This window comes from Haemaphysalis longicornis, unplaced genomic scaffold, assembly GCF_048455015.1.
Source record: "Haemaphysalis longicornis isolate Haplotype H1 unplaced genomic scaffold, Haemaphysalis longicornis Haplotype H1 scaffold_10, whole genome shotgun sequence".
NCBI lineage: Eukaryota > Metazoa > Arthropoda > Arachnida > Ixodida > Ixodidae > Haemaphysalis > Haemaphysalis longicornis.
The window spans coordinates 59,830,622-59,902,710 of NW_027526204.1; the positions used below are offsets into that span (position 1 = coordinate 59,830,622).

Here is a 72,089-nt window from a genome sequence, read left to right on the forward strand (position 1 = left end):
TCGCTTGTTTAAGATGGTCACAATAAATTCCTACGAGTTCATTTGAATGACAATAAAATATTTTAAAGGTTCACCTTTTCTCCGGATACGTTTCTTCGCATCACCTCTCGTCTATTGTGCCAGGTTACCCAGCTTTCCCAACACAGGCTCGCGACCTGTTCTACATAGTTTGTTCGTGGTCTTCTTTTAGTCTTTACGCCCATGTCAGTGCTTGTGCCATGGCATCATGAGATCTTTCACTGAACAGCGAAAGGCAGCCTGTTCGTCGGCAATAAGTGATCTCGCCACCGCACGTGCCCAGTATATACACGCACGCCGACAATAGTAAAAGTAAAATACCACGCCCACGAGCGTGACCAAAGAATCGCAGGCTTTATTTTCGACAGCTCGCTAATCTGCAAACCAGTCGCAGAAGATTCAAAGCACGCCAAAAACCATCCACCCATTATTTGATATTGGCAGCGATAAATTACGCGAAAATATATTTCTGATAAGTATCAAATCTAATGGAACTATTTAAGCTCACCCTAAACAGCGACGGTCTGTGATGTGCAGTCGTATTTGGCGTCTCCACCCATTTTATTCTACATACAGGTAGTGCCACCGCAGTACCGGCTATGTCCCAAAACCGCAAGGATGGAGGCCATTTTCTCACAGGCAAAACATTATTTTTTCTAGAGAAGCAGCTAAGTGCCCACATTGTTATTAGGGTTAAACAATGTGGCCGCAAAATTTCATCCCTTTCTAAGATTGAGCGCAAATGGTGTCGCGTTTTGGTGAGGATGACTTTATAAAAGATATTGTAGCACCCTGCACATACATACATACATACATACATACATACATACATACATACATACATACATACATACATACATACATACATGCATGCATGCATACATACATACATACATACAATATTACATACAAACATACATAAATACATGCATACATACATACATATATGCATACATAGATGCATACATACATGCATGCATACATACATATATACATACATACATGCATACATACATACATGCATACATACATACATGCATACATACATACATACGTACATACATACATACATACATACATACATACATACATACATACATACATACATACATACATACATACATACATACATACATACATACATACATACATACATACATACATACATACATACATACATACATACATACATACATACATACATACATACATACATACATACATACATGCATACATACATAAATGCAAGTGGTCGACTAAGCTGGTCGACCATGATCTAATAAATAAACCTTGTTTCAAAAGAAAAGCTCGCCCTCGTGCTCAGCAAGCCCCGAATTCCTACGAGGTGGTCAGAAAGAGTCCAACCAGGGGGCATCTTGACCAATCTTTCAGTTTCAGTGTACTAGACCCACTCCCGTCGCTGATTTAAATTACTTGCCTAATCGCTAACAGTGTAAGGTTGTGGTTTGGGTGCGTGACGTCGCCATTTATCATCATCATAGTTACTAAAGATGCCCGTGCAGAGTACGCTTGGTTTCTTGCGCAGCACTTTAGTAGCCGCTCCTGTGGTTGCGCGGCTCTGTCGACACTCGTTGTAACCGACCGAATGAAGGGGCCACCGAAGACAGACGAGATAGAACGAGCATGAAAGCTGAGGAATAAAGAATAGCGAAAGTGCGAGATGGAGAGTGGTACGCCAAGATGAAGCGAGACATTCTCCTAAACGGCGACGCCATACGCGATAACTGAAAAAAACGAAGGGGTCACCGCAGGTAGAATGAGTAGGAAACTGGAGGATTAAAGCACGGCGAAAAGCTGGAGACATGGGCCTTCGTGACGACGTGCTATATGAGACAACGCCAGAGTGTATCATACGCATTCGTGCGTTCGCTGATGCGGCAATCACACCGTGAGACCAGACAGGTGCGCGCCGTCACCCATAAGACTAGTTCGCTCTGTGCACCATTTCGCGTTATGAAGTGTAGTAACCGCAAGCCAAATTCTTTACTTGACTTGTTTCACCACCAGCTGCCTGCAGTCCATCTTTTATTAAATATGATAGTCTTTCTTGGGCTACTTAAACGAAGAAATTTTGGTCTGTCTGTCTGCCTGTCTGTCGGTCTGTGACTTTATTCAGCCACCCGGCCAAAGTAAAGTAGATATTGCGCAATAGTCTTATATGCTCACAACCAAATGTAAACGTCTAAGCCCGGTTTATATATTCACACCGGTCAACAATGTTGAACAAGAACAAGACATTACGTAAATATGACAGGAATTAGGACACAAGGGATATTTGCAGTGTTCTTTCATTAAAACATCCATGGATGCTTGGTTTTTTGATAGCAAGTGATATTTTACATCTACTGCAGAAAACCTCCGCCTGTTGTTGCTCGCTCCACCTCCTGGCGTCATACAAAAAATCACGCTGCAACAGCAACAAAACGTTCCACTAGCTAGGTTCCGCGTTCTGCTTGCAAAGCACGTGGAGCACCGCCACTCGGTTCTATAAACATTCAAGTCGGCAGCCTCGATTCACGCGCGTCTCCGCCGTACTGCAGCGCTGCCATAGAGGAACCAGGCCTGCAGCAGTGGAATGCAGTAAATTCAAATCGCCTTGTGCAGACCTTTAGTGTGTTTACCTTGCGATAAGCGCGACGGTACAGGAACAGCATAAGAGATGAGGGGGAAAGCAAAAGGGGGCATTTCCTTGGCAAATGTCTACAAAGGCTATCGTCTTTGACGACATTTGCAACGAAAGGAGCAGATACGCGGGGAATTTTTTTCAAGCTCGCCGTTTCTTCGCTCTTGAGTTCGGTAGTTTACACTTGCTGGCCTCGGCATGTTGTGGTGAAGGGACTACAAGCCAGACATATTCGTGCTCCGCGGCCACTACACCTTGAAGAACCACGACCAACCATTGTGCAAGATGGCGCCACCCAACATCTACAAGCACACGGCTGGGTTTCAGGTTTCCATGGTAAGCATCGCTGCTTTGGACTCTCGGGGGGTCGACCGCTGAGCCGTCTGCCCATTTCACCCTCTCCCTCCAAAAGGAAGAGAAACGAGACACGAGTGTTTCTTCTTAACTATCCACTACGTTGCACATCTTGTGTTTTGTGGAGGCATCAGCTACGTTTCTCGGGAAGAGCGAAATGTTTTATTCATAGAAAACCAATGTGTGTACTACAGGGCTCAAAGAGGGAAGAAAAAGGTCTGGTTCAAATTTTGACAGAAAACGCCCACCAGCGCAAATATTTCGTAAAAATTCTGATTGGTACCCTTATTAGTTCAGTAATTTTTTGTCGGCAAATAAATTCACTAGTACTCTTCAAAGCAAAAATTACACGCCAGTATGACAACCTAGATCGTAGGGCAGCACATAAAAATGAAGCAGAATTTAGTCTCAAGGGGTATCTGAGCAGGTTCTGCTGTTTATGAGGTAAAGAGCTAAAAACGGCTTAATGTCGCAGTTACAGTACTGATCGCGAAGGGTGGCTTGAGGGGTACACAAACGCAGAAAGTAGGTGTGAGAATAGGTGAGCAGGATGTGCTATTCCTGAGCGAAGAACAAGTAAATAGTCGTAGTTATTTATTAAACATACGGCGTAACAGCGAGCCACTGTGATATAATTTGTAGAAGGATAAATGGAAATAATTTCTTGGCAAGGCACGTGCTGAGAGATATTAACAAACCTTAATGAAGCAGACACAATTTATAGCGAGAGTAACATGACAAAATACACCCCGTGGCTTTGTTTTGAACAGATTCGACATATCAGTAAGTATTGCTGTGTAAGGGTGCCATACTATGGAAGCATATTCTAGGGTTGGTCTGATTATCATATTAAATGCATGAATCTTGGTGTCTTTGTTCGAAAGTTTCAAGAGGCGCGTAAGAAGACGAAGTTTCCTAATGCTTTCGCGGCAATGTACTATACGTGTCTATTTCAGGTTAGATCAAAGTGAAATAGAATGCCTAGATATTTATTAGATGGAACTGTTTGAACTGCTAAATTGTTTATTAGATACTCTTAAAGTACTTATTGCGAAGGGCGGCGTGAGGAGTACACTATTTCAGAAACCATGTGTGAAAATAGCTTAGCAGATGTGCTATTGCTGAGCTAAAAGCATGTAAATGGCCTTAGTTACAGTACTGATCGCCAAGGGTTCGGCGAGGAGTACACAAATTCAGAAACGAGTTGTGAAAATAGCTGAGGAGGATGTGCTATTTCTGAGCTCAAAGCCCATAAATGGTTGTATTGACAGCACAGATCGCTAACAATGGAGTGAGCAGAGCAACATACAAGTTTAGCAAACCATTTGTGAAAAGGAGTTAAAAATTCTGAACCCCGAATTGTCTACAGATGGAGCACGGGACACAAGGAGTCATTTGAGACTAAACTGCGCTCCGCAATGAACTGTGACAAGGTGATTTTCTTAGCGATGATGATCATTATGAGAAAAATGAATAGAGCTACAAGAGTGAATTTGGTGGTGAATTTGGCCCTTTGGTGATCGTGTCGTACCACGGCTTTCGCAATCACATAAACGGTAAGAACTGGCTGCACTAAGGACACTTTTTTAACTAGTACCCGTGGGCAATACGTTCTGTTCGTAGTGACATGTGCAGCCGAAACTTGGTGTGTTACTGCACAAGTGGGAAGCAAACCTATGTCGCCTCAACGGGCCATGGAACGATGAATGATTGGTGTGACGCTTTGGGACAGCAAAATAAACAACCTGGATCAGGAGGCAAACTCGAAAAAAAGATATCGCAGTTTAAATTTAGAAGCATTTATGGACTTAGAGTGGCCGTGTAGTGAGACCAACTAACAATTCGTGGACCACGGGGATAAAAGATTGAGTAAGAAGAGACGGGTCTGGAAGAAGGGGAAGGTCATTAACTCGATGGAGAGGTGACCTAAAAAGATTCGAAGGCAAAGATTGGACTCACGCTGCACAGGACAGGAACATATAGAGGTCAGTTGGCGAGGCGTTCGTTCTTGGGAGGGCGCTTCTTGGTGGCGACGCATGAAACATGTGAGAGAGAAAGGCAGTGAGAGAGATGAAACCGCAGCCGCACGTGTCATACTCCACTTCACCCTTTGCAAGATGCTCCTCTCCGTTTTCTTTCTTTCGTCGCTGCTGAGTTCGCTCACTCCGTTACGCAGACACAAACAGATGCCGCTCCACTAAAGCCCAGGTAACGGCTGCCAAATGGCTCCACATAACACGACCGCCACCCGCCATCGCCGTTTCAACTCAAATTCACTTCGCGAAGCAGCTGCGAATCTCTCGCGCAAGAAGAGAAACTTTCCCAGTTCGAACGCTGGCTTGAGCCTATATTTCTTTTTTGGGTTGGAAAGCCTTTGGAGCGACTTTTCACCGGTGTCTTTCACGCCTAAATATGCCCCATCACCGTTGGCAGTTTATGCGTGCACGGTTTGCGGGTACAAAAAGGGTAGCGTGCGCGCAAAGCTAGGCTTCATGCTGCTACCGATGAAATGCCGGTTGTGCTGGTACTTAGATGTCGAAATTACATTGGTTAATGTGGTTAGTCGGCTGTCCTCCTCAGTCTAGTGGTTCCGGTGTCGGTTGATGTGTTAAAGATATCTTACACACACAGTAAGATGCATATGAGGGGGAAGGAAAACGGATAGCCACATGCTAGTACACGAGGGTAGAGCTCAAGGGCTTCCAGGTTTAAAATCGTTGTGCGGCGGATGCATGCCGTTCGTGTGAAAAAAGAAGGGCAAGAATCAATGCGTTGTCCCGAACACATCCGCGAATGGGTGCAAAAGCAACGGAAAGCTGCTGGAACCACCATTACACCCGCAAGTTCAGCTCGTGGAGTAGCGGCCAATACTTCCCGGATGAACAGAAATTTGCCCGCTTGGAACGACGGCGTGAGCCAATATCGCTTCTTCATAAGGCATTCAAGGGATATTTTAGACAGCGTCAGTTACTTCTAAGCACGCACACATGACCGGTTGCCGGTTTATGCGCGTGCAGGTTTGAAGTGGATAATAGTGGGAGTGAAAAGGAGAGGCGTGCACGAGCAGCTACAGGTTTCATGACCGTACTGATGGACGGCATGTCATTTGTGCTGGTGCGAGATTTAAACGCAAACGTTAAACAACCAAATGGGACCTGTCCGGAGTCCTTAGCGGTAGAGCGGATTGGGTTGGTGGGTTATGCTCTGTTCAGATTACCGACGCTAAACCAGTGTCATAATTTACGAACCCACAAAAATTTCATATAATGCATTTCGGTAGGCTGTTACTTGAAATAACGTCATTCTTTAAAGTTATTACGGCTGTAGCGGCAAGTCTGAACCCGGCCTTACACAGTGATCCGTCAGAGATTCATTCAGCTTATTAGCAAGGAAATATGCTCCAAATCAAAATACTATACGCGTGTGTCGTTTTGTGCACTCTGTGGACTGCGGCCAGCTTTACAGGTCATCCTTCTCCACAGAGTGGAAGGGCTCTAATTTTTAAACGGAAATTTGTTCCTATAGCACTATATAAACAATTCTGTGTTGGCAGCTACGTTTGTTTGCAAATTACGGAACTGAACACACATATGTGGCAGATCGCAATGCAGCGATGCCATTATGCGGGGAGTAACTGCTTGGCTTTTCGTCGTCCCGTTGCTCTCTAAATCGGCGGGGACGAGCATTTACTCCGCGAGCTATGCACACGGCGCGCACGCTCCCATAGTTACTCCTCTTGAGGAGCAATGGTCGCTGGCGATGACCAACGGCTGCAGTTAGTCCTTTTTTCGTCCCTTTTGGATAAGAGTGTAGAAGTGCGAAATTGTTTTGAAGAGTTATTTTAAACTCCTGCAATCTGCCCCTGACTGACACCATGCGGGGTACTTTAGTTTTCACGAGCTTTCTCCTTTCTTTTTTATGATTCAGGCTTAGCTTCTATCTAACCATCCTGTGATCGCTGCTTCAAATCTGACTTAGCACCTCTACGTCTTGCACAATACCTGGGTTGTCACCTGAAGGGAAGTTAATTTCGTTTTTTTTTTTGTTGTACCATCTGGACTACTCCTTGTCCATTTCCTGTACTTTCGTTTGTAATACAGGCTGTCTATCAACTCCAGGTTATTTTTCTCTGAAAATTCCACCAGTGTATCTCCTCGACTGTTGCAATTGTCTATACCAAAATTTCCCACTGACCTTTATGCGGTTTGCCTCTTACCGACAATCCCATCATAATCCTGACCTCGGTTATTGCCGTCTTCACTGTTCTTTTGACGGCCTCGTAAAAGCTGTCTATGGCTTCATCATCATGGTGGTTGTTAGCGCGTAAGCCTATACTATCTTGAACATGTATCACTTGTTTAGTTTAATCACAACAGCCGTGACCCTCTGACTAATGGTGAAAAACTCGTGCAGCGTTTACTGCTATTTCTCTGTGGAATACAAACTCCACCTCGTGTTCTCTCTTCTCTTTGGATGTGTTCACTGTAAAACAGAGTATGCCCGAAAGAGAGGTCCATGTAGCCTTCTCCTGTCCTTCTAACTTCGCTTAAACCTATAATATCCCGCATAATTTCCGAGAGCTCATCTACTACTATAATTAGGCTTCATGGCTAGACAGGGTGCGAGCGTTGAACGTTGCCAGGGCGAAGTTCTGATGGCGGCATGTCTGGGTTTAGAGATTCTTAGCACCCTCTGTTGTATAACTCTTCTGACCGCTGCCGTAACAAGTGCTCTACAGCTGCTGGTTACTGAGGGCCGAAAGTTAAGGTGATTAGTAATAGTCATGCTGTTGGTGTCCTGGTGCTGTTGGTGCTGTTGGTGGATTAGTCGTGTCCTCAAGAGCCTTGCTAGCATGGTTAAACCTTCCTAATGTAGCCTCTTAGGTATCCGAGATGATGATCATCGTTATTATCGGAGCAGGCAGAATACCTGTGAGCCAAGGCTTATTTATTTATTTATTTATTTATTTATTTATTTATTTATTTATTTTTATTTAACCCTCAAAGCCAAGTACCTTACGGAGGGTAGTGGGGACTGATGTAGGAGGATCAATACATCAAAAATGAAACAAATGCGGCAGCAACAACAACAGTACAGGTTCGCTGATACCTTGTATCACATTGTTGACAAAGCAGTGCGGACCGTTCGCTGTCTTGGATGCCAGCAATTGATCCTGGAAGGTGGTTCCATTCGCTCGATGTTCGAGGAAAGACTGAATGAAAGCACGTGTTAGTTAGGCAAGTCATAATGCCTACTTTGTGAGTGTGATCAGTGCGGGACGAAACATACGAAGGGGTGGTGGGGGACGGAATGAGGGCTCTGCGCAAAAAAAGAATTGTGGTAATAAATTTTATAAAACAAGCAGAGCCGATTGTATTTACGACAAGTAGCCAGATGAGGTAAGTGTAAGGAATTTTTTATGGATGTAACACTAGCTGCCCTGCTGTAGTTCTGAAGGATGAAGCGAGCGGCGTTGTTTTGGACTAGGTCTAATGATTTAATCAGAGTTCTAGAATTTGGATCCCAAATAATGCGATGTATTCGAGTTTAGATAGAACAAAAATTTTGTAAAATGACACCGGTGCGGAACGGAAATTACGACGTAAATAACCTAGCATGCGATTAGCGCTGTTAATAAATTTTCAATATGCAATGACCAGGTTAGATTATCAGAGGTACAAACACCTAAGTACCGATATGGTGTAACGGCTCCAAGGGGGGGGGGGGTTGTATTGAGATAGTAAGCAGAGGAGGAGTACGCCGACCGAGAAACATGCATTTTTGCATTTAGTAGTGTTAAGTTGCAATTGCCACTTCATGCACCAATCTGATATAAAATAAATATCATGTTGCAATATGTTAGTATCGTTAATGTCCTTTATCTCGCGAAAAATAACACAATCAGCAGCAAATAAGTGTATGTTAGAAGAGACATGGTCTGGCAAATTATTAATATATGTGAGAAAAAGAAGAGGGCCGAGAACGGAACCTTGAGGTACGCCTGATAACACGGGACTAAGTGAAGATTCGTAGTTATTGCACGTTACAAACTGTGAAGGGTTAAGAAACTGCTCCAACCACGCGAAAAAATTCCGGTCAAGGTTAAGTGTGTTAAGCTTGAAAAGAAGTAGTTTATTGCACACCTTATCGAAAGTTTTTGCTAAGTCAAGGAAAATACAATCGGCTCGTGAGCGATGGTCCAAAATGAGTGTGAAGTTCATGGGTGAAAGATAACAACCGTGTCTCGCAAGAAAATGTTTTGGGAAAACCGCGTTGTGCGCTGGAAAAGAGTTAGACTCAAGAAACGTTACAAAATGTGAAAGCAAAACATGCTCTAGAATTTTACACGTGGTGCTAGTCAATGAAATAGGGCAATAATTTAAAGGTGACTCTTTACTTTCAGATTTATGAAAAGCGACCACCTTCCCGACTTTCCAGTCAGCCGGAACGTTGTGACTGCCCCGTGACTGCTGATAAAGTTTATAGAATATAATTGAGGAGTAGAAATCAGTGCTTTACAAAAATTTCGTGGTAATCAGATCGCTTCCGGGACTACATGATGGTATAAAAGATTCTTTTATTTTAGCAATGCCGGCTGAATCAATCATAATAGGGTCCATTGGTAAATAGTTACAGGATAGTAATAGATACATGTAACACTCGCCATCCATTTCAACCTTGTTGTATTTTAACTTATAGCGAGGGGACTGCGGCCTGCTTTTGGCAAATTCTAAGAGCTTTTCTCTGGCAAGTCTCGTTGCAGGCGAAAAGTCTACAGACACTGACACATTGTTTTGCTTTAGTTTGGAAGGCAAAGAAAGTATTTTCTCTGTTACCTTAAAGCTACTAAGCTGCATTAGGACTGGCCGGGTTTTGCCGTCAGAAAGGACGCCGATGCGATGCGCATGTTCTACTGCATCCCGGGGAAAGTAACTTTCAAGTGCAGACGATACAGTAGCAATCGTCTTCACTTCGGTTTCATCCCACGATTCTGCTAGTCCGGAATGCCGTAGAAGATAACATTATTGTGGCGAGACCTGTCTTAAAATTTGTCCAGGCGGTTGCTCAGGACAAGTTGCTGATATGACAGGCGTTCTGCAGTCTCCCTCACTTCGTCACTGTCGCATCCAATTTCATTAAAGGCGCCAGAATTGCGTTCTAGTGATTCCAGCCTACTGCTATCGGAGAGTTCGCCTTTAGCTCAGTCGGTAGATCGCAGTTGCGCTTTTTTAGAACGAGCAGGATTCATTTCCACATCACCCGCCTCCCACAACAGCATTGCTACATCAACACAGTCGCACAATGTCGCGCAAAACAGCCCGTGGGCACGAGAGATGTATCAAAAAGCGATTGTCTGATCGCCTAGCCTGCAGGCAAGAATTGTTACACACCTGCGGGGCGAAAAAACGACGGGAGCTCAACATTCTGCCACAAGCGCTGCTCCCATGCCCGCTTAGAGATCCGAAGAAAAAAGATATGGTGAGAGCGAGAGACGTTTTTCGCGTACGACGCTCTTGTGCGCGCCTCCTAAGCCTCGCCAGGAATAAAAGTTTTCTCTCTCTCTCCAGTGCTACTGAGCAACGTTTGTCGGTCTGCTTTTCATGCGCGCGGTTCGGGTGGAATTCGTTGAGACGCTGGCTTACTGAAAAGAGGCTTACTGGCGTCTCGCCATTGGAAAATTAGGCTACTTCTTTGGTCAAGTGTATTGATAAAAAAATGGCTAGTTCAAGGATCAGACGTTCAAAGAGGTCGCTGAATGTGTATTAGCATCGTTCTTCGCCCTTTTAGGGCTATTGTACGCCGAAAAAGTGTTCATCGTGTGCTCCGCCAACAACAGTGACCTTTCGGCAAGGCTGCGCTAACCTGTTCTCAAACGTCTGGAAACATCGGGACCAAGATAGGGCTGCAAAACTTCTAGTTCTGTATTTTCTCCACACGAACACATTAGATATACACCTAACCCTTGCTCTGGAGATCACAGCAAGTGGTTGTAGTGTTTGATGCACCCCGGGGTTCTGGAATTATTCAAATTTTACCGATGCTTTTTGTCTCGCCCAGGGATGGCATCTTTTTCCTAACCCTGTATTACATGGCGTTTCTGACGTAGCGCTGAACGTATTTGGAGGTTTTCAACTCTTAAATTAGTCTGCGATGCTGTGGAACGTCTTCTCAGCGTTTGTAACTATGTTTGACCTCTGTCTAGCGAATAATTATCTTCTTTAATTAAAAATTACCTCCCCACCCGCCCGGCTGGGCTGGGGTCGCATGCAGTTACGGTGGTTTGTTAATATCACGTTTCGATGAGCGCTGTCATTATTTGATCTTTTCTTGTTGCCAAATGCCTGTTATGTGTAGCGGAATCGTTTTTAACCCGTTTTAACTACTCAGAACCCGATTAGGGCTACGGCGAGTTAGGTTGTTTACATTTGTGCTTTTTACTGTAACTTTGTCAACATGCGCCTAGAGAGCTGATTTAACGTCCAATACTACTGGAACAGCCCGACATAATGCGAGAATGGCATTTAGGAGGCCACCCTGCCGTGGAAGTTATCTAGGTTTGTTGTCCTTGCCCTGACACCTAACTCGACGCGGCCACCCGCCCGCCGAAAGAACATTTATAACTATAACATTATTGGTACTGGAGGTTACAATTTTTAATTAAGGTTCTGTAGAATGGTATAAAAAAGGAGTGCGAACAGACTCGAACTTACATGGCAGGATTCCGGACGAAAACATCAAACTCCGCCGAGCTCCTTGTGAACACGAGGGCCATGACAGTAAGCTTGGAAGCAATGTTGCCATGTTTTTTTAAAAAAGCCAGTAAGCCAAGACTCTTTAACTTTTCTGGTGCCCGCCGCTGTTCCCATGCGATTGTGGTTGTGTTGAGATAATCAAACACATGACGCTTTTAAAAAACTAGTCGACCAGTTGTGTGTCTACACTAGTAGCATTTCTATCCTCCCTAAGGCTCCTTCATTCCTGTTCCTCTTGGCCTCCCAGTCTCCCCGATGCACGATGCGTCGTAGTCTTTTAATTAAACTTCGAACACGCCACCACTTTGCTCATCCGTTGGGTCATGGTCCTTCGGTATTGCGAACTGGTTGGCGAGTGTGCAATGTGGCTTGAAAATCTTCCTAGCACCCAAAGGTTGAGAGTTCTTCTGATGCCATCAGAGACTCCCTGAAGAAATGGTATTACAACGAAAAATGTAGACCTTTCCTTCATTTGATTCTGGCCCTATGGATGTGCCATTGGATATCGTGAATGAATGCAGGCAGGTATTTACGGTTATGAAAAGCAGAGACATCGTTTTCGAATTCTGGTGTGATTCGTTGCTGTTTTGATGGGAAGACACCGAATCTTAACAGAACAGAATGCACAGTAGCTTTTTTGGGTTTTCCAGGGTGATGTGAATCAAAGTGCAGCACATACCCCCTATCGAAGTGTTTTCGATATACCGTTGTCCGAGCACAAATCATAAGGTGGGGACTACAAGGCACACCCAAAAATGGCGTCCAGTTCCCAGAACCAAATCATTACGCACAAGCGAATGCGTAAAGTGGTTTCGTCTGCGGGTTGAAGGCTAAGACCACGAATGAAGTGGCCTGAGAGAACTTAGCAATGCTACAAATGCCACGCGTGCAACGCCAGAACTGGTCAACCACTTTCTGAAAAATGGCCCTGTGTTTAATGATACAAACCCATCAACGTGGGCACATAAACCATGGTGTGGCACCAGAACATTTAGAGTCATGGTTTATTCGCCGTGGCCCAAAGGTCCGCAAGGTTAATAGCGACCCCTTAGTGAATGTTTAGGGCGGGCTTGTGAAAGGGGTATTTGTATTTCGTTCGGGCCGGCTTATAACTGGTGATGTCACCCGTACAGAAGGCGAAACGTCTTACATATTAACTTGTTCCAATATGTTTCAAGCTTAAATTGAGGCTCCTACACGGCATAGATAAGGAATGTCGGAGCAGGATAACCCTTCACAAGCAAAGTGAAAAGTTCGAATACCGCAAGGCAGCACGACAGAAACATATTACCTCGCCAAAATTCTCCGCAGTATGTCTGTAGCGAGTATTTAGCAGCTTGACTCAAGAAAACACAGGTATACGGACATACGCGAAATACTTAAACCATTGCGAAGATAACATAGTCTTGCTCACTGAGTCTGCAAAACAATTGCGAGAAAATGCTCGAGAAACTATAACCAGAAAGCTTCGAAGGGAGGCTAAAATCGAATAGGAATATATGTAAGGTAATCAAAAACGTACTGAATGCGCCCTCTTCAGCGTAGGTAACGAAATAGTGGAAGTAGAAGAATTTAACTGCTCTACACCGGTGGGGGGGGGGGGGGGCTGTGCTCGTCTCAAACACTAGAAACAAATAAGGTGCAGGATAAGTATGGCCGGTGGTGCACTCGGAAAGTACCCACAAGTAATAACAAGTAAGATACCTCCATCCCTAAATATAAAGGTAAACCAGCAATGCACAGGAGCGGGGTAATTGGAGATCAATGGGAGAGGCGTCTGCCCTGCGTAGGGCATACATAGGCTGATGATAATAATGATGATGACAAGCAATACGTTCTGTTGGTAGCGACATGTTCAGCCGAAACTTGGTGTGTTACTGCACAAGTGGGAAGCGCAAAATTATGTCGCCTCAACGGGTCATGGAACGATGAATGATTGGTGTGACGCTTTGCGACAGCAAAATAAACATCCTGGATCAGGAGGCAAACTCGAAAAAAAGATTTAGAAGAATTCATGGACTTAGAGTGGCCGTGTAGTGAGACCAACTAACAACTCGTGGACCACGGGGATAAAAGATTGAGTAAGAAGAGACAGGTCTAGAAGAAGTGGAAGGCCATAACTCGATGGAGAGATGACCTAAAAAGATTCGAAGGCAAAGATTGGACTCACGCTGCACAGGACAGGAACATATAGAGGTCAGTTGGGGAGGCGTTCGTTATACAGTAGACCTAATTAGGCAGTTGATGATGAATGATAACACCGTACCAAGTTCTCCAAGTGTCCCACGAAGATGACACCAGGCTGATGGTCTTGTTTTTGTGTGTGCGGGCAAAGAGACAGTTTAGGCTGTTTCTTGGGGAGAACAGCTCACTAGAATGTCAAGAAAGGGAGAGATACAAATCTTTGTGTTAAACCAAGCCTTAGTGCTGCCTGCTGCATGAAGACCATGGTGCTTCGACGACTTGGCTGCCGTCCCGTGAGATCTCTAGGCAGATCGAGGATTGAGCAACCCAGGGCTGCTTGCAACTTGGTCCCATTTGCAGAGCCACCTATATTGTACTGTGGCGCGTTGTCCGCAGAAGGGGCTACTCTGCCCAAGAAGGGAAAGAGGACGATTGTCGTTGGACGGCCTATTTTCTGGTAATGAACGCTACATGTGTAAGTAATGATTGTCGGGTAAACATGCTAACGGCTTAGCAAGTTTATAGGGGCTGGGCTTGAAAGTTTTTTACTACAGACTCTTTACATGGTTGCAGAAAAAGGTGAATGAATGTATAAATGACTAATGCAGACTAATGACTAATTCAGTGGGCGGGGGAGGCAAAAGAGGATTGTGAAAGACGTCGCTATTTAGTGGTAGTACATCTGACTAAGGAAGGAAGAAAAAAGTATACCCTTCAACTCTGTGGAGAAAGATGACCTGCAAAACTGGCCGCAGTCCACGGAGTGCACAAAAGTAAATTTATAGTATTTTGTGATGGAGCATATTTCCCTGCAAATTAGCTGAATGAATACCTGACGGATCAAAGCTGTGGTCTAGCCGACAAACATTGAACTGCCTGTGTCCTCCCCGTCGTAAGCATCTCACTGTTTCTGTAAGGCCGCGTTCACACTTGCCGCTACTGCCACAATAACTTTAAAGAATGACAATATTTGACATCTCAGCCAACCGGACTGCAATAAATGGCATTTTTTTACGTTCGTAAATCACGACATCGTTTTTTGCGTCGCTAATCTGAATATACCCTAACAAATAACCCAATCCGCTATACCACTAACGACTCCGGACAGGTCCCATTGGGCCGTTTAACGTCAGCGTTTCAATATCACCCCAGCACAACGGACATGCCATTCATCAGTGCGGGAATGAAACATATAGTTGCTCGGGCACGCCTCTCCTCCTCACTCCCACTATTATCCACTTCAAACCTGCTTACGCATAAACCGGCAACGGTCATGTGCGTGTTACCCCTGAAAACCCTATCAAGAAGTCATATTGGCTTACGCCGGCGTTCCAAGCGGGCAATTTGCTGTTTATCCGGGAGGGATTCACCGCTACTCCACCAGCTGAACTTGTGGAGGTAACGTTGGTGCTTGCAGCTTTCCGTTGTTTTTGCACCAATTTGCGCTTGTGTCCGGGAAAACGCATCGATTCTTGCTCTTCTTCCTCTAAACGAAAGGCATGCATCCATCACATAACGATTTTAAACCTGGGAGCCCTTGACCTCTATTCTCGCAAAAAAACATGTGGCTGTCCGTTTTCCTTCCCCCCTCGTATGCATCTTACCATGTGTGTAAGATATCTGTAAAACATCAACCAACTCCCGAACCACTCGATTGAGGAGGACAGCCGATTAACCGCATTGAGCCATGTAATTTCGACATCTAAGTACCAGCACAACCGGCGTTTCATCGGTAGCAGCATGAAGCCTAGCTGTGCGCGCACGCTCCCCTTTTTCTACCCTCAACCCGTGCACGCATAAACCGCCAACTGGAGATGGGGCATACTTAGGCGTGAAAGATGCCGGTGAAAATGTCGCTCTGATGGCCTTCCAAGCCGAAAAAGAAATATAGGCTCAAGCCAGCGTTCCAACTGGGGAAGTTGCTCTTCTTGCGGGAGAGATTCGTAGCTACTTCGCGAAGTGAATTTTTGTGGAAACGGCGATGGCGGGTTTCAGTCGTTGTAGGGGGACCCATTTGACAGCCATTACCTGGGCTTCGCGGGAGCGGCGTCTGTTTGTCTGCGTAACCGAGTGAGCGAACGAAGCTGCGACGAAAGAAAACTGAGAGGAGCGTCTAGTGAAGGGTGAAGTGGAGTACGACACGTGCGGCTACGGTGCCATCTCTCACTGCCTTTCCCTGACACGTTTCACGCGTCGCCACGAAGGAGCGCCCTCCCCCTGACCATTTCCTCGGACGCTATTCCTTTTTCGACTAATCCAAACCACGTGACATTTGCGAGGGAAGTTCAAACACGACATGCAACAACATGATCGCCGCTCCACTGTTCGGGGCTAATCCGAAAAACTATTTGCAACATGCTTGCCGGCGGCTGCGGTGCACTGCGAGGTAGCAGCAGAGAAGCGCACGCAGCCGTACGTTCGCTGATCACGCGAACACTTCCTGAGGCGCACCAGAAATGCGCCGTGACCGGGAAGACTGCATCTCGCGCTGCGCACAATTGCACAGTGGCCAGTGTAGTAATCGTCAGTGCATTTTTTTACGCCTATCCCTGGTTAAGGTTATTTTTCTTAATCATCTAATAACCGCACTACCGCTGTTAGCTGCCAAGGCGAGGGGGAAAATAGTCGTTAACGAGGTGTCAACAGTATTGAGGAGGAGCCCCGGAGTGGCCACGAGTAAATCGATGACACCGAAATGAAAACTAGGGGGGGGGTTAGACATACACTGCTTTACAGTAAAAACTCCTATAACGTCGTTTGGCTAGCTCTGCAGACTTCGCTATGTGGGTGGTTTGTGGGGAGCATATTTAGGCATGGTTGAACACATTGTCTTATAGTGGAGCCACTGGGTAGGGACAGTGGAGCGCGTTCGCTGCCTTCAATTACTAAATCCCGATGTGTGGCTTTCTTTGGTCAGACACGGCTTTTGTGTGGATCGCATTCGTATGGCGGCAGAACTGGAATCTGGTGCTCGTAAGGTATCGTTTCCGGCAAGAATTGTTGAGCAGCCGCATTGGCTGGCCTTCAAAACTCTATCGGTCGAATGTTAGTATTTGAGAGAAGCTCTTTTTTGTTTCCAGATAGCGTATGTCGCTACGAAAACGCACCGAGGAAGCCCCCTTTCACAGACGATGATGGGAACCGTGGGTGAACTTGGAATGGGAATTTGAGACCTATGCTTTGTATAATACATAAGAAATGTTGTAATGCATTTGCTTGGTGCTATTACTCTATTACGATTGTCCTAGCATGCTGAAATTTGTGAATAGACGTGTTGTTATGTACGCTGTAAATCGGGTGGCTGAGGCCTCTGTCAGGCCACGATCGCCTTTAGTCTCAGCCTCACCTTGGTTGTTTCCAAGAAATAAAAAAATCAAATCAAATCAATATTGGTCCGATTGCGCCATTCTCACTCGGCCCACGCAGTTTGTAGTTGGAAAGACTGAAAGGGATGTATGGACGTGCAAAATTACAGAGAACAAACCTGCAGCCCTCCTATCTAAGGGTGACGATGGTTGAACGCTAATCTTTCTTTGTGCGAAATCAAATTGCGAAGGGTCTTAGTCAAAGCCGCTGTGATCAAAGTGCAAATCAGGTGCGAACTGAAGTCACAGCTTGACAAGACAAAGTCCAAACTCACACGACTACCAAGGAATCATTCACGAGAATGCTGCCTGTTCAACCATCATCCTCGTTAGACGAAGGGGTGCATGGGTTTGTCTCAGTGATGCGGATTTCTGGGCTATTGGTACTGCATTGCTGACGAGTAAAACACAAAAAATTATGTGAAGGATGAAAGCGGACAACACCGATAAGGGCTTGCCTTTGTTGCCTCCTTTGTTCTTCGTGTATTTTTTGCGCTTTACTTGGTAGTTTCTCTCAGTAATCTAACCCCCATCACATATTGCTAATCCTCACTCAGTAACTTTTGTCTTTATCTAACGGAAGAGAGAAATAAAGGTGCATTAGTTAGCAAAGATCATTACTTTTTCTTATATTGGCGCTCTTCCCCCCAGCTGGCCTTGCGCCAAAAAAAAACTTTTTCTTATAAAGTATCGGTTTAAACATTGTTCCTCACACGCCTGCACTGCTAACCATAGGCGCCTAAATGTGCGCCGGCTGCAATTGCACGGCGAATGAATGCGCCTTATTGCGAGTAATCATAAAAGGTAGAAGGATTTGAGTGGTAACAGCTAGTGATCACTAAACGCAAGTACGAACGAAGACGAGAGAGTGAGCTTGAGAATTGGCGTGCCAAACTGCGAGAAATGGCTCAACTTGCAACAATTTTTTTCTGCAACAAAGAAAGTAGTTCATGCAGATGCCAAATGCCCCAGCTGACCGAACCACGCTCTCTTCGCAGCAAGATGCCCATACAGCCCTTAAACAACTGGCGCCTGATTGCGGCGAGTGCGCCTTTGCGGTGTCACTGACTGCGGCAGGGCGCTGGAACAAACCGTTGGATGACTTTTCCCCGTTCAGACACTGTCAGCGCCTTCCCAAGGACAAGCAACAGCTTGGCTCCATCTCTGAGGTATGTGCTTTCATTCCTGACAAATTTTGTCCTCATCTATACCACTGTGATCATGCATGGCACGTTCAAAAATACAATCGGAGGTCAGATCATCTTTGCTTTGTTGATTTATAAAGGTGGTGGTGGTAAAAAACATTTTTTTATTGAGCAGCCAAGGGAGCTGGAAAGGGACGTGGTCAGCCTCCTACGTCCAGGAGGCCGCGAGCCTGCGCCGAATCCAGGGCTCGTTGCACCAGGCCGATTTGATGCTCCGGCGCCGAGTTGGTCAGCGCAGACTGCCACTGCTCAAGGGAGGGGAGTGAATGGGGTGGGGGTGGTGGGGACATGAATACACAAGGTGGTAGGTTGTGAGAGGGATGTCACATTGTGGGCAGTTGGGGGGGGAAATCGACGGAGATATGTGGGAGATGATAGTGTGGTTGTAGAAGGTTTCTGTTTGTAGACGCCGATATATGTGAGCTTGGTGGTTGGAGAGACTGTGGCGTGGAGGAGGGTATGTTCTTCTGATGTGTGTGTAGTGCGCGAGGAGGGAGCTGTAGGTAGAGTCCAGCGGAGTTAGGATTTCATGGTCAGAGATGAGGCGCCCGGCGGTGTCGGTCCTTGTGGTTGGGAGTGCCCGGGTAAGGAGATCGCGGGCTGCGGCATGAGCCGCCTCATTCCCGGCAAGGCCAGCATGGCCTGGGGTTCAGACGATAGAAATTTCAATGTCCTCGGGAAGGTGTTGGAGTACAGGGAGGGCCTGGGGTAGTGTAAGGCCAGCTTGATACAGCCGACCAGCTTGTTGGGAGTCCGTAATGATGGTCAAGTATGGTTGATGCTGGTGTGTGGTAGTTGCATGGGTGATGGTAAGTGCTTCGGCTGAGGTGACCGACAGATTTCGATAGGTGGCGGCTGTGGCCAGATGTCCGTTCGAGTCCACAGTAACTAGGGTGGTGCGCGTGCGGTCGGGAGTTGTAGCAATATCTGTATATCGGGTTTGAGAGTCGGCGCCGTACCGTTTATCAAGCATCTTCACCCTGGCTTCGCGACGTCTTCGATTGAAAGATGAGTGCATGTGTTTGGGTACCGGGCTAACCTTCAGGCGTTGACGAATGGACAGGGGGATGCGTTGGAGTTCGTGTTGAGGGGAAGGAGAGGGCCGGCCAATGTTTTGGAGAACGCGTCTACCTGAGGGAGTGAGGGCGAGGCGATGGAGGTGGGACGTCCGCTGTGCTTCTAGTAGTTCGCTGAGCGTGTTGTGCAGGCCGAGGTGAAGCAGACGCGCATTGGAAGTATAAGTTGGGAGTCCAAGGGCAGCTTTGTACGTTTAACGTATTAGAGCATCCAGCTTGTTGATTTCCTGTGGTTTTAGGTTGACAAAAGGAGTTCCGACGGTTTTACGGCTGACCAGCAGTGCTTGGACCAGGCGGCGGGCGTCTTGTTCTTTGAGGCCGTGAGTGGATCCTCTTATTCCTCGTATTAGGTGAGTGAGCTGTGTGACCGTTTTCTGTAGCTGTGGCAGGAGGGTGGCGCCGGAACCATCGTAGTTGATAGGCACACCCAATATACGGAGAGTGGGGACTTGGGGAATAGGAGAGCCCTGGATGGTAACTTGCGGATCGGGAGTAGCCACAGCAGGCCGACCTCGCGTGCGGGCGCGAAGGACTAGGAGAGCCGATTTGTTAGGTTCGCATGTCAAACCTCTGGGCGAGAGATAGTCGATAGTTGTGTCGATCGCTTGTTGGAGAGCGTCTTGTTGTGCGCCGCTGGAGCCCTGCGTTGTCCAAATGGTCAAATCGTCCGCGTAAAGAGCGTGCTGGAGACCGGGGATAGCTTGTAGGCGACTCGGAAGGTGAAGGAGGGCAATATTAAATAACAATGGCGAAATAACGGAGCCTTGTGGGGTGCCCTTGGGCGGAGTGTGGAAGATGGGGGATCGAAGGGGCCCAAGTCGCAGTGTTGCGGTCCGGTTTCGGAGAAAAGCTTTTACGAAGTGTAAAGTCTTGATGCCGCAATTCGTCGTGTTGAGGTTTTCCAAAATGGCTTGATGCGTGACGATAGCGAACGCGCCCTTGACGTCAAGTGTTAAGATGGCCCTAGGAGTGGCTCTGCTCCGATGATCTAGGACCTGTTCCTTGAGCTGAATTAGTACGTCTTGCGTAGAGAGATGCTGTCGAAACCCGAACATGGTTAATGGATACAGATTGTGATCTTCCAAGTACGTAGATAAACGTGGATTGACCGGGTGTTCGAAACGTTTCTCGAGGCAGGACGTCAGGGAGATGGGCCGAAGGGTCGTGGGGGAGACGGGCTTGTTTGGCTTTGGGATTAGAGTGATGTCCGAATATTTCCATTGTTCAGGTAAGGTGCCTTCAACCCAGTGGCGGTTGTACAGGTCCAGGAGCGCCTCCAGGGTGTCTTCGTCCAGGTTTCAGAGAATGCGATATGTTATCTGAGCTTTGCCTGGTGCAGTATTGCGTTTCAAGCGGGCAAGTACCGCATGGAGCTGGGCGAGGATAAAAGGTGCGTCCAACTCATCATTTGCCTGGCCGGTGTAATGTGTTTCCGGGTAGGTCGAATAAGAGGCTGGGTCTCCAAAAAGGTGGAGTTGGATAGACCTGAGGAGGTCTTGAGGAGACAGCGAGCTGTTCCGAATCAACTGGTGTATTTTATGGTTTGTTTGTCGCCTGGTAGTGGTGTCGTTGAGGAGGGACCGAAGCAGATGCCAGGTTTTCTTCGTGTGCAGAGTGCCTTGGAGCTTGTCGCAAAAAGAGTGCCAATTCTGTCGTTGAAGATAAGCAGCGTAGGTCTGTGCTAGCTGTGTTAGAAGGGTTATGCGTTTTTTCAAGGAACGATTGTGTTTCTGGCGTTTTCAACGTTTTGACAGGCTTCGTCGAGCTTCCCAGATGTGCATAAGGTGGGGGTCCGCGGCTGGTGTACTGTCAGTGAGTGCGATTTCTTGGGTGTGCTTATTGACCCGCTTTTCAAGCTCCAGTGTCCATTCGTCAAGATTTTGATCTATGGGCGGTAGAGGAGTGACGTCATCTCGAAATGCGGACCCATTGGTTAGGCGGGCAGTGCCCTTCCGAGGAGACTTCTTCGAGGTCGGAATTCGGATGGAGTTGATCTGATGGTCGCTGCCGAGAGTTTCATCCAAGCATGACCACGTGATATTTCGAATATTTTTAGTAAATGTTAAATCGGGTGTGGTGTCACGTGTGACACTGTTACCGGTCCGGGTGGCGACTGTAAGGTCATTTTGCAGGACTAACTGATGGTTTGGGTGGCGCGTAACAGAGCCGTACCCTTCTTCGAAGCGCGGATATATCCCCAAGCCGTATGCGGGGCATTAAAATCACCAAGGAGAAGCAGCGGGTTGTCATTGGCCTTGAGTGTAGCTTCATGCAAGAGCGCCTCGAAGGTGTGAAGACTGCTGGTGGGAGGGCTGTAGATATTCAGTACATACATGCTGGGTTGCGATGGGCGGGTGGAGATGACTTCAACGAAGATATTAGGAATGGTCTGGCTGAGCTGGTGTGCTTGGGCTGGGTGGGAATTCAGTATAAGGATGGCTGTGCGGTTTTGCGGGTCCTGGGTGAAGGCGTTGTATTGTGGCAAGCGAGGGGCAGGAGTATTTGCTTCATGAAGAGCAATGACATCTGGCGGGTCCTGTTGGGTAAGGAGGGCTAGCTGGTGTCGCTTACTGCTGAGGGATCGACAATTCCATTGATATACGACGAGGAAGGCCTCCGGTGCGCTAGTCATGATAGGGGTGATGCTTGAGCTTCTTGGTCGGGTGGGAGGACGCCAGGGTGTCATGTATGCCCTGGATAGCCTGTTCTAACTTGTTCTGTCGGTCAGTGAGCGCCTGAATGCTAGAGCATAAGGGGGCCAGACTCTCTCTTTGGGCGGCGATGAGTTGCTTTAAGACATCGACTAGCTTGCTGTCCATGGGGGAGTTTATCTAGTCGGATGTGGGCATGACTGGTGCGACAGGTGTGGGGAGAGGGGACGCAACGAGGGCCTCAATCTTCTTGGTGAGAGTGTCAAGTTGTGTTTGAAAACGTTGTTGTTGTTTTTTGAGTTCTTTTAGCACTGATTCGTAAGTAGGGGGGACAGGGGGAGAGGTTGTGAGGGGTGGGAGGGGATTGGGTTGGGAGCAGTGGGAGTGTTGCGAAGTGCGGCTGACCAGCTCGCCTGTGTTTGAAGATTATGTTGGGACATGGAGCGGGCGTCCGTCGGTGGGGTATGTAGCTCCGGGAAATCTTCAGTACAGTAGGCCGGAAGAGGTTGGTGGCTGGGCTGGCTGCGAGGCTTGCGTGGAGCTGGGGTGGGAAGCAGGCGCTTGGGTCAGTCCTTGTGGGCCGTGAGGTGAGGGCCTTCACACAACTTGCAGCGTGGAACACAGGGGTGATCCGGAGGGGGGTTGGAGATGCCGCAAGCCGGGCAGCGTGGCTGGTCGGGTTGGGGACACACGTCATGACGGTGGCCAATGTCGCCACAACACTTGCAAGTTTGGACGGCACGAAATAGGGGCGGAAAAAAGCAAATATTTTTTTTCTTTCCGTCAATACTGAATATCATCGAGAGCTTTTGTTTTTTGTTGCTGTTGCTTTGCACTTTTTGGTCACTTTGCACTACCGCTTCATACTCATTCTGCAGATAACTGCCGATGGGTATTTTCTAAAAAAAAAAACATTCCCAGTAAATATTAAAAGGCCTGCATAAGACACAAAGCCGATGATTATTATACTGAGCGGCTTCCCCTTCGTAATGGGGTCACGTTGCACAGCGACCGTAGTCGTAACACCACTGTGCAATCACGTCGCGAAAAAAAGGAGAAAAAATCTACGGTATTTTTGCGCTAGTCTGACTTTGTTCCCATGTCATTCCGAATCTTCTCTGCGGTTTCCCTATAAACATTTAAACCATCTCCTACTAACCTCTGCTACTGTACAATTCACTTTCTGTTAGCGTTAAAGCCAAGGGCTTACGAAAATTGGTTGTCTTCCTCACTGAGGACTGTATGCATACCTTCGCACTCCATTACAATATGTCGCATGGTTTCTAGGGAGGCCTAGGAAGACTAGGAAGACTAGAAAGAGCAAAATTCCATCCTTGTGAGCGGCACAAGGTTTAATTGACATTTTAATGAACGAAATACAGCTGTTTCTCATCGCCGTACCACGTCCTGGGCAGAACTTAATGCAACTTTCATACAAATGCAGTGTCCTTTCTTACGGCTTCTTCCTGAACCGGTAGGCAAAAAATAATTCGTTGGGAGGTCAATCTCGCTGAAATGGATGGCATTAAAAAGAAGGCAAGGAAACTGAGGTCTTTTGCGCCAATGGAGGTAACTCCAACGGTGTAGGTGTGAGAGAGACAGCAAAATGATAAGATTACAGAACCCATCACAATAAAATACATCGGCAGAGGCGTACGGGCACTCTGTTCAGCTTCGGAAGTTTATGTCTACAAATAAGGAGCCAACAAGAAGTTCTCCGAATTAAGAATTATTGAGTTTTCTGCTAAAGGCTAAATGATTCGAGTAAGGAGTTAACTAGGGCTTCACACTCTAACAGCTTAATATTAATTTACGTGGCGTGGCAGTATGCTTCATCGAGCATAAAGAAAAATTCTGGACTTAAAAAATACCTCCAGTCAGTTCAGGGAAAATTGCATATCTGGCGGGCTTAGGCACGTTGATTTATACCAGTTGTGAATTAGTGGTTTTTTACGGGACCTACATGGAACAACATGGCACCAGCTTTTGTGAGGTTGCACTCACACACTTTTCACGGAAAATTGTGGACATGCTTGGCAGCGGAGCTACGAACCGCTCCGCTGACCGTCGCAGAAACCTTACAGGCATGAACTAGCCATTGCATGTAACCAAAACGGAAGTTCTTCAACGCCCAGGGCCACTGGACCTTGGATCCGGTCCAGCATTCCGGCCTGACATAGCAACACTAAAGAGTTGTGGCAGAACGGCGCCGTTCATTATATGATTTTTCAGGTTCGCCACGGTGACCGCACAAATTCATGGGATAGTTAACATAGGACGACCTGGCCGTATACCCTTCGTGTGATGGAGGATTTTGTCTTTGTTATTTCGTTGATAATACCCGTAAAGAACCTCGTAACACGGTATTATTTGGGGGGGGCGTCTTCAAACATTACCAGGGTGGTCTTACATTGAGGTGTTTTAAACAAGCAAAAGAGACACAAACATGATTACAAAGGAAGGCAGGAGAAAGAAGCGAAAACTTCAAGCACTATAATTAAGCACAGACTCAAGCACTAATACCAGCGACGGCCGTAAAAGTGTAGACAGCAAAATCAAGTACAAGTCATCCGAAATATAAACAAGGCCAATGACTAACAAGAAAGCATTTTTTACTTAGTGCCAGTGGCGCGAATGAATGCCGGAAATTGAGTTGCGTCACTAATAATAGCGTTATGTGAAGGTAGGTCGCTCAAGTCAAGATGATCCGCGGTATGGAAGATTGCCCGTATGAGTACGTTCGACAAAAGATGCGTTCTACTTTCTTTTGGGCGATCGCAATGGTGAAATATCCGTGCGTAAAGTTCCACCAAGATTTGGAGATCCCACAATGACCCTGGCATACTTTTGCTCGATCTATGGAAATAGGACAAATTGCCTATGGCTTTCCAACTGTAATCTCCAGAATAGACATGTAAAGGATATGTATGTTTTGCTTTGTGCCAGGACCCGTAGAAGCACAGCCCTCTTATATCGATAGGAACCGATCTTTACCGGAAAACCACATCATTTCCTCTTCCATTCATCCCCTACGATAAGAGTAAATTCAGACACCAACAACAACCTCTCTTAACCCCTCAGGAATAAGCTCTTCGACAACAAGACCATCAAAACAGCAGCAAAAACATCTCCCACGTGCAGCTTCATCGACCGGCACGGGGCCCCAACACTGGGTTTTATTATTGCCCGCTGCCCATAACGCAGCGTGTGAAGCTGTACGGAAGCAGTTCACTGCTAAATCAGCCTGCAACAAGAGGAGCATAAAGCAGTTACATAATTTTAGGTTGTAGCTATTAGCGGCGTGAAGGAAAAGGTCGCTTGGACTTCGTCTGAATACACAACTCTAAGAGAATTTCGGTAGATCGGCAGACTTGCGGTAACACTGAAAATGTCGAGTTATCGCCCACACGTGGAACACTCCAACAAAATCAGGCTTTCCATCAACCTGCACAGCTGTATTACCATATCATATCTGACTCGCACGTGTCCCTTCCTGACTTCAGCAAGGCGCGCAATCCTAATCAAAGTGCCAATCTCACGACAAGAACAATTCAATCCTTCAACGGAGACGGTAGACGTTTCCGCCAATCTAGCATATCTGGGGACACCACTGGAGGTACTGAAAACAACTAAGCGCACCACGCTGCTCGTGAATCCCGGTTCTCATGTTCTTCGCTGCGTACTGTTCCACTGGAAGACCATGGGTTTCCTGGACTTTAATGTTCAATTAAAAGGCCGACATTTGCGGCAAAAAAGCCAGCAGCAGCTCCCGAAAAATAGCCCATCAAGGTTTCTTTATTGATTGATTGATTGATTGATTAATTGATTGATTGATTGATTGATTGATTGATTGATTGATTGATTGATTGATTGATTGATTGATTGATTGATTGATTGATTGATTGATTGATTGATTCATTCATTCATTTAAGGCGCCGACATAACGCAAGTGAGGAGGCGCGCCCTGGTGGAGGGCTCCGGGTTCATTTTGACAACGGGGGATCTTTAACCTGCGCCTAGTATACACGGACGTTTTCTTTCTCGCCACCATTAGAAAAGTAACCACTGCGGCCGGGAATCAGGCCCGCGTCCTCGTGCTCAGAAGTAGAACACCACTTAGCCACTGAGCCAGCGCGGCGGGTCCACAGGCTGTCTTATTAGATCAGTATTCGGTCCTCAGAACGGTTAGAATTTCTGACAACAAAACCCTCACAGTTTTAGCCTACGCTCCGGACATCGTTCTTAAACGGTATCAGAATGCTTCTCCTTTAAATTCAGTCCATGGAATTTCTGCTGTACTGATAACAGTCTTCGTAGTTCGTTTCACCTGGTATGGTGACTTGCGACATTCGAACTCAGTCGAGCACAGCGGCTAGCCTTTAGCCCTCCACCACACTCAATACGGCGCACCAGGGGCTTCTGGGCTCCCGTGCTACTCTTCTCGAGTGCACCTAAACTAACCACTTGCCATTGTTCTTTTCAATGCTTTTTTTCCCGACTGTCTGCCACCATGTTAGGGCGATCAAGCAGACTAACACGTAGTGCTGAAGTTGTGGTAGCAAGAGACTTTTCTTGCGCCCTTGGCTTCCCCTCACTTTTTCCCACTAGCCCCCACGGCCTGAGGTATATTTCCAAATTAACAATAATTAATTATTTCATTCATTCAAACATTCATTGGTTTGTTCGTTCGCTCGTTCGTTCGTTCGATCGTTCGATCGTCATTTCAATCAATTTGTTCCTTCAGTTTTGCATCACGTGCTAATGGGCCAGATGACATCCCCGATTTTCTAGTTTTCATGTTTCAGCCTGTCGGCAGAAATGAGCAACCTGAATTAGAGGACACATCAGAGCGGTAGAAAACACCTAGAAATAAGAGCACGTACGCAGGGGGACATCAAGCTAAGAACATATATATTGGCAGCATTAGCAGTGACCGCACTGGGTTCGCACCACTGCCTCTCTCTGTCATTCCCGTCATCCGGCGTCATGAAGTGTCCCATCAGCTCTTGCAAGCGCTGTAAAATAAGGGGCGAAGATAGTGCACAGCGGAGTAGGTGGCCGAGGAGGATAGAATGGGAATGCCGGCGACAAAATTATAATACTAGTGGAGACACACGAAACAACTAACAGCCAATGTCGAAGCGAGGAAGCACGACCGCTTGGACGGTTGGACGCAACGCACACTTGGCGTGATGTCGAAGGGGCGTGCGAGAAACGCCATGTTACGGGCTCCCAAGACCGAATATGGTGTGCGAACTCGGCCGGCTTTGATTATTTACGAACCATATCTGCAGAGTTGTTTAGGCGGATAGAGCCACTAAAGTAGCTCCCTGCTTACGGGTTCGCATAACTCAACTCCGCGTGTTTGTGTCCTGATCGTCATGCTTATTATCTATATGCTCCGTTTGAATCTAGAAGCCAGTTCAGCTCGCAACAGGCGACGTCTCTGTGCGTATGTGCGCGGATTTGGGCGCCGCATTATTGGCTTTACCTTGGGAAATAAAAACAACTCAATTTTACATTTTAGAAGCTCAATTTTACAAACTCAAGTCACAGCGTCACGCTAGAATCAATTCGCAAATGCGAAATACTTAATTGTAGGCTGCGCGTGTCTTTAAATGGGAAATTTCGACTTAGGCATTGTCACCAAATTTTCTGACTGCAAAATGCAGCACAACTCAGGAATGAACCTTCGAGCTCAAATTCGATAGATTGTAGGGTTTAACGCGCCGACGCAGCGCAGGCGATGAGGGGCGCCGTAGTGGAGGGCTCCGGATTAAATTCGACCACCTGGGGATCTTTAACGTGCGCCGAAATCTCGTACACACGGGCGTTTTCGCTTTTCGCCTCCATCAGAAAAGCGGCCGCCGCGGCCGGGAATCGAACCCGCGACCTTGTGCTCAGCAGCGCAACGCCTTAGCCACTGAGCCACCACGGCGGGTTCGAGCTCAAATTGATTTCACAAAGAAATGTAAGGCCTCCTTATAAGTATTTTTGCTCGCGCACTGGGAATATCTAAACTGAACTTCTTGTTAAAGACTACGGTGGTTTTCCATGTCGACGGTTGGCGTGGGCTGCTCACGAACTCGATTTACTTCAAATCAGCTCGGATAAAAAAAAATTAATTTAGACGCGCGACTAAAACAAATATCTCTAATATTATCACCGGCCCACTCTGTTCTCCCGCGGAATGAACTGGCCCATACAACAGCTTGAGCTCTCGCCAACCGAGCTGTGTCACTGACTATGCCACCACAACAGTCACCATCGTCCCTATAACAGGCAGCACAAGACGATAAAAAAAATCTTAGATAATCAGGTCGCGCAAGGACAGGGTAGTCACATGTAAGAATATAGTATACCGTGACAAGTAAGCCAGATGAAAATTCTCAAGAAACCAACACACCCTTGCAAGAAATGAGGCAGTCACGTGTCTCCTTTCTCTCCACCGTTATATTCCAGATCTCTATTCAAATCTCTGCACTATGCGCAGCACCAAAACAGAACTGCCTCACTATGTAAAGACTCGCCATTAGCTGCAAAAAAGTGCAACCGCCAATGATTAAAAGGAAGATAAAACTGCACTCTCTGTAATATTAAGAAAATGGATGATTGGGAGACTATTCTGCTCAGATCCGATCTGGAGCTACAACTCAAAGCAGTCGAAATCCCCGCAGCCGACGCTAGAATTTAGATAGATAGAGCAACACACCCCGTAAGCAGCGGTGGGTTTCGGCTCCAGAGAAGCCACCACAAGGTTCTACGGCTGCGTAGGTTGCTTCCAATGTGCAATTTTCCATAACGAGTTCTTTTCCAATCCAGGTATGCCCGAGGGAGAACTTCCACTACGCCCGTGATGCCGACGCAGAGACGATGTACGCTTACAGCCTTAACGAGCACATCACGATGATATACGACAACGCAAAAACGATGGCTTTCAAGGTAAGTACGCAAGGGTCCGGGAGACAACCCCGCACGGGGCGAAATGCGATGACAAGCTCTTATCAAGCCGTTCGACCGATGTAGCACAACGCACTGCCTTGTACCCACAGAACCACTGGTGTCGGTGAGCTTTTGGGGATCTTGAAAAACTTCCCTGCGTCTCTTATGGTGTCCATGAGAATACCTGAGGGTGATGGCCTGAGTGCTGATAAATGAAATATCGGCACATGATTAATTTCGTCTCACGTTCGTCTTTTCCACATACACCGCCTCCGTAAGCATGTCTTTCTTTGTAATCATCATGTGCCTATTTGGCTTATAACCGCTATATTGATACGGCGATGAAAAAAGGGGGAACACGAAGGGTTTACATTGTGTGCAAGCGCTCACAATCGTCCCTTGTTTTTGTAGGCGTCACTCAGCGACACGGACGGGGAACCATATCGATGTCCACACAGATTCGCAAACCATCCTGGGTCTATTTTGGTTCCCTTGAGAACGGAGTCCTCTCCCGATGACCTCCCATCACTCCCACTGACCGCTGCCCCAGTCCATTGTTTGCCCCCTAATGTTCTTATTTCGTCTATACGTCCGGGTGGCAGATCTGTTACCCTGTGTCTCACCCGTCGATCATATTTTTCTCTCTCTGCAAGACAAGCCAACTCTATCACCAATTTTATTTAAAATAAAGTATCTTCCACTCGAGTCTGTTTCCCCACCAAATACGCCCGTTTACTGTCACTAAGCGCTACTGCTGCCATCTTTCGTTCATTGCAAGTTGAGTAGGCAGGAAATTGCTAGCGAGTTTTCTTCATTAAGGTACCAAGTTTCTGCCCTATACAATCACCCGCTCTATGTAGGCACTCGTTATATACAATTTTCAGTTATGCGTGTGCACTAGGTTTCAATTTTTGAGAGTGCAGTGCACCCAAGCTTATACCGATTCTGCGCTGTATTTGTTTTTGTGGTTGAGATCAGCACTGAAAACCTGTCAAAGGCAGTCCCATTTTTCTACTTGCTCTAGCATTATGCTACCTGGGACAGCGCGTTCAGCATGCTTACTTAGGATTACTTACAATTTATTTGCGTTTATCTTCAGTCCTGGGATTAAGCGTTTTTATTGTAGTACTTGATGTAGATGTTCTCCAGAATACCTGAACATGACTATATCGTCCGCAAGCCTCAAGTGGCTCTAGCATTTCCCTTTTACACGAAATGCTGCCTTTTCCCAGCCAAGATTTTTCAATAATTCCTCCAGGCATGCCATTAAGAACATTGGCTTGATTAGTTACTCCCCCATTGGTCTGCACATCCCATTCCACCCACATCTTAAAGGTACCTCCAGCACTTACCAATAACCAGGACTATTCGGAATACGTCTTTAGGTAAAATATTTTATCCTGGAAACCTGTCGCCCCACAAGAATGATAAAACCTCGTTGAGCGATACTTGAGCTACGCGAACTAAACAATCACGCATAATCGTTCCCTCTCAACTCGACCTTTGACTACGCTCATGGTCCCCGCTCATTATCGGAGAGTTGGGCGGCTCGCAACACTTTCCTTGGCGGCCGTCGGTACATTACAAGCCGGGAAGTTTTGTCTGATTCTCCGCATTGCCGAGTTGTGAGATTTCCGGTATGGTGCGGGTGAATGCAGGCCTTGGTGCCTGCTCGCAAGCGCCCCTAATGGCAATGAAATGGTTTGGAACCAATAAACGTTTGTTGTCGAGGGGTCTGGTTGAAACTGAATTCTCGTCTTTGTTACTCCAACACCGGGCACACTGAAAACACAAAAAAAACGCCATAAATGTACGTAAAAGATCAGGCATACAAGAGGCTGGTGCACAGAGTCGAGGATGGCGGATTGATACCCGGAATACGAGGAATAATCCGTGACACTCGCGACCAACAGCCAATAGGGTAGCACCCGCTGTGATGACATAAGTAAAGCGGTGCATAACGAAAGCAACTGAAGCAATCACGGATGAATTTCCCGAATGTTTCACAAAGATTTCAGCGCTGATCCTTCACGTGAACCTGTAACACTTGGCTCAAGTATTCTCGGCAGGCTATACTAAACGTCGTGCAGGTTCCCTTGCCCTTATCAAAGTGAAGTGCACGGTCCCTTTATTCTTATATCATTGGCAATTTTCGGCTTTCCTTGTGCAAGATTACCTTCCCATGCAGCTTTTGTATATCTCGTCCAACAAGTTCAGGTAAGGCGAGTCTATTTCCTGGTCTTTTAATTCGGGCTTTTTTGCACACATTAAATTTATGAATATAGTTTTATTAGCTTCACTCCTTGTAATTTGCCAGTTTGGTGGCGTTCTTTCCCTCCATCGACTGCGGTGAAAGACATGTTTGTGTGCTGCCGACTTTGAAGTCGTGCTAAGCACACTTCTGGTCTTTCGTAGAAGAATCTTTTTTCGCTGCTAGCTACGGGTTTTCGCTCCAAGAAGTTGAATATTGACTTGACCCAAAAAGATATCAGGCTTTTGATTTAAAAAATTTGCGAACCTTTCACTAAGTCACTCAAGGCTTGAACCATAGTGAACCTTGATGTTTTCTTTGTATGTAAACCCTGAAGGACACACCAACGCTCTGTACTTTGAAATTGCCTACGTGTCCCGTCACCGCTGTTTATTGTGTTAGTAGTAGACATGGTCACGTCCACCTATCTTCCTTATGCATGACTGGCAGGCTCGGATCGTTTTCCCGCAGACTTTGACATTCCTCTCAAAGTGTAACGGGTGAGCACGTGCTAGAACCGACGGCAACCGGCTTCGCGAACTGTACGTCTGAGCGCGGGCTGTATTGTTCCTCCTTTTAGCCGCGGACACACCTGGGCTTTTTGCTTGGTATTTGGAACTGTTTCTTGGAACTGTTTTCTTGGCCACGCACTGGCCTGGACGACGCCGGCCGCTAATCTTAAGGCACGTGGTCATGTGCTCGGTAATCAACTGGAGTAACTACAACTATGGGTTTTCTAGTGACGCCCACTCATTACAAGCACCAATAACAGCTCCACCGTTAAATACACTATAGTGGTGTTTCCTCGGCGGAGGGTATCGTGTCACGCGCAGTAAAAAAACTGAGTATACATGGATTACACGAGCGATGTACTATTGTGCTCCAACTTGCTAACACAGGTTAGTAGCATTTCACAGCAACTTTAAAACACGCTTAAGGGACGTACATGGGTTATTTTTTTCTTCTCGCCTAAAAATAACTGGAATGAAGCATTCCAAAAATAACTGGAATGAAATTGACAGGTAATGCGTACAGCGAATATAAATAAAGCCTCAGAACCAGGAAGAGACGCGCCTCTTGACACCACTATACGTGCTTTTCCAGCCTACCGATAGCATAAATGAACACAGATCCTTCTTCGTCTAGAACTACAAGCGGATGGATCAAGTGAGAAGCATCAAAGACTACTGAGCACTTCTGACCTGTGCAGTTTATGGACAAATTAAAATGTAATGCAATCATGCTTAGTGCTGCCTCAAGTTTCGCTCGGCGAGTAACCTTTTCCAGTGCTGCGTTTAAATTTATGCAACGCACGGGGTGACGCCAAGAAGCCACCACACGTGGTGATGTTTCCAGAAGAATCCTCGCCGTGTGAGGTGATCCTAGAAGAATTCCAAGCAGGCCGCATCGAACTCGCCGCAGCCAATTCGAATGCCCGGGTATTAGCTAACACTGCGCACTCCTTCGTACCTTATTAGTGCGAGGCGCAGGAAAGCTTCGCAGCGACGTCAATTTACGAGGGGCTTTGTGACCATGCACGCAAACGCCGTAACAACTCGCACTTTGGCAGCTTTGTTTACGCGCATCGTTTTCTAAAGACTTCTGGGTAAACCGTTTGCCTTATATACGTTAAATCAATGTTGCTGATGTGCTTGTGGTGCTGTATTAATTAATAGAGTGCAAAGATTTCTCTAATGCTTCAGTTGCTTTCATTCGCCGGGAATATCCCTACACCATCTTTACGCAAAGTCGCCTTCACATTCACTGAACCTGCTATTTGTTTCTTCCCTCGGTATGCTTTCGACGTGTGGTACGACAGCGGTTTTTCTCGCTGACCACAAGTTGGGCTAAAATACAGTTTACCTTATTCTAATATTCACTCCGATGTCCTTACTAATAGAACACTCATAAAATTTAGACTGGCTGTACAAACAATCGTGCTTGCATGAGTCAGGGCTAAATATTATTCGCCATGTGTAAGCACTGGACGCATTACCGGACGACTTTTCAAACCAAGGAGGATGCGGCAGGGAGGCCTTCGGAACGGGGCGCCTGACCTGCGGAGTGCGTATGTCTTACATCACACTGAAAGCACCAGCCTGAGAATGTGTGCGTACTTCTGCATCTATGGGCAGACTCTTTAGCCGCGGCAAGCAGGATGCGTCTAAACTTCCGACATCAACATCCTATAATGCTAGTCACGTTCTCTCATATGACGCAACGTATTTCAGTTATTCTGATATAAGAACTTTGTTATCACCAGTCACACTGCTAGACAATATGTGCTAATGTATGGGTGGCCTGATATTTTAAAAATTTTACCTTCACAAGGGCCTAAATCAACGGCAATGGATCTTGCAACTTCTGCCTGTCTTATCCTGGTATTCTTAATCCATCCTCCGCTCGAGCCTCCAGTCCAGGAGATCCTTGAAAGCCGTTCTCGCATGTAAAAGCCTCCCGGAATCCTTCACTTCGCGCAGTTGAGGAAACACATGAACTAGAGGACAGACGCTGCATACGCCCTTTGGAGTGTTTAGGTTTGGAAAGTTTACCCTTAGAGGACTACGTCGATTTTCGTCAACAAAGTACCCTGAATATTTAATGAACGCTTTATGACCAAAAGCGTGAGCAAACAATGCCATTTTATGGAAAACGCGTAACTTGAATAGTTAAGTACTGCGACATGCAGAGTTAAGAAATAGCTGATTTGTCTTTTATGACTTTGCAGCTTTGCAGCCTCAAGAGCGACATGACCGGTGTGAAGTACGGCATTGCAGTGTTCGACCTTCAATACGAACACGCAACTCCACAGTGCGGCTTCCCCGAATTCAGCCGCATTGACATGGCCAGACGCCTCACCACGTTCTTCAAAGCCAAATTCAACTTCCCGTCGAACCTCACAAAGTGCCTGGAACTTGACGACCTGTCGGGGTGGATTAATCTGCGATGATCAACAATTAAAATACGAACCATGAGTTGGTTTTAGGTGCGCCGCTACTTTTGTATCAGTACGTTCCTGAATATCTCGCTTCCTCAACGTATAATTAATTTTTATGTCTTAAAACGCAAACACCTAGGGCTATACTGTCTCTCCGTATAATTGTTTTTCACGCATTTATTTATTTCAAAAACACCCAAAAGGGCATCATAGAGAGTAAAGTTTTACAGCTTTTATTATGGCCCTTTTGAAAGATGATCGATCAGGACTACTGGCGCTGGAGGCAGGATTGAGCTCCATTAGGGGCCAATCTTTGATAAAAAATGTTTACAATAGCCATATCGCCGACGTCTGGCGACACAAAACTTTATTTCTGCGAAGAATTTCAAAATACAAGTAGGAGGAGGTCACGTATAATTTCAGGGTAACTGAAACAAGTTTTAAAGAAAAAAGAAATTTGATAAACCTTTTCCTGTTATATTAATTCGTAATCACAGGTTGAGTTTCACTGCATGTAAATCATTCATGCCATAGTTTTTAGAGCGATTAAACCAGGGTGTCAACACGAAACTAAACCGGATGAAAAACCGAAACCTAACCGCTATTTTCGCCGCTGCTGTACCCGAGGACGAACCGTTGTTTGGTTTAGCATGCTGATTCCGAACCGGAACTCAATCGGAAAATAAATAACGCCCACTGGATCACGACGCAACGGTTCCACTGTACATTGTAGAAGTGGCACAGTCAATTCCATTCAGTACTGCTTTTTTACTTACCATCAACTTTGTACCCTGTGACGTACTATCCCCTCCAGACAAAACAAACCACAACAACGTTCTCCTTGTAGTTGCAACAGAGGAAAGAGATGCCTACCAATGTAGCAAATGTACGTTGCTGCTGGTAGCGTGACCGGAGTGCAAAGCGGACCAAACAAAATGTCATCCGCAGCAGCTTGCACGTGATGTTAAATGACTGCCTTCCCTCGCTGCGACTTGAAGGGAGCAATCAGGCTGCAAGAGAGCTCCACTGCGCGACGGCGAAGGCTTACCTCCGAAATCTGCAAGCTTTTTCCATTTCATAATTTGTATAAGAATGCTGCGTGCCCGGAAAGGGCATAGACGTGACAAGTGTGATCAGCATGGGTTTGTCAGGGGCTAAGCCGTTTGGTGTTCACCAAAATCGGCCTTACTTATCGGCCTTCCCCGCGACAGTTTAGCCTTTAGTTCACGTGCTCATGAGCGCGGTAAACTGTTGGAGTAACTACAAGTCTGGTATTTTGACCACGACGCACACATTACAGCCTGCCACAACAGCTGCGTTGTTAAAGACAGTTGCGGGGTGTGGCGGGAGTTGCAGATGGAAAACGAGAACACCTATGTGTCCAGATTTCGATGCACGTTAAATATCCCCCGGTGGTTTAAATTATCCTGCCACCCTGAAATGTAAGCTGCGCCGAGGTGCAGTATCGCAGCAGCAAATGCGTCAATATTTTCAAAAAGTGCTTTTCCACTCTAAAACAACAAGGAAGGATACACCAGATGGTTTTAAATTATTGCACTCAATATAAGCAAAATCGAATATCCAAAACATGGAATGGGGCCATTGATTTACACACAATATTTCGTCGTTCGACTTTTAAAACCAAACGTGTCATGAATGCAAAAGTAGGTGCCGTGGTTTGTGGTGTAATCGTCCGGATTTTCAGAACACTAGAGCGGAGAAGTTCGCGTTTTTAACAGATAATAATCAATCAATCAATCAATGTTCTTTAGTGTGCCCAGGGTACAGCCGGCGGGCCTTTGTTCTTGCGCACAAGAAAAAACAAAAGAAAGAGGCGACGCAAGACGTGCACATCTCACACATAAAAAAATTCCCCGCATTTCCCCGAGGGGAAAAATGAGAAAGTGCGAATGCACGAGTTGAATTTGCGCGCTTCGGTAATGTTCGCGAAAGAGAGATCACACACACACACACAACTACAAAGAAAGAAAGATGCATGTATTCACAGACACCTATTTGTGTTGTCGTTGTACTTGTTGCTAGAGCGGATCTCAGCTTTGAAATTTCGTGTCAGTACTCCTTTAAGCGGGTGCATTAGCCCTTCTCACGCCCGATTCCTGGCCAATCCCCCACGTGGGTATGTGCCATGTCAGCGGCCAGGCAGCGCGCGCCCATCTCCCCCCGTTGATAGGGAAGACGAGGAGTGCGCGCACCCGCAGCTGTTGCTATGCGGACTACGGCGGCGGACGATCCCCCACGTGGGTATGTGCCATGTCAGCGGCCAGGCAGCGCGTGCCCATCTCCCCCCGTTGCTAGGGAAGACGAGGAAGACGAGGAGCGCGCGCACCCGCAGCTGTTGCTATGCGGACGGCGGCGGACGATTCAGGCTCGCTTAAGAAGTGCATTCGCACTTAAAAACAAGTCCTATAACCATTGGTGATTGCCCCAGAACGGTTATTGTAAATGTGCACATACTGGCAAAAGAAATATGCAAATTCAATAATGTAAACTGTACAAAACGGAGTGACCTCAGATGGCTTCCACTTGAGATAAACAGTATAAAAAGATTGGAAAGATGGTAACATAGGAGAAAAAAAGCAATAAGAAAGAAGAAAGACGGTAAAAGGTTTGTGCTGCACGAGCTTCATGCCAGTATGACAGCATAAGGGTCAGTTGTACACCTTGAGGTCAAAAATGAAATAGCGTAAAGTAATGGCATAACAAGCTCACGAAGATGCTTGCGAAAGAGAGTCGGGAAATGGTTAAATACATCTAAGTATTCAGAGTACGGGTTGTACAAACAGTGCATTCGGAAAATAGGGAACGAGCCGAGCAGACATTTCGGATTATGAAAAGCGTCATTTTGTCTGGTCAACGTCTGCGGAACGTTGAGTGGAATATGCTGTAGCAGCACCTCACAAGACACTGAGCCCTGAATAATTTCTAATAGATAAAGGGGATCCGCCTTATTTCGCCTGGAGATTAATCGTGGTAGCGTCGATGCAGAAGATAATCCAGAGTTATTATTACGGGCGAAGCGATGGTTAAAGATAGAAATAAACTTATTTAGAACCCTTTCAATGAGCATGCAGTTGGTTTTACTCGGGCAGTTCCAAACAACACAAGCATACTCAAGCTGCAGATGACAAGCAGTAGTGTAGATCTTGACAAGAGAATTTGCTTCTTTGCATAGAAGAGCAAGGGATCGAATTTGCATAGAACACCGAGGGATCGAAGAGGACTACGAGTAACTAACTGAATACGCAACGAGAAGCTCAGCTTCCTGTCTAAGTTGACTCCGAGGTCTTAACCTCTGCCACATGGTGTAGCACTTCACCATTAATATTATAGGGGGAAAATATGTCAGTTTTTCTTGTGTGTGTCATTACGTTTCTTTTAGATGTATTGATAAGCAGTTTGTTGTAAGCGCACTAGTACGAAAATAACAATATTGCTGTCTGGAGAGCAGAACAGCTTGCAGTGTTCGAAACAATTTTAAACATTTTGAAATCGTCAGCATACAGGGGAAAATTACAATCCCTAAATACTGACGAAACATCATTTACAAAAATTGAAAAGTGAAGCGGCCCGAGAACACATCCCTGAGGAATATTACTGGCGGCCTCATAGCAAAGTGAGGTATGCCCAATTGCACTCACAAAACTTGACCTTCCACATCAATAATTGCATAAGAGGCAAAGGAGGGATGCGTGTATATCGAGTTGAGACAGCTTGTTAAATAGCAGGTCGTAGCAGAAGACATCAAAAGCCTTACCTGAACCAAAATAAACGACATCAAGTTGGCCTCTCCCCTCCAGAGCTTCCTCGGCGTGCATCATTAAATTGACAAGATTGGAGGTGGTCGATCCCCCCTTAAAAAGCCATGCTACTCAGGAATTTATATGTTTTACACTGAATGTGAGTATCCTACTCAATACTGTCTCAAACAGCTTGGAAGCAACGCATAAAATAGAGATTGGCCGGTAGTTCGTGGGGTCCAATTTCTGCCTTGACTTAAAAACAGGAACTACTCACGCAGTCTTCCATCGAGCGGGGAATCGGCCAGTTTTGAGGGAAGTTCACAAGTTTGAGGGAAGTTCACAAGAAGGTCACCGAAAGCCTTAAATACTGCTGAGCGAATTTCGTCAGGGCCGCACGAAAATGACGCCTTCACGCGCTTTAGAGCATCCGAGACAAGATTTTCTGATATTAACATTTGCGAGCATTTACGGAACCCCAGAGGTATTTCGGGGGGGCAATCTAGACTTCTCTCGCCGTAAGCAGAACGGAATTGTTCCGCAAATGCAATTGAAACGTTACATATGCTGTCTCTCTTCTTATCGAGGAGGTTACTGTTTCCTTAACGATTTTTTGTCTTTGTGAACGCACGCGGCACCCGAAAGATTTGGCATCATGTGTTGCGTTATCTTCGACTGCGGTGATGTAATTAAACCTATCACGTTTGAGCAGATATGTACAGTGAAACCGGAGTTCACGAAACTCTCTCTTCCAGCTTTCAAGCCCCGTTTTCTTTGCCTGTCTTTGAGCTCGATCTTTCCTTCCGAGGGCCCGTTTTAGTTCGGCTGAAAACCAATACGGGAAATTGCCTTTCTTTTCTGTTCCTTTATGTATAAATCTGCTGAAGCAATCGTGGAGAACGTTAGTGAAAAATCAGTTTGCGCATCAGCGTCATTGAGGTTGACTATTGGCGACCAGCCAGTGTCATTAGAAAAGCGAAAAAAACAGTGTAGTTTCCCCGAGCAAACGTGTAACCACTGCTTCGTAAATATCAATCAATCAATCAATCAATCAATCAATCAATCAACCTTTATTTTCGGTGCCCAGGAACAACCCTAGGGTCTTGGTACTGGTACACCATATACAAAACATACATAAAAACAAACTAAAATCAAGACAACACAACACCCAAAACCGTATGCATGAAAGAAACAATAAAGTAAAGATAGTTACAGTAATCTCAGAAAGCAAAACAGCAAAAAAAAGAAATAATCATAATCAATCAATCAATCAATCAATCAATCAATCATGTTTATTTACGTGCCCAGGAACAGCCAGAGGCCTGAGTGCTGGCGCACGGGTAGTTACATGAAAACAAAATACAAGAAACATATAGCAAGAAACAAACAAGCGACAAGACACACACAAATTGAAGTAGTGAAAATGACAGAAATAAAGCACAAGCGAAGCCTGGGTACAGGTAAAAAATAAAAAAAGAAGATGCCTATGTTGCTCTGCCCGTCGTAAAGGCCACACGACAGGCAGAGCAACAAAGTTTGACAGTAATACAACAAAAACAACGGCAAGAGTGTAGAGACAAATGAAAAAACGAAAAAATGACAGTAAACAGTTTCAAAAAGAGGCAACTATCATTTGGATAGACACAACCGCAGAGAAATCAAATTCCAGAAAAAAAAAAAGAACGACAGACATATCATAGGTGTTTAACATACTGTATTCAACAGCGTTGTACGGTAAACTGTAAAGGATTTCTGAAAGATGTCAAGGCGTTCAAAGAAGCGGTTGTAACAATTCTGTATTCTGCGCACAGGAGAATGATTGGAGTTGCGCGCAGCGGTCAAGAACGGGCGATGCGACCTGGTGGGCCTTTGTGGTACACTAAACTCTAAACAGTTAAGCAGGTCTGCGCAAGAAAGGTCACCATGAACAATTTTGTGAAGAAATGTAAGGTCTGCACGCATACGTCTGCAGTTCAAGGAAGGGATGGAAGGGACTATGGATAAGTCAGAATCAGGATGAAAACTGTGATTGTGATGACGGTAATAATAATAATAATAATAATAATAATAATAATAATAATAATAATAATAATAATAATAATAATAATAATATAGTAATTTTCCTTCTATTTACAAAGCAAAGTAGCAGGTCCGCCGAAACCAATATAAGCTTGTGTGACTAGGCCTGGCAAGTCGGCGAAGCCAAGAAAAGGTAATAGAATATACAAAAACCCAAGTGAGAACAAAATATTTATAAATCCAATAAACTAAACAGCGACAGCAGGACGTAAGAAAAATCTTCGAAGAAATATATCCGAATCCACATATAAACACACTTCAAAAACTACAACACATAAATACACACTTGAATATGCCATAAAAACGTCAGGCACATGAATTAAGCACAAAAAGTCAGCGGGGCTTTTGAATTTGTTGTTTTGATTACACGGCAACGACTTCTTGAGGTAAGACAATAAATATTTTTGGTGCATAAACACTTTTACGAGCTGCACCATACGATGTTCGGGAGCGGCGGACTGTTAAATAATGCCGATTTCTTACAGGCCGGGCAGACTTCACTTCATGCTTAAAACCATGCAGACAAAGATGTTTAACAACCACTGTTTGAATAAATAGAGCATCAAGTGACGGTAAATTAACGTCCGGAATATATCCTTCACATATCTTAATGACAATGCATAGGCGATAAACATCGATATATTTTTCATAAATTGTTCACATGAGATGTCCAGCTTGATGGACAAAAATAAAAGAATGTTATTCCATACCTTCTTACACCGTAGGCAGAGCGCCTATACAAGGCTTTTCTTGACATGAAAAGGAACAAAAGATTTATTGTAATAAAGCACACAAGCCACGCTTCGGAGTTTCCCACAGCTAAGTGTTCATGCCAAGACAATGCGAAATCAAACTAAATGCCTAAAAAGTTAACGGAATCCTCGTAATTTACAACTTCGCACACACAGGAGGTACACTGGCGATCATGTATGCAAATAGGCGTTAAAGGGTCCATGAAGAGAAAATACAACTTTGCTTAACTTCAAAAAGTTAGGCATCAATACCTCACTCAGCTCCATTCCGGCCACGAAAGACGTTTTTTAACCGATAAAAACGCAAGAAATACGGAAGAACTTTCAAATTTCGCGCCATAGTGACGTGTTATCGGCGCCAGTGACGTCATATGGGCCAGCACTAAAAACACGATTTTCAGTGGGTAAGGTGCACGTTAGCATTCAAGGGATTCGATCAAATGGAACTAGAGGCCCCACGACAATCGTCCAGTTATGTGTCCTGGCGATTGATTAGTTCGGCCGCCGTCAATCGGCCAAACAAGATTCTGTGACGTCATAGAAAAGTTGCTGTAAACGGGCTAGCGAGTCGCCCCAGCTCCACACGACTTCTTTAATATCTCCGTTATTTTTTAGATGTTTGCGATGAAATCGGTATCATTTTTATCAGGACAAATCAGCCTTTCTAGTAAACCAAACTTGTATTTTGTCTTCATGGCTCCTTTAAATATAGTAGTTTTCAATTGATTACGGATACATATTAGCTTATTTTTACGACAATTTTCTTTAATACGGTTTTCAGAGAACCAACGCACAGCATTACAGATGTCATTTTAAGCATGTTTACGGCCGTTGCATGATTAACATGTTCAAAAACCAAGACAGTGTCATACGCGTACTGCTAAACTCTACATTTGGAAATTGAAAACGAAAATTTATTCATGTAAATATCCTCCTGGAACCCGTCTGTAAGTATTTGTTCAATATATTGGACAATTTGTATTGAGTTATTACTCCAATGAAAATGCATTGTTCTCCATAAAACCCCAATGTCCAATACATTGGACACCTGCTGGCGCGATCTAGGCAGTATTTGGGAAAATACATTGTTCAAATTGCCGCCAAAACTGTTCCAGAATGGCGTCATACAGCAGCGCGGCGTCAGAAGGCGCCGGCCGATTACGTAAATACGGTTTCGTTAGTTTCTACCTGATTTTACGGGACATCTTTGATTCTACAATAAAGTTAATTATTCTGCGCGTAGCAACAGCGAACGCGCAGAATACAAAACTTACACTTTTGGCGTGGTTACTTTCTTCTGCGCTTCTTTTAAATTTGTTTGTCCTGTACTTGGGCGCCAGGACGTAACAGGGAGATTTCGACCGGTTTTTCCGATGGTCTTGTTATGAAAAGCAAACGAGTGGTGTTCGTATGTAGCGGCTTGTGGGCGAAATCGCGGGTCTTGTTTTGTTTGAGAGACCGGCGCCACGTGCCTCATGAGATGGCTGAAGCAATTTTGCGAAGTTTCGCCAAACTGTTGCTAAGACCTTCACAACTCCAGTGAGGAAGCAGGACGAAACAGAGAAGGAGTACGAAGCCGAGCGCTACTTGCGATCAAAGAATGGCTCGACTATTTCCCGGAAAGCCCCAATAAAGAGGTCGAGCCAATTCCCGAGGCCGGCAGACACTGCCGACGCTACTCGTTACAGACTAAATGGTTATGACATGAAAACAAAATTCTTTCGCACCAAAGGCCGACATTTTTTTTTCATTATAAAAGACAGAAGATATTTTAAAATTCGCTGCAGGAAGTGAACACAAAAGCGAAATATATTATCAAATGCTGTCCCTTTCGAGTTAAAACGTCTTTCCGCGTGAGTTTCAGCGCAGTATCCCATGTACATCATTAAATGCGCGCCTGGGAAAAAAGACCTTGTAGCATCTTAACTATGAGAGCTATCGAAAAAAAACGTAACAGTTTTCAATTTCATAATTTTATTTACGTATTATGCAAGTTTAGAAAACATTTGTGGACCAAAATGCACCCTGGTGCCTAAGGATGATATAAAAAAAGCAATGGCGACAAAATTGAACCTTGTGGAACACCAGGAAATAGAGATACTGGTCTACTAAAATTAAGTTGATCACAAGGAGCAATAACCTGACAGCGCTGTTAGAGATCATTAGTCAGACGATTCAAAAATGAACCACGGAAACCCAATAAGCACAATTCCCTTAACAAAATATTGTTACACACAGAATCGAAAGTGTTAGACGCATCTATAAATAAAGCGCACGCAAAACCTTCCTATCAACAGCACTGAACAAGTCATCTAATCCTTCAAGGCAATTTTACCACGGCCAGACACGAAACCATACTGCCGTGGCGACATAACAGAACATTTTTTCACGGACAAGGATATAGTTTGCAAAAGGTGTTTTTTCAGGATTTGAGAAAGTGTCGGAAGAATAGATATTGCCCTGTGCGAGTCCACTTGGTCCCTCCGGACCTCCTTTATAGAGAGGCTTCATGATAGCAGTTTTTATATTGTTTGGAGTGTCTGCGCCGTTACTAAATCAATTCGGAATGAAAACAAGACCATCCAATAGAACATCGAAGTTCCTGCAAAGAGTCTCTACACATATTCCATCATACAGACGGCTTGTTTGTCCGGAAACAGAACAGCACGGACATCAGCTCGATTTTAGGGAAGCAAGGCAGAAACGCCGATAATGCAATACATTTTTTATGCGTGCAAGAATCATGTACAGGTGGAGTATTATGGGGAGTAATCCAGAAGGCATGATTAAATTCGTCCGCCACTGTTGCAGCATCAGTCGAAAACGCTTTAATGATGGTGATTACTAGTCATGCCGCGCAAGCTGTTTATTAAATACCATGCCTTTGCTGGATTTTTCGCATACATGCTGAATTTCCGAAAGAAATGCGTACGCATAGCACTTCTTAAAGAGAGCCACAACTATATTCCGGGAAGTCTTGTACAGCACGCACAATGTTTAATCTTTGGGTGCCCGCTTTACGCGCTTTAATAGGCAATACCTATGCGAAATAGCTTGCATGACGCCCGCGGTTAGCCAACTGTAATCTTCGCGCCGCGTCCTTATAACAGAAAGAGTACTTTCGGTCTGGAACCGCTTAAGTTGGTCGCAGAGGCTCGCGTACACCGCTCCAGGATAATAATCAATCAATCAATCAATCAATCAACCTTTATTTTTGGTGCCCAGGAACAACCCTAGGGTCTTGGTACTGGTACACCATATACAAGCATTCATAAAAACAAACTAAAATCAAGACAACACAACACAGAAAACCATATATATGAAAGAAACAATAAGGTAAAAATAGTTACAGAGATCCCAGAATGCAAAACAGCAAAAAAAAAAGGAAGCCTAGTGTTAGAAGCCATGACAACCGGCCAGCAGAAACGTTGAAGGCACGTGAAAAATTGAAAATACACAAGCAAATACTCAATGAACATGACGGAGATATATTATACACATAAAACAAAGGTTTTGTAACAAAATGTTAGGAAGTTTCAAAATGGAAAAACGAAGTTCAGCATTACAAGCACTGACACTTAAACCGACAGAAATTCAAGCAACACAAAATCAGGAAAAGTGAAAAACAAACAAGCAAGATGATGATTTGCATAAAATAAATATGGAACAGAAATACGGCACATAAATGACATAAAGGCACTTAAGCTACAACAGTTTTCAATTCATTAGAGAACAAAGACAAAGAGCTCTGGAATATATCAAGATGATCGGAATATTCATTATATGCACATTGTATTCTGCAGATGGACGAGCGTCGTCTACTTAAAGCATCTGTTCTGAAAGTTCGAAATCTTCGGAAAAGTTTGTTCGGCAAGTTGACATTGATAAGTGCAACCAAGTCATCACACAAAATATCACCATGAAGAAGTTTATAAAGAAAGATAATGTCAGCTCTCATTCGTCGACACCAAAGGGAAGGAATACTTTTGAGACAAGACATGCTGCCGTTTGCGTCTTCTTGTACATGACGGAAACGGTGCCTAAAGATAGAAAGGAACTTATTTTGAACCCTTTCGATGCGGTCACTATTGGACTTGCAAGTTCCATTCCAGACAACAGACCCGTATTCAAGAAGAGGTAAGCAGAGAGCCGAATACAACTTTAAGAAAGGAAGCGGACCTTTAAACTCTCTAGAATACCTGCAAACAGCACCCAGACAACGAAGAGACCGACGGGTAATTTGTGCAATGTGGGAAGAGAAAGTCAGAGGAGAATCAAAAAGTACTTCCAAGTCCCGAATTTCGGTCACCCTCGGCAGTGTGGTGCCTGCAATTTCATAAGGGTATTGCAGCTGTTGAGTTTTTCTACTATAGGAGACAACTTTAGTTTTTGAAGGGTTCAAAATAAGGTCGTTTTTGGTGCACCAACGATGGAATGACACAATATCAACCTGAAGAGAATTACAGTCCTGAACACTACGCACTTCTCTAAAGATTTTTATATCATCAGCGTACAACAAAAAAGAAGAATTTTGAATGGCAGAAGGAACATCGTTAATGAAAATGGAAAAAAGAAGGGGACCCAGAACGGAGCCTTGGGGTACACCACTGGTTGCTTTGTACCTAAATGATGTTTGACCGTTAACACTTACATAGCAATATCGCTCCTTGAGATAACAACGTATAAGACCCACCAAAGAAGCGTGTACATCTAACAGAGTGAGCTTTGCAAGCAATAACGAGCGGTTGACAACATCAAACGCTTTGCTCATGTCACAGTAGACCACATCCAGTTGGCTTCTACCAACGATTGCTGGGACAGCCTGCTCCATGAAGCATACAAGATTCGTGGAAGTTGAACGACCACGCATAAATCCATGTTGATTAGGAATGAGGACATGTTTAAATGAGAAAGACAAGACTGTATGAAGAGATAACTCGAAAATTTTAGAGGCAGAACAAAGCAGCGAGACAGGCCTATAGTTTATAGCATCAGTTTTTAGGCCTCACTTGAAAACAGGGAATACGCGAGAGATTTTCCATGAGCGAGGAAACGTTCCCGACCGGAGACAGTTATTAAATATTGAAGTGAACACAGGAACGAATATATTTGCATATGTTTTTAGGATTGCAGCAGGAATACCATCTGGCCCACAAGAAAGCGAGGGCTTGAGCCGCTTGATGCTGGTCCGAATGATGTTCTCGTCCAGTTGTAAACAACCGGAGTTCTCGCCCTGGTGACAAGGGGCGCTGCTGTTGTCACTACCACCGCTAATCCCAAAAAAAGAAGAAAATTGACGAGCAAAGCAGTCGGCCACCTTGACAACCTCATCGCGTTGGAGTCTAGAAGACGAATAGAATCTTTAGTTGTACTAGATCTAGAATGAATGTATTTCCAGAAGGCTCCCGGTTGGTGAGTTGCTTTAGTTTCTACCGACGCTAGGTACGAAGTATGATCACGTTTGTGCAATATTTTAAATAGGGCACGTAGGCGCCGGAATTCCTGAGCAAACTGGTTGGCACCAGAGCGCTTCATCTTTCTGTGCGCACGTTCCTTGAGTGTCAGGGCATCCCGCAATTCAGAAGAAAACCAGTGTGGAAACTTGAACCTCCTCGGTAAATATTGCGGGATGTATTCCTTCATACCCGAAAGCAGAATCTCTGTGAAACGGTCGACTTGTTCATTGACATCAGTGTGGTCAATGACGGTCGACCAAGGGGCAGCGGAAAAATAGCCATACACCCCAGCATAATCTCCCCTGGCGAAAGCGTAATGAGGTTGCGTGTTGTTGGAATTTACGGAACGGTGGAGCAATGAAGAGAGGCAACAGGAAATAGAAAGAGGAGAATGAAATCTGTCCGGTATTACTAAAGAACAATCAGAGTGCAACACACTAACGCCATCAAAGTTCGAAAAGCACAGGTCCAGAATATTTCCACTGCAATTTTTTATGCGATTACACTGTGCCATAGAAGTGAAAGCCAAAAAATCTAGCAATCTATTACCCTTCTGTTCAATGTGGTGGTTGTAGTGGGAACAAGTTAGCTGGCTCCACTCCACGCCAGGAGCATTAAAATCTCCAAGCAGGAGGACTTTGCGGTTGCTATGAGTGATAAGCACCTGTTCAGTGGAGGAGATTAACTTATTGAACGCCTCAGGAGCTACATCAGGAGGAATGTAAAAAACACCAATTAGAAGTTTTTCAGTTTTAGATAAATGAATTTCGACCCATAAAGACTCATCTGCGTTATCAATATCGCTACATAGCACACACGGGAGAGATTTGTCAACGGCGAGAAGGACCCCGCCCCCTTTTTGTTTGCATCCCGTTAAAGCACGATCATTACGATATGCATGGTAATTTTGAGGAAAATAATCACTGGATAGGATATCAGGGCACAACCAAGTTTCAGATATAGCTATTAACGGAAAGCAAGAAGCCAGAACGTTACCAAAAAATTCAGTCGCCTTAGTTCGAAGACTTCGCACATTCTGATAAAAAACATCTAAACTAGTCATAGTTGTTTTTCTTACGTGATGCGCTCAGAGCTGTGAAGCATGCCTTCGCGAAACATGCCTCGAAACTCCTTAAAGAGGCAGTCTTTCGGCCAAACAGCGGGGTCATTTAGGCGCTCGAAACACTCTTCATTCAAGGAAATATAAAAGGATGCATAGGTGTCGAATAATAATAATAATAATCAATCAATCAATCAATAAATGAATGTTTATTATAGTGCCCAGGAACAGCGGAGGCCTTCGTGTTGGAGCCCTCAGAGGGGAAAATGCAGCACTGCAGTACATCAACAATTTGCTAATAAACACTCAGTGAGCAAAAAAAAACCCTACAAAAACGGCAAAGAGGATTAGAAATAAAATAGTGCAATCCAAGCGACTTTACACAATCAATTCGTGCTGGCGCACAGAAAAGGTATAAGACAGCAATGAAATGCATCAACAGCTGGCAAATGAACAGTGAGGGAGCAAAAAATAAGAAGAAACTACAACTTCAAAGAAGAATAAAAATACCATAGTGTAATTTTAGCCAACATTACACAATCAATAGAAACTGTAATGTGTGGCCAATTGCAAGAAGACATCTTACAATAAGCGTAACTATACGGAAGGGTGAGTGAAAAGAAGAAAGTTTTTACAAGATTCGGGAAGCGTACATTTTCAGTTTCAAATGGACGCATGAAGTGAATATGGCAACTTTTATTGATAAAAACGGCAGAAAAAGAAAAATTCTACGATAATTACAGTCGCAGTATCAGCACAATACACGGATAACCAGGAACAAGAACAAGCTCGGTGAAGTCAATACACTCGTCAGGACAATAAGTGAAGAAAAAGAGTACTGCCAAGATGAACCTAGTGTGTCAGTCATAATAATAATAATAATAGCAATAATAATAATAATAAATAAATGAACCTTCATTAAAGTGTCCAGGAATAGGAAAAGCTTTCGTGCTGGCGCACTGAGGGGGCAAAAAAGGCAGCATTGAAATACATTAGCTGCTGACACATAAACAGCCAGTAAAAAAGGTGGGTGAGTGAAGAACAATAAAAAACTCGAAATACTAGACAGAATAAAATTAAAAGTGGCGTCTAACCAACGTTACACGATTAACAGGCTGTAAATTATGGTACAATGCAAAACACATCGTACAATAACCATAGCAATACGATGAAACATCAATTACACAAAAATGTATGAAAAACACTACAGGAAATCTTTGTAACTATTCACAGAAAATGATAAGATATAGAAACATTTGTTACTGTGGCCTGCCCGGGCCCCTTAAAAATGCCTACAAAAGTGTGTCATAGTACATACAACAATTACACCCTCAGCATGAACATCACAAACGAACAAATAATAACAAACTCTATCAAAACAACGCACACATGAAAATAGCTGAAGAACAGGAGTACTGTCGAAATGAAGTTAGCGCGCCATGGCTAACAACCCGGCCGAAAACTCCCGAAGGGAACGGCGAAAAATATCGAGCTCCCCGGAGTGAAAGTTTTATGGACGTAGCAGTCTACCAAGAGGGGAACGTCTGATTAGTGCTCCAGCTGTGTGAAAAGGGTGGTCAAGCATTGTTGCTTTTTCGGAACAAGAAAAATGATTGGTGCAAGCAGTTCCGGGCATGAAATATTTCCATGAAGCAGCTTGTATAAGAAAAGAAGGTCTGAGCGGGTTCGCCGGGAACTTAAAGAAACAGTTATTGGGGGAAACTCAGAGGGGCAACGATGCATAAATATTGATAAAAATTTAGTCCCTACACGCTCTATACGTTTACAATTAGATTTACATATTCCATAAGAAGTGACAGAGGCATAGTCAAGTTGAGGAATACAAAGTGCCATAAAAAGTTTTAGTAACGAATGAGGAGACTGAAAGTCTCGTGAAAACCTGCATGCAGCGCCCAGCAAGCGGAGCGCCCTCCGAGTTAGTTCAGTGACATGAGGCGAGAAAGCTACCGCGCTGTCGAAGAGCAGTCGAAGGCCTTTGATCTGGTCGGCTCTAGACAGAAAGCCATCAGTACTGTAGCGAAAGAAAATGGGGTTCATTTTTCAGGTATAAGACATCACCTCTGTTTTCATAGCATTAAGATCTGTTATCTGAGCACTATTTAGCAAAGGAGAATATAACTTGCTGCAGGGCAACACAGTCTTCGATGGACTCAATACGTCTGAGTATTTTGATATCGTCAGCGTAGAGTAGAAAAGACTTTTTAATTGCGGCTGACATATCGTTTACAAGAATGGAGAACAAGAGAAGGCCCAGCAAGGAAACCTTCGGGCACACCACTAGATGATATATACATAGAGGACGTCTGCCCATTAATGCTAACGAAACTCAACCGATTGCCTAGATAGCTACCCTGTAATGCCACGAGTGGTGTATCAATGCCCGACTGCAAAAGCCTATTAAGTAATAACGCGTGGCAGACAACATCAAATGCTTTGCTCTTCTTTTTCCGAGAACTAAACGCACACATTTCAGCAGAAGAAGCGCCCCTGATTCAATCAGAATCGTACAACAACGTTCAACAGAAGCGGGAATTTACTTCACTAGGTCCGTTTACTGAACTCTGCCGCCAATTCTGGGCATAGAGGTTCAGTTGGCTACGCTGAGAGCAAGCCAGCGGGGATGCGACGGCGGGCGGTGTGTTTTGGCTCCCTGTATTTCAGCCCGAAGAACATACGGCGTCACGTAGTGGAAGATATTCCGCCACGCGAACTTCGTCGTGAATGTTCGCTCCATGTATTCTGGCCCTTCGCCGCAGCCGCCGCCGTATAACTCCTGTAGGGGGCGCCACAGTGCTTCCACTAAAATTTGCGTGCTGCTATATACAAATAGATCTCCATGAACGCAAGTTGGCGATAAGTGGTTTCCGTCATCGGCTGTAGCTCTCGTAAGGCTAGCTATGTCGCTTTACACGGCTTTTAAAGCCACGTATGCTTGTTTCCTTCGGCAGAAACGCAATATCGCCTCAGGCATTAAGCTCTTACCAAGATTTAACTAAAATGAAGCGCTGTCTTACCTTATCCGTGTTCCAGCAGATGGTAAAGTCGTAATGGCAGTTGCGACAAGTGTACAGTTTTTTCTGGCATGACTATCACGAGGCGTGGGCCCGACTCAGGTCGTCTGCATACGGTGGGGGGGAGACGAGTCATGAAGCTTCCATACTATACTCAGTGACAAAATTCTTTAAATGGCATTGGTTCAGGTGTTCACCAGGTGCGGCAACCCAACTAGGTTGCTGCTGATGTGTTTTTTTGCAGTAATTAAAGTAATGCTAAGGCTGCAGGTTTTTGTAGAATGCGGCTCAAAACGGCCATATGTAGCTGCAACTCGGATACCATATCGCAACTCACTAGTCAGCTCCAACTTACAAGACCTCACTCACTTCAATCACCCCGGCAATTCTTGAACACATGAGAAGGTCCCACCCGCAGTCACCCAGAGGCTGAATGTGGACTCCTTGCGCGAATGTGCACGAATGTGGACTCCCTTGCACGAATAAAAAATTATAAAAGCTCTCAGTAACACCTGAGGCGAAAGTCACGAAGCTTTACGCAACCTTTACGACCATCACAGCGGTTTAAGTCTACGATTGCAACCGATTGGCTCCTTCGCTGTGGCCATGACTATTAGGCCATCTTTGTTGCTATGATGGCGAAGAAAAACAAAAACGAAGAAACACAACGAACGAACGCAAAGCGCACACCTAAAATAGGCGCCCGCGAGTGCAACCTGTACCCTATCGCGTGTTCTAGGTTGAGCAGGTGACCCGCCGCGGTGGCTCAGTGGCTAAAGCATTGCGCTGCTGAGCACGAGGTCGCGGGTTCGATTCCCGGCCGCGGCGGCCGCTTTTCTGATGGAGGCGAAAAGCAAAAACGCCCGTGTGTATGAGATTTCGGCGCACGCAAAAGATCCCCAGGTGGTCAAAATTAATCCGGAGCCCTCCACTACGGCGCGCCTCATCGCCTGCGTTGCGTCGGCGCGTTAAACCCTACAATCAATCAGGTTGAGCAGGGGGCATGGTTCCTCTCCCCACAGTCACAGCCGAGGGAGTAAGACATTTGACTTTCGGGCACTGACTCGCGGTCGTAGCCAAGTGGGTAAGGCGACGGATTTTAACTCCGTTGATCCACAAGACATAGGTTCGAATATTACCGAAGGCGGTTATTTTTTTTTATACTGTTATACCAAGTTTTGTGAAAAGCCGGAATAACGAATTGCTAAACAGATTTGCTGTTAAAAAGTTTGTACGAGCTTAAAAAACGCAGCATGTCTTTCGCTGGCGGGAAGAGTTCCAACTGCCCCTTGGCGATCTGTGGCCGGAACTTGTGCGAGTCAGGTAATACCTGCTTCTCCGCCACGCTCACAGCAGACTTGACAACGACGCCACTGCGATTAGGTTGCTTTCTCGCTGTGTGCACCACTCCGCCGGAGGCCTTTGTGTACTCGGGCCGACATCAGGCAGTGGTAGAGCCGTCAATATTCAGGATCAGCATCGCCCTGGCCAGGACCAAGGAAGCAGAGCATGTGGCTGTCGTGACCACAGAGGAGGAAGGAGTCTTCTTGCAGCACGGGGGCTTTCTTCTACCAGAGTGTTTTGGACTATCCCACACAAGGTGGCTGCCCTTATCACCTTGTGGAATAAACCAGTGCGTCACAGCATTCTCATGTTTTGTCCGTTTTGTGTCCGTTTCAAAAGTGTCCGTTTTGAGCAAGTACAAAGTGGCTAAAATCCGGATGTAGCGCCATGCAACACCCGGATGTGACACCCGGATGTGACACCCGGATGTGGACACCCGGATGTGACGCCATGCAAGCATGGTGGAGCTATGAGCCGCGGCTTCTCGGAGCAGACCATTCTTCGTCGCCTTGTTGTTGGTTCGCTGGCGGAACAGTAAACACATAAAAGGTGGTTTAAATAGGTTTAGTCGTTGAAAATATGTTTACAAGAACAGTTGCGTGAATGTCGACCCAAAGCCCGCTTATAACTGGAAGTACGTCACAATGAAACGAACGCAACATGGATGTTTTTGAAACAGACAAACACGAGAATACCGCCCCTAGATTCCTCCACTCGAGACATAATATATACTAGAGGGAAATTTGGCGCCACTGGAACTGCCTAGGGGAGCAGCGCTTCGGCGAGCGTTCCGTCATGTGACGGGCAGGCCATAGAGTTTCATACTAATATATACTAGAGGGAAATCTGGCGCCACTGTCTAGGGAAGCCACGCTTCAGCGAGCGTGCCGTCATGTACCCGGCAGGTACGTTACACTTGTCCTTGGCATGGCTCATGAACAGGCTGAAACGTTGGCTATGGCTGCAAAAAAGCAACAATATTACCGTAGATGGCTCATGAAATTTGTTTTGTTATAAAATTCAACCTCCAAAATGTCAGTAGTTTTTAGAAGCTTAATGTACAATGAACAAAACAAATTTTACTTTTTTGTTGATTTTGGCTTCGAGACAAAAAAGAAGCCGTATGGCTAGCTAAGCCAAGCAGGCGAGGAACGTCGCTAGCAGCAATGGCGCCGCCCACGGCAGCCCGCGACTGCAGCGACAGATTTCCCTCTAGTATATATTAGTATGAAACTCTATGGGGCAGGCACGCTCCACATGCCCTTGGCATGGCCCAACTACAAGCTCAAAGGGTGGCTCTGGCTGCAACAACATTACTGTAGCAACAACATTACTGTAGAAGGTTCATCAAATTTGTTTTGTTATCATAAAATTGGACATCCAAAAAGATTAATTTGTCAGTGATTATGCAGAAGCTTTATGCATGATGAACAAGAAAAAACTGCTACCCATTCCGGTTTATTTTGGCTTCGAGACAAAAAAGAAGTCATATGGGTGGTTAAGCCAAGTAGGCGAGGAAAGTCGCTAGCGGCAATGGCGGCGCCCATCGGCGTCCCGCGACTGCAGCGACAGATTTCCCTCTAGTATATAATACTATGAAACTGTATGACTCGAGGGTATCTGACTTGACTCCGTCTTTTTCTGTTTACTGTAGTGGCTTATTCCGACAGAGAGGGATTGGTCAGGGCTTGTGGGCGGCTATTTCTAAAGTTGTTTTATTATGCAAGTACGCCATTTGGCATAAACTAAATGCAGTCCAGCAGTCCCTTCTCCACATTGAAGTCCAGGAAGATGCCGGTATTGTGGACCGTGCGTCCACGGGCGAAGGTCACGTGGTCGTCTCACGTCATACCCCAGGGCCCTCATGTGACGAGCTTGTGCTGCCTGGAGACCAAGGCATGTCCCCAGGAGGTGGTCCAGGGTCGCTTCAATGGCACGGGCTTTACACAAGGGGCTTGTGTCTGGGGGAACTTGAGTCCTCCTTGAGGCCTTTATCGCCGGGGTCAAAGCTGCGCCCACTCGGATTCTCCTAAGCGTCACCTCCCCGCGGCGGGTTAAACGACCAGAAAGGTCCAACCCAAACGAAGGTAGAAGGGCATGCGTAGGGCACAGGAGAGACTCCTTGTGAATGATGAGGGTGTCACTCTGCGTCAATTGGAGCAGGTGTAGCGGTCTAGTCATCCTCTGGGGATGGCAGGCCGCGTCAGCGTCTTTGTGGGCAATTGTCGAACGTCTACTCCACATAACTCACACGGGCACGGAAATGGTTTCACAATGCGATGCACATTGCAAGTCAAGTCGACTGACTTGACGACGAGTCGGAGTCCCCGGACTGCCTGCGTGGAGTCTGTACAGGTGAAGGTACGACGGCGGGTTTATGCGTAGGCGAGGCTCTAACGAGGATACCCAGTCCGGATAGCCTGAAGTTATGCCATAATTGAAGGAAGATGTGCATTGGTGACGTATGAGCAGGTATCCTGCACTTACGGACGAGTGGGGCGCTAATGGCTGGTGTGTAAGAGATTTTGGGACATTCCTGCGTCGATGTACTCCTGCATTTCTTCAGCAGTGCCATTCGCCTTCGAGGGAAACGGGTTGGGCTCCAGCGGCTGGTTATGAAAATGGCGTATTCGGGTCAGTATGAAACGGTAAAAATAGAAATAAAAAAATAAAAATACACCCGATTCATACGTGGAGTCGGGAAGACGGCATAAAAAGATCATTGGTTTTTAAACATATAGCCTTAATTTTCTGCCACTTTGCCAAAAGGCCGTGTCTAGAGTGCCGTCCGACGGTATTATAAGCATTCCATTATATCGACGTCCACCGGCGTTTTATAACAAAATCGCCGCGCCTGGCACTACATCGCTCTAGAGAACGTAAAGCTAGACAACCTAACCTAAGCATAACATTACATGACCTAACACACACAAAGAAATCATTTATTCGTTATTCTTTATTCAACGTATACCTGCAGCGCCCGAAGGCGTTATAGCAGGGGGGTTACAGGTTAGAAAAAGACAAGTTTTTCATTAGCACCAAAGAACACCAAAGAACACCAAAACTAACCTAAGCCATAAAAATTATAGTTCAATTTAAAGGAGCCATGAAGAGAAAATGCAAGTTGGTTTTATTCGAAAGATTTCGTGTTTTATAGTGCCCCCAGCGCTTGTCCGTATACAAACGGTGCTTTATTCACTGAGAAATTAAACAATTTAGGTTAAAATTTTGATTTTCCCGCTCAATCGTGCGTTTTCGTGGTCCCAAGTGACATCAGAGGAACCGACCGCTCTGCAGCCTAGAGTACCTTCATTTACGCATCCGCCGTACAGGGTAGAGACACGTATACGCTGGCGCCGCCATTTTCGGTTGCTCGCTCGCCGCCGAAGCAAGTCATTGTGTCAAAACCGCGCTAAAATTACTGCCGCAACGCGGTTTACTGAAGAAGTTTGAATCATATTGTCTGTTTCGCGTTGCTAGGTCTCGTGGGAAACGAAAAGAATAACGCGTTGAGCCCGTTGGCCCAATTGCGGCGGCACGGTACCGTTCAAAGGTTGTCTCCACCCTGTACAGCGGTGTTGGTTTGTTCTCGCGTTTCTTTACGTTCCGTAACCTAGATGGCGCCACCATACCGTTGCAAGCGTTTGGTTTGTTTTTGCCCGCATTTAAACCTGGCTTGTTTTTGTTCTGGGAGAAAATATTCGTTCCCTGAAACAGTGCTCGCTCGACAAATGAGATCCCGTAAGACACCGTTGCTTGCGTCAATCGGCCAGTGTCGTCTGAGAAAACCCCAAGCCCCGTAGTGCTGTGCAGCTAAACCAAGCATGCTGTGCGCAGTACGAACAGCAGAACGCATCAGTGCTTCTATGTTTACATGTGCTTTCGTAACTTCCACTGTTTGTCCCATCATTCTTATTGCTTTGTAAAGAATGTGCTCTAAATTTAAGCGCAAATCGCTCATTCGTCTAGTTTGTAAGCTCTACCTAATTTGCGTCTGCTTCTGCCAGCCTCCGCCAATCGCAGAGCTTAGCTCATGTGACATCATAGGTTCTGTTGCGGGAAATGATCTGGTGGGTCGCATAACCATTCCCGTTTTTCCTAGTTATGTAGCTTATTTGAGCGAAGTTTACGTTAAAAGTGGTGTCAGTATGATTCTAACGAGACAATCTTTTGAATGAACCAAACTTGTGTTTTCTCTTCATGGCTCCTTTAAAGATGAAAAAAATCAATTGAGGCCGAGCCGGTATCGAACCTCCATCCTTGGAATTACTAAGCTAAGACGGATCCTGTACACTAAAACGGCAAACGCTTTGGCTTGAGCTTGCCTAGTCTTATATATTCGAATGTCGTCGGACGGCACTCTAGCCATGCCTGCAGGCACTTTAGACATTGCATTGCCAAAATTGACGACGCCGTTCAGAGACCCGGCCTGGGGAAACGAGACTGCCAACAACAGCCGCGCAGGATTGTATTTCCGGTTCTGGAAAGGGCTTCCCGACGTCATCAGGTACTGGCCGATTCCCAGGGCGCGAAATATCTTTCGCCACGCTAATAGCGATTTCGCTGGCGATGGCAATCAGAGGTAGCTTACGGCCGGGACAATTAAAATTGGTTTCAGATGTGTTTGTTGGCGCGGCTGGCTGCAAATATTGCTGGAAGGCATCTTCACAAAGTACTGAAGCAGTTATATTTTGAAGATTCTTAATTCGGTGTCAAGACTTCTATAATGGTGCCCAGGTGGTCCCAATTATTCCGCAGCCCTCCGAAACGGCGCGCCTGATGTTTCCGGGTTAGCCTCGGCGCGTCACCTCCTCCACCCCCCCCTCCCCCCCCCCTAAATGTCTACAGATAAAAGCATAAAGCTCGCGTAAAGTACGAAAGTGGGTATTGACGCAGAAATGCGCGCCCTCCAATCAACGCGTAGAGTCAGCTGAAGATCGTTTGGCTTTTTTTTTTCTCATTAAAATTGCTAAACACGTGTGATTACAGCCACTGTTATAATAAAACGTGGGATTAGTACCGTTTGATAACACGTGTGATCAATACCATTTTTCCCACTAGCGTAGCTAACCATGCGTGTTTGTATATGTATACAGTTTGTCATATTTGTAGCGCTTGCCTGTATTTTCTTGCATAGTTTGGGATTATCTGTGTGCGTAGTTTCTGCAAAGATTAAGGCGTTCGCGATTGCGTAAGTGCTTTTATGCTTATAGGTTAAGACAAGAATTTTGTGACCACACCTTCCATCGGCCTCACTGGCCGACAGTGTAACTAAATAAAAAATAACACAAAAAAACCGTGTATCAATACACAATTTCATTCTAGGGAAAATTTTCCGTATTTTCATTACGTGCGCAACTACCGAGTGCACTGGATGAAAAGAAGAAGAACTTCCTTGCCGCGTGCGTGGAGTGGCCATCTTCCATCACGGGCGCCGTTTCATTTCGCCAGCGCAAGTTCCTCCGAGCCCGATCTTCCAGATGCGGGCTCGTCTAGCCAACGAGACGCAAAGCATAATGGTGAGTGTGTAACTTATCCCCCTCTTTCCACACAAAGCGTGCTGGCCTAACCGTCCTCCACGCCGACAGTCACCTACGGTTTATCTTGGTGCACCGTAGCCGTACCCGCATAGCAATATAAATGAAAAGATGGGAGTTAGGGTCAATCATTTTACAATGGTTACACATTTACCTAGAAGATAACAGACACGTTTAAAAGCAAGAACTAGCTACGGCAAGGTTTATGCGTGATTGTCTTCATTGCTTTGGCGTGTGAAAAAAGCCGTGGCCTGCGTTCTCGAAGCGACAGCACGGCTGGGCAATATTTCCTGGTAAATACGAATACATTAGGTATGGCGAATACATTAGGTGTGCTTCAGAACTAAGCCCTCAGTGTTCGCTAAAAACGTTATTACTTTACGCGCACTGTTTGTCTACCTAAACAAGGAGACGCGGGAGAGAGGGGAGGAATAGGGCGTGGTCTTTCTTTAGCGCCACTTGACACCGTACTCCATAGTGCAAGTTTACTTCCACCTATAGTCAATGTTCACAACCACACACGATATGTCACTGGCATGTATACACCGACGCCCCTAACACCGATTACATGATGGATATCTAAAGATGTCAAAAAATGTTTGTGACGCTGACCACAAATGCGTCGAATATTTGCAAAGTTGTTACTCCTTTCAAACCATTATATCGGACCCGCTCCTACCCGCCGTTTTCCGACTTCGAGAAACTCCCATAGTCAGCGGCGTAGGAGCTCCCCGTCCAAACAACTCGGCTGGCCGAGGCATCCCAATCTAGTGCCTGAGGTTGCATAAAAGCGGCCACCTAAAAGTCATCTACGTTGCGCCGCAACAGGTGCACGTTCCGCCACAACATGTACTCTCCAACAAGGCGCAGACTATCCATGGCGTTTCAAGGGTCTGGTAGTGGGACAGTCTTAGTCTCGCGGTTACCAGGTGTGCTAACGACTACATCAGGAACGGCGCAGTTTGGTACCGCATATTCAGCGGCCTCCTCACTGCCGCAGTTCGGGCACGCGGCGTCGGGTGTTCTTAAACAGCGTCGCAGGCAGCTTTTAGATGCGACTGCATCTCGTGCACTCGCCTTGTCCCTGCATCCGGCGTCGTCGGCGTCCGCCCCTCCCCCATTCTCCTCGCCGCGCCAGCTGCGCTGTCCGCCGCTCACCCCCTCTCCTCTCCTATAGCGAACACTCTCTCGCGAGGGGCATTGGATTGGATTCGATTGGCTTGGCTTGGCTTGGCTTGGATTGGGTTTGGATTTGGATTTGGATTGGATTAAAGTGGATTGTGTTGCGTCATAGCCACGGCAGGCGCACTGGCGCCGGCGCGTCCCCTCACCGTTATGCGCGCTATAAAACGCGGTGCCTGCGCCGTTCCGCTCCATCGTTCCAGCGCCGTTCCTCCGCTGTCCAACGCTGCAACGTGAACCCCCTATGCGTCGCATCTACACAGGGGTTCCCGCGAGGGGAGGTGGGAGTTTTTCATTGGCACGGTGGGCCATGCGCGCTGCCCCACGGAGAAAACTATCTCCGAAATACCTGTGCCAGGGAGACGGGATGACTCATAGCCCCAGCTTGCCAATGACCATGGCTGCAGGTCCCGTTAGGTCTTTCTCATTAAGCAGGTGTTAGCTGCCCAGAACCTCCTCTCAGTGCTCACCAGTGGGCATTACGAAGTTCATACGAGATGAGCGATTCTGTCTTGTGCACGGCATGCAGGAAAATGGGGTTAGGGGTAGAGTATGGGGTAAATTAGATGCAGCCTTGCGCGACATGGCAGTGTGTAGGTCTGCGCGAGGCGCTAGGGTCGCTCCTCAGAATTAGAGTTTTTAGTGTGTAGTCGGGTATTGTCTGCGGGAAGAGGGTACTGCGCTGTGACTTCGTGATAGCTCAATAGGCTGCCGTAGACAAATTCGGCTCTCTGAATGGGTACGAGGACAGGAACTGCCCCGACAGTAAGATTTCGAGCTGCCGTTTTAATCAATTTTTTGCCCCCGTCTGTGAGTCAGCAGGAGTCCAGATGACCTAAACATGGAAGGTCGGAGGATTTTGAACGAGGCTTTTAACAAACCAGAAAAAAAGTTTCCTTACAGAGCTAGCTGCACGCGTAACGGCGGTGAACCAGCCCACAAAATTGAGGCAGGCCCAAAGAGCATCTGATCACTAACATTGCCGTGTTCAGTGTCCGCGGCCCATTAGGCTCGTATGCCTACAGCACAGTCAGCATTGCATGCAACTGATCATTCTTACCTACACTTACCGGTACAAATGGAAAAACAAAGAGCTGGGTTTTTCAGAGGTCTCGTAAACTACACCTTTCGCGTGCAGTACAGGAGATGAGCGAAAGACTGCTTTGATAACATCGTTTCTCATTCGCCGCCAAACCTACACGTAGCACAAGAGCAGCTGTTCAGCGTCGGGTTCCGACCGCATCCATCATGGGCAGGATTCGGAGGAAGACGTGGCTCTGATTGAGGCTGTCGGCTCGTCTTTGGCGATCAGGGGCTCGGCGAGGGACCTGCTGCCTCCACGTTCTGTCACCCGACAGAAAGTCAATAATCACCCTGGCCGAAAGCTGGAGGAGGAGAGCCTGGTCACAAATGGTCCGACTTCCGCGCCGTTGGATAGACAGAGCGCCGAAATCCCTCCCACGGCCGTCCCGAACCCGCGAGCGAGAAGGCCACCCCGTTCGAAGCGACCGCGCTGGTGAGCTCATCAGAGCCTGTGCTTTGTAGGCCCTCCTTGTATACCAACAGCTAAACACGCGTCATTTTTCGAAAATGGCTTGGGGTAAAAGTTACTGAACAGTTTCTTATATTGGCACCATTCTCTCTTCAGTCAGCGTGCGATCTGTCCCGACAAGCAGCGTGAGAAGGCTTTAAACAATATGCTGTCTGCAAAATTAACGTTTTTGACAAGAAGAATAAATCTAATACTCTCCTGAGCTCTGACATGGTACAGTGCCAGAACATAAACAAACTGACGTTTTTTGCACATAGAGCGCATTGTTCAAATTTATTTCCTTCAATCCGTGATGTAGAACACGTTGCTGGCTCTATCTGCCAGAGCTGCCCTTGTGCCATGAACCTCCATTGAAGAGTATGTTGCCTCCTAACACGCGTAATGTAGTGTCCGTGGTTCCATCTCTGGTTCAGCCTGCTGAGTGCTGATTTTTAGGAAAGGTTTCATTACTTGTCATTGGAAACCAAAAATCTGTTTCCGCAATCACTCGGAACATTGCTGGCGCTAAGATGGACAAGGACGAATAATTACACAAACGAGTGAAGCGCAGTCGTGTGCTTCACTCTTTATGCTTGTCCCGCTTAGCGCCGGCAGTGTTTCTAGTCAAAAACTAACTACTCCATTCCATGCTCCGTAACCACGTCCCGGCTCCCATACAATGCAGGTGCCCCTCAACGTTCGTGCAGGTGACGGTTCTTGCAGTGGTGCTGGGGACGGTGGCGTTAATAGCCAAAACGTACCTCTCCCTTGACTCCCCGACATTCGACCTGACAGACCGAGATGTCGACCAAGATGTCAACAGAACCGACCTCAATGACACCGACTACCCCAGCGCAGCGGACTCTATAAATCAAACGCGGCTTGGGGAAACGGGTGTCAGCGTCGTTCGGAAGGCGGAGGGGAAAATCGGAAGCAGGTCCAGTTTGCATTCTTCCACCGCGGAACGAGTGCAATCCGGGTTCACTCATGGCCGTCTTGAAAACTCCTCCGCTCCCACCAACGACCACGCCACCTTCGTGGTCAAGCTCAAAGCGGTGTCGGGGCCAGTCTTGCCGGTGTTGTCATTGTTGGCGGCTAAGTCCAAACCACAGGATGATCAACCTTCGCGTCCGGACTGGCTCGAACCTGACAACAATTGGACGCCGCATCCCGTAAACGGGACGTGAAACATCGTTTCTTCTTTGCGCGTAAATGGGGCCACATGAGGCACCTGGTGAATTCAATCCCGCGCTTCATAAAATTGCACAGAATTCTCGGCAGTCTACATGCGGTTTGGCTGCTTAAACCGGCGTTTCAGTATCTTCTCTAAACTTGTACGTATTTCTCATTTAAATTATCGAAATGTCACTGCGTCTGGATGGCACGACGATGACATTGTTGTTGTGTTGAAACAAAAATTTTATACGCTGAACCGGTCGTCCTATTTATTAATAAGTGGCACAGCGGTCAAACTTTTTGTTGCATGGATTTGCAATGTAAAATCCGTCCGAGGTTAAAATGCAGATATGCCATTCGACAGCCCAGAAATCTCGCATTATGCAACGAGAAATAGCCTTCATAAAAATGTAACCAGAATGCAATATACTTGTACGGACGAAGCCCCTTAGGGGATGGGGCTGTTGGCGTCTGCTGTCGTCGTCATCATCATCATCGTTTGTCTCATGTGGTCACGGTACTAAAACACCGGGGAACTCGTTTACGCCTCGCGCTGGAACGTAACACGTGCTTAAGCGCACCGGGGCCCTCGTTCGTAAGGCGTACTAAAAAACACCGGGACACTCGTTTACGCCTCGAGCAAGAGAGCTTCGTGCTTCAATATCAAAATACTTTTACAGCACAGCCGTGTATCTGCACCCCAGTGTGGTTTCATCTGCGTTGGCAAAAAACGCCAAGACGCCATGAATACACTTATCACTACATGCTTCGCGCCTACGCGGGTTTCACGTTAGTGGAAGGGGGCAGGGATTTCACGGAGTAAAAACATCAGCTAATACTACAATTCGGGGCCCGACTATGCGGAGACATTTGTGCCCCCTCCATCGTAATTTTTCATTCCACTCTCAATGCAATAGGGTTGTAAGGGCTCAGCCTCAACTATACTGTGTCCACTTTACACTGTCACCTTCTTATTATACAGTAAAAGCACGTTAATTCGAACTCGGGTAATTCGAACTTCCGGTTAATTCGAACTCACGCCCTGGTCCCGGCACAGTCCTGTATATTTCAATTGGGGAAACCTCCCAATAATTCGTGTGCATCGGTATTCAGAACGTTTAATTCGAACTATGATCCCCTAATTTCCATCGCACGTCGCAGAATAAGTCGGCTCAGAGTGATTACAATGTATCAAAAATTCAAACTAAACCAAATGTACTAAAGGTGCAAAACAACGAAACAGAAAAACAACAACATGGCGCGCGCGCTACGATCCTGCAACAGCTTATTTCGTTTCTACAGTGAACGCCACGCCCCGGAGCCAGTGATCCGGCGCATGCCATTACCACTTCTGAAACATTATTTACGAAATCACCTGCCACAAACGTGTAATAGCGCCGAACTCGCGATAATTACTTCAGAGGTGACTTCTTCGTGTTCTGCCCGCGCAATGTGGCGCGATTTTCATTCATTCTAGCGCCGGCCCGATAATTCCAACTCCGCATAATTCAAGCAATTTTATTGCTGCCTTCGAGTTTTGCATGGCCTGGATTTGTTTACAAAAATAGACCTCTAGGCTGTTTAAAAATGCTACTCACAAAAATGGTAGCCTCTGCATTTCCCATTAAGAAGCAAGAAACCTATTTTAGTCTTTGGTTGCACACTACAATTTTTCCTGATATTTCATGGCGTGGTATGTCCGGCCTTTCGCAATCACGTAATGTTTCCAAAGATCACATCATCAAATATTTAATGCTGTAGGCAATGTTGCTAATGGTAGAGCATTTAAACATTGTAATTCTGGACATTTTTCGGTATATATAGGGCCCGATGTCAGGACTAAGATACACAGGGCGTAGGGTAAACTCAACATCTTGCTGTTCATCCCTCCACGATATCAACCCTGCAAAATGTCGCGACCGAAATTTGTTCGTGGTTTTTGTAAATTTGCCACGTATGTTTTTGCTTTGTGATGTAACAGGTCTCTTGCAGCTGATATCAAAGTCACCTACTCGGCCTTTCAGATTTGATGAAGCAAGGAGGAAGTTGAAGAACCTCACGCCATTCCCGTCATCCTCGTTGCAAGGCTTGTGGTTGGTTTCCAGAAATGTGTGATCGCTTGGAAAATACGTTTGGCTTATTTTTCCAAGACTTTTTACAAGGAGCTAGAACAGGGGCATCGTTATTTTGTCGCCGGAAGGTGTTGTCTCCACAAACCACCGTAAACCTACTACGCTTCTGTGAACAGAGGGGGGACTAGGTATTCGCCGCTCGAATGCCTAGCATTGCGGATGCACTCTAAATTAAAATGTCGTGAGCTTTCTTATGCCGCAACTTATCCCTTTTGTAGCTATATTGCCTCTGTTTCGTGGTACCGGGGTTCAGTATGCGCATTTATAGGAGAGACTGTGTTTTTCAAAGATGACAGGCTAGTTTTCTTTAAAAAACTCCGATGCTGACATTAATACACCCAGATGCCATCGCCACTACATTTTTATGATGTATCGGTTTATAGAAGGTCTTTTTACGTATGTTTATATTATCGCTGACTAGCACAAAAGAAATTTCGTCCTTACTTTTTACTACTTCTACTACATCTTGTCAGGATCCTGGCGCCCGAGCCATTGCACAATCGCTAGGTTTGTGGCGTTGCGCGTCGCTCTTCTCTAGTGCATGGTCTCTCTACCTAACAGTATGCATAAGCCATGCATTACTCAAGGCAGGCGCTCATGCATACTTCGAGGAACCACCTTGGGTTACACCGCCTCTTTTGGGCAGGCGGAGTAGAGGAGACCAAGGGATATACCCAGGGTACGGAGAGAAGACGTTTATTTTACACCATTGCAGTCACGTGATTTACGTGTACGTACTTCCCTTTAGGTGAAAGGGGCGATGGGCGGCGCGCACAAGTGGGCGCGTCGTTCACGCGGAGGTTCATTGGGCTCTTCGGTCGGGGCAAAATCCAGGGCGCGGCTTGTGCGCGCGCATCGCCGTCCTGGCCAGATCGGCTCGCAGTGGCGAGCGATGCGCGGTCCGTTCGCTCACAGGCGCATACCGCACGGCATGATCGTCGAGTATTAGGTACGGCCTACATGCAACCGTCGGGTCGGAGCAACAGGAGCAAGCCAAGGCATGAGCCAGTAGCCAGCGGGGATGGCGGGCTTTCACCGGCGCAACAGAGTTGCGGCCGGATGGTAGATAAAGCATTACATACCTTTGGCCAACTTCTCCGCCATTCTCGAACCACCTCCTAGAACGGAGACCCGCGAAGTGCGCGCATTCATGTCCCGGCGAGAGGGGTTAGGGAATCATTCAAACGGGCCAATGAGGGGAGGTTAGCCCCACTACCAGGGCGGGCTCCCGTTGCATGACATTCCTTTATCCCCGCAACGGTCGCTACAGCCTTCACCTAAGGCAGGAGTTTGAGAAGTCGGTTCATCTCTACACAGTGACGCCGAGACGAGCCGGCGTTTCGGGGAGAGAGGGGAAAAGTGATGCACAACGGCACAAACTTAGCGTTCGCACAATGTCTCGGGGGGCAGGAATCCCGCAATCGTCATTCTGTCGAGCGCATTACCTCAAGTTGAACAGGACCTGCTCAGAAGTACATGATTATAGCTTTATTTTTTCAGAACGTGTCGCGAAGTCCTTCAGGTGTTGTTGAAGTGGCGCACCCAGCGAGGTAGGAGGGAGTGGAGTGAGAAATATCACTAAACGTGCAGTTAAGAGAATAACTACTGCGGATAAATACTGCGTTCGATAATTTCTTGGCAATTTAAGGCAACATCGACGTCTTCTCACCCCCCTGTGGACAGTCACTTTCATAGAAAAGCATTAAACGCTCCTTTAAAAAAAATGGTCATTGGGCATGACCTAAATATACTCTGGAAATGACCGACAACACAAAAGGAATAAAAACAGGGAAAAGAATACCAAGGGGCACTGGTACTCAAATCCTGTTTCGGCCGAACGCGAGTAGAACTCGCATCCCCATCCCCATCCTTCAAGCTTCGCTTCAGGAAATCGAAGGCGGACGTGGTAACCTTCGACATAGAAATGTGTGGTTTGTAAATGTATTAAGGCTCACAAGAATAATATACAAAGCCAACTACAGCAGTAGCAAACCCCGTTTATACTAACAGTGAAAACGTAGCGAATGCAATGGTTAACATGCGAATGAAACAGAAGGAAGCAGAAGAGAATAAAGGGATTCCCCCAATAGAACGCCGCATCACTGTCACCACAAAGAAGAATAACGAGAAGAAGAGGAAGAAGGACAAGAAGAAAAACTAAAGGGAAAACGGAAACGACGCAAATGGGAAAACCTAATGATGATGAAAATAAGGAAACACCACCGCACAGTTAAGCAGATGCACAGTCAAACCTTTATTCATGGCCAATCCTCTGGTGGGTACGTGCTTCACATTTTAAGGGCGCCATCCTCAACATCACCACCACTGCAGAGCGTCAGAAGAGGCCATAACCACGACAGACCAAGCACAAAACATAGCGGTTCACACAGCCTTATATAAAATGTACTGCTTTTTAAATACCCACCTTAAATGGTTTAGGCATCTAAATTTTTCTCTGCAAAGCGCATTCTGAAAATATAAACTAAGAACAATGCTGCAAACTTGGGAAAAACATAATACGACGGATGTTGGCTCAACGTTTGCCTTTGCGTTTGTCTCCTTTGTCTCCTTGTCTTGTCTTGTCTCCTTGTCTTCTCTCTTTTGTCTTTGTCTCCTTTGTCTCCAAAGGCTTGTCTCCTTTGGAGACAAGCCTTTGTCTCCCAGATGAGGTGTGCTCGTTCATCCAGACCTTTGTCTGTACGACTTGGTGGGGCAAGCTATGGCCACTTCACACCAGTTCACGAAGTACTTCATGGGTCGGTTATTTCGCAACTCCTTTTTAATATCATGATATTTTCCCTTTCCTGGCATCTTTGCTCAAAACCGGACCTGCATTTTTTGTGTACGCGGATGATCTAACGGTATAGACCGTCCACCCAGACCTGCATAGCCAAAGTTTGTTCCTTCAATAACCCTTGACAGATACGCAGGCAAGGTGTCAATACACGGTACTGACACTTTCAGGGGATAACCAGCCGTTTTGCCTGTGGCCAGTACTTGGGTCCCTCACAAACTGGCGACTTCTCCCCTCATGCTCCCACCTTCCAGCCAACCCGCACGATGACCACATGTCTTCGCGTGCTTGGGTTTGAAACTTCTGCGTCTGGGTCGGCTGCCATGTGGCTTCGATGTGCCCGACAAAAAGCAGGCCAGATGCTTCACCTTATTCGATGCATCTCGCTGACGTCTAGTGGCTCCTGCTCCAACATTGCTCATCTCCTGGTTGGGTCACTACTGCAGCCTCGACTGGTTTATCAGGCGGAATTCGAGTAGGCCCGACTTGAGGATGAGGCCCGACTTCAGGGAGAATGAGGGAAGTGGGCAAACGTGGGAGAGCGGACTCATGCACGTACCTCAAAATCAGGTGCAACTGATTAACAAAGCCGCAATGCGCACCATCGCCGGCCTCCCTAGAATGACCCCAATACGAAGCTATGGAGGCTCAGACTCAGGCTAAGGCTCAGCTAAACACGCTTGATGAACCGGATGCACAGCTACGCTCAGCACGTATGCACAAATGTACTTTTGTTGTGGAAGTAGCGGCCTTAGCTAATTGCATGGGCTGTTCCCTACCTGCTTCACGAGATTGCCCTGCAACCAGGCCGCCATGGCTGTATCACCAGGTTACCGACAATCACCCACTGACTCGACTTCACACTCGATGTACCGAAAAAACATGTGCAAGAGGCTCCCTACTGACGGCTGAGACACAGTACGAGGCCGTAGAGGTTTTCGTGTACGTTGGGGCTCAGGATGGCGTTTTATCTACTGTGATGCAGTGTCCCGGCTATCCTGACGCCTCTCAAACGTGCCACTACCAAACCATCCGCGCCCTGCCATCTCTACTGGCGGAGCTCACAGCCATCCGAGATGACCTTTACACACTAACGCCAGCCCTACAGCGCGTCCCAGTGGGTTTCATCCTGCATCTTTAGACGGACTCCACTGCGGTGATACGGTGTTTACATCGGCTATCCAACAATTGCACAATTTTAAGGGACAGCCACACACTAGTAGACACGCAATCCGGCTGTTGTGGGTTCGGCAGAATACGCTCCCCGCTCAAATCGCATTGGATAGGCCTTGTCGTCCTACGTCTATTCCTCGGCCACTGCCAATGTTGGCAGCGGTTATCAGCGAACCGGAAGTGGACCGGCAGCGGTTGGTTCTATTGCACCGATATAAAGAAAACTTTCTCAAAAGAAAAGACAATCCGCGTCGCGCTACACGTCCCACCGTGTGGAACGGACCTGCCCAGTAGACTTGCTCACTGAGAAGAGGTTTTGCTGCGCAGACTTTGCGTTGGAGTGGCGCTTTCATTTGCTCTGACCCGGGCGGGGCCACCACGCTACCAGGCTCCGTTCGATGGTACCTGCCCCTTTTATACTGCTCCTGCCGAACAAGCTGGGGCGGACTATCTAATACGGACGTGTCCTTAACTGAATGCAGCCAGAAAGCGACTCCTGAGAGGCACAGGCCTCCATCCTCGGAGACCCCCCGACCTCTAGCGATGGCTCTGGGGACCCCGCCACCACTTTCCTATTGCAGTCCTTCGAGAGACGCGTACTCATTTCTACATCTAAATAGGTTATTTTTATGCCAACGGCCATTCTATCGCAAATTTTAAAAAAATTCCTGTGAGGGTACCTGGGTTAGGGCAGAATATACATGTAGCACGTTATTGGGTGTGGTATATCCCATGTGGCCAAGTTGGGTGAGGAAAGGTGTTTGTCTGGTGTATTCGGAGTATTACTTCTCTTTTAGTAAGCGGCGGGTGAGGAGGTGGGAAATGTCTTGAAGTACGGTAATGTTGGCTGATGTCTTCAAATGTGAGCACGGAAACGAGGCTCGGTGTTTCCTCAGAGGCCTGGGTGGAAAGTTCGCAGGCGTGTCTATGGGGAGAGTTATTGTCCATTAGTGAGGAGTGTCCAGGGTCCACAGTATATCAATCTTCCGGTTGGGCACGTGTTGATTGACAAGCTTGCACGTGGTAGAGCCCACATTACCTGCCAAAAAACTATGACAGACTGCTTGAAAGTCCGTAATTACAATCGTTTCAGTTGTTTCAGTGACGGCGAGGGCCACAGCAAATTCTTCCGCGGCCCAGATAGATGCAACCTTGATTGAGGTGCAGGTGGTGATCTTGTCCTTGGTGTGGTTACCTTGTCTAAGTGATAAGACGGATTGGAGTAAGCGCTGGCATCAGTGTATGAAACATTCAGATTGTTACTGTAGATTCGTTCTCGCGCTTCGCTACGAACGTGGCGATGACCGGAGTGCAAATAGGGACGCATGTTTTTGGAAAGAGGGTGGATACGAAAGGATTGACGCCAAATATGTCGAATATGTTTTCTGTCCGCGTTCTGAGGAGTTGACATTTTGAGTTCCTGTAAAGTGCAAATCCTGTTAGTGTTTGAGTTAGGCGGAGGCATTGACTGGAAAGATGCCCTTCGACGAGTTCCGAGACCGAAGTGTGAAGGCCTTATTGGAGAAGTTTAGTTGTAGCGGTCAACATAGGTAGATGAGAGATTTTTTATAGCTTTAAGGATGAGATGGTCAATGGCTTCCGTGTCACATTTGGTGAGACTAAGGTATGGGGCGATGTAGTTCACCCGTGATATGAGGGAGGCGCCGATAAGGTGGTGAAGGTCTTCCTTCTTTATGCCGCGATATCGACTGGAGATACGGTGAAGCGTGTGGGTGACGTGAGTAAATATGGTGAACTTTGGTATTGTCTGATCGTTGGATGGCCGCAGTGATCCCTTCCAATCTGTGTCTTTTAGACGCTGCCACACGCGAGGACTCTTCTGCGGTACTGAGCGCATGAACACAGCGACACGAGGAACGAGGACGACAGAACGAGGGGCGTAATATATGAAGTGTCTGTCTTGCTCAGAGCAAGTATTGCCACGAGAACAGGGAACGTTAGAGTATTTGTTGCCAGTCTTGGCCAATCTCCCTGAGTATGTATGAGTCGGGGCGTTTTTTTTCAACGCGGGCATTACGGTCAGTAACAACAGATTCGCTGGTAACAAATACAGTAACAAGTAAGGACATAAATTTTGCTCCTCTGATCTTAATAAACAGGCTTCACATCTGGGCCGTATGGCAGACGCGATTTTGCTACTCATAGGAAATCTTGAGCGCTTGGCCAAATGTACCCCGGGAAACGTTCGAACGCATCTATTGTGCCGCACCGTAAATCCGCCATCTGGTTCGTGCAAGTCTCGGCCATCGTGGTGACACTGGCGGTGGCGGTGTCAGTCGCCTTGGTTTGCACTCTACGCGAAACCGAGGGGCGCAGTCGAATAAACGGCAGCATGGGTCTGGATTAGGGCATAGAGGATGACAGTGGCCCCGGGGGTAACGACGCAACTAACACCATCGGAGCAGCCACCAATAGCCGCACCCAATAACTCGCGACCGAATACACTTTCAAGGACCGTGCCCGAAAGGTCGCAGCAATAAGCGCCGAACAGCTGATTACAATGGCTAGGGGTGTCGTTGCTACTGCTACCGCTGTCGTCAAGGGGTCAGGGAACCCGCACCCGCACGATCGGTACATCGTTCGCTATCCCGGTATAAGCTCCAAAGGCGCTACTGGAGACAACCTGCCAGCCGTTGCACCGAAGCTGAGAGGTTCGTCTTCTACGGTGTATGGGTTCGGAATGAACGAGGGAAATGACTAGCCGCCTGTTTTATCCCAACTAAATCATTATGTGATGGGGCAACGGGAGATAAATCCCTAGGTGTGCCCTGGCCTCCGGCAAGGCTCCATAATGAGAAAGCCAAATCTACCGAGCGAACAAGACATTTGTTTGGGATAGACGGAAAAGCCTAGGCGCAAGCAAAAGAGGTGAAGTTAGGGAAGCGCAAATCCGCGATGTAATATTGTTTGGTTCAAACTGATGCTGTCGTAAACTCGAGAAGAATAAATTAAATCTACCCTCTTCAGTTGCAGCATACACAAACGAATAGACGGTGATTTATATTGACGAATGAAACTTTTTTGAGCGAAGACGCATTGTGACACTCTATAGCTGTGGAAAGTCATTCGCAGCATGATACAGAGACTAAAAATGTAGCAAGAAAAGCCATCTTTGGAAATGCTTTTACAAACTACGCAGCCTTTGAACACACGGCTAGTTGCTTTATTGTAAATCATAAAATTGAATGTAGCAGGTTATTATGTCTGTTTTAAAGCGCGAATGTAGGAAATGCCTTTGCGTGTAACTTATACACAGTTTGAAAGGAATTCGCTCAGGAGCACTCAAACTGAACTTTGAGAAGTAAGATCAAATATGGCTGAAAAGAAAGTAACCATCTAGGTATTTCCATTGCACTTTATCTCGGTTTCGGGGCGACAACACCACCGAACTTCCGTCTTTATGCTCAGAAAATCAAGAACTGTCCACTTATTTTCATGCCCGAAGCACAGAAAACATATCGATAAATTTCAGTGCCTCCTAAGCACGAGTAGACACCCATTCGCAATAATTTCTCTCTCAGAAATCTGGTTCATCAACGCCGATAAGAACCTTTATTGTTTTCCATCCGGCTCATCGGCATATTACCATCTAGACACATCCAATCACGGGGGGCTGCCATTTTCATTCATTCAAGCTTAAAGTACAAACGCAGACTTGATCTTGCTGGGAATGTCGCAGATTGAGGATCAGTTTGGGTAGAAATTGACAAATCAGCACTTGGTAGCCCAATAAAAACACCATATTTGGCTGCATTTATTGCTCCCCAAGTCCTCTATTAAAAAGTTCTGCTCCGCGTTTGACAAAGTTCTGCATTTAATAACTGATGAGAACAAAAAAATTAGCAGTGGCTTAGCTCGGCTATGCCAGGATATACGTAGCGTGTGTTAAGGTTCAGCTGGTTATTCTTAGCTTTCCTGGTTGTCTAAGATTAGCTTGGTTATCCTGCTTACTGCTGTTTCACTGACACACACACACGGTATACGCATTATGTGCCATGTATATTTATCAAGCGGCTCCGGCGCGGCGTCACCAATCACCCCAGAGCTAAGCTGGTTCCACAGGCGCACGGCGGTGTTACTGCGACGCACGAGCCATCGGTTCCACACCCGCCACCCCTCACATGATCTTCAAGTGGACCGGGGCGCCACGGGCTGAACGGAGTTCGGCGAAGACGAAGGGCGCGTGGGGTGTGTGAGAGACGCCGGGCAGCGAGCAACGTTCTATGCGCCGTGTGACGTCACTGTTCCTCCGCATGCACAGCACGGCTCTCGGAGCCTCGTGAAACTGCTCAACCTCGGCCAGTGTGGCTCACGCTACAAAACCCTATGCGGAAAATGTAGAAGCGAGCTGCCGACTACGGTCTCTAGAAAGACTTGCTAGTCTGCCGTCGGCCGGCCGCGAGGGGAGCTCCTCCGTGATGCATGTAGCGGCGGCGCTGCAGGCAATCAGAGCGTAGAGTTCCTGTATATATACAGCTATATACAGGAACTCTATCAGAGCGCGGCCGGCCAGTGCCGGCGCGGGAGCGGTCCGGTGACGGCGCTCCACCAATGCTGCCTTCGTAGATCGACTGAAACAATTCGCCGGCTGTACCAATGAATTCCACTGCGCTTCAGCCACCAACCGGGTCCACAGTGATGCAGGGACCTCAACAATCTTTTATAGATAGTTCCAAAGGAG

General features: G+C 46.4%; 1 protein-coding gene across 1 annotated transcript; it reads left to right on the top strand.

Moving 5' to 3' along the window:
• Positions 1 to 2,794: 2,794 nt before the first annotated feature.
• On the top strand, positions 2,795 to 34,430 carry LOC144157759 (uncharacterized). The gene is made up of 4 exons (XM_077688527.1): positions 2,795 to 2,998; positions 18,317 to 18,487; positions 29,073 to 29,192; positions 34,172 to 34,430. The coding sequence occupies exons 1-4, from the start codon at positions 2,948 to 2,950 to the stop codon at positions 34,391 to 34,393; spliced, it is 564 nt and encodes a 187-aa protein (XP_077544653.1). The 5' UTR covers positions 2,795 to 2,947; the 3' UTR covers positions 34,394 to 34,430.
• The last annotated feature ends 37,659 nt before the right edge of the window (positions 34,431 to 72,089 follow it).

Coding starts and splice junctions, on each gene's coding strand:
- LOC144157759 (XM_077688527.1), top strand. CDS start 2,948: ATGGCGCCACCCAACATCTACAAGCACACGGCTGGGTTTCAGGTTTCC. Junction 18,488..29,072: donor AGCTTGGCTCCATCTCTGAG/GTATGTGCTTTC, acceptor TTTCCAATCCAG/GTATGCCCGAGGGAGAACTT. Junction 29,193..34,171: donor CAAAAACGATGGCTTTCAAG/GTAAGTACGCAA, acceptor ATGACTTTGCAG/CTTTGCAGCCTCAAGAGCGA.